The sequence below is a fragment of the Stegostoma tigrinum genome, chromosome 11 (genome assembly GCF_030684315.1).
Source record: "Stegostoma tigrinum isolate sSteTig4 chromosome 11, sSteTig4.hap1, whole genome shotgun sequence".
NCBI classification, from domain to species: Eukaryota; Metazoa; Chordata; class Chondrichthyes; order Orectolobiformes; family Stegostomatidae; genus Stegostoma; species Stegostoma tigrinum.
The window spans coordinates 74,045,225-74,117,313 of NC_081364.1; the positions used below are offsets into that span (position 1 = coordinate 74,045,225).

The 72,089-nt window shown below is 43.1% G+C and overlaps 1 long non-coding RNA gene across 3 annotated transcripts; it reads left to right on the plus strand.

Annotated features, from left to right (window-relative positions):
• Window positions 1–1,741: 1,741 nt before the first annotated feature.
• Window positions 1,742–16,168, plus strand: LOC132210134 (uncharacterized). 3 transcript variants are annotated; one of them, XR_009446346.1, is made up of 3 exons: window positions 1,742–2,252; window positions 2,967–4,695; window positions 13,622–16,168. It is a non-coding gene; the product is annotated as an uncharacterized LOC132210134 (long non-coding RNA). The 3 variants fall into 3 exon arrangements; XR_009446345.1 differs by having other exon boundaries at window positions 3,259–4,695; XR_009446344.1 differs by having other exon boundaries at window positions 1,742–4,695.
• The last annotated feature ends 55,921 nt before the right edge of the window (window positions 16,169–72,089 follow it).

Genomic DNA, 72,089 nt, shown 5'->3' on the forward strand with positions numbered 1-72,089 from the left:
TCACGCGATTATAAACTGCCCAGGCAACAACCCCCGATGGTTTCTATTCCTACCCTGCCTCGAGAGCAGGACAGGGATTTTGTTGCTTGGGCCTGGAGAGCTTCTCAAAATGTGACTCCTCTCCTCCGATTTGGCACCACCTCCGATCTGCTGCAATGCCCGCACTGCACATGTTCCGGGTCACAACTCGGCCCATGTGATTGGTCTCGAGCTGCTGTCAATGTGAAGGTTGGGTGGGAGGACACAGGAGTGACCAACAAAGCACGGGCGATCCTCCAACCAATCGGAGTGAATGACGGGCGAGAGTTTATGTAGCTCTTCCTCATTGGCTGAAACTCGTTCGAAGTGTTACAGTGCTGGGGTGGAGCCAATGTAACCCACACTCGGTGAACTGAACAACACTGCGTGACACCAGGGCAACCGCTGCCAGAGTATTCTGTGCAGTATTGTTCTCCTTATCTAAGGAATGATAGACTGTCTTTGTAGACACAGTGCTATGGAGATATACCAGACTGATTCCGGGAAGCGGGTTTCCTCATTCAGAGAGGAGTGAATCTGTGGAGTTCAATTACCAACGAAAGTGGTTGTGGCAAAATATTGAACGTTGTGAAGAAGGTTTAGCTTATTGTTTAGAGGGACAAAGGGATCAAAGGGTGTTGAACGTGAGAGGGTACTGAGTTTTAGATCAGCAATATCAGCATGAATGGCAGAACAGTCTCAAGGGCGAAAGAGCGATCTGTTCCTGAAGAAGGTCTGAGGTTCCGAGAGCTTGTGTTTTCAAATAAACCTGTTGGACTAATAAGCTGGTGTTGTGTGATTTCTGACCTTGTCCACCCTAGTCCAACACTGGCACCTGATGTTCTTATTTCCTAAGACTCTATATCACTATTCTTAATTTCCCTCCGAGTCATGGCTAGGCCACATTTCTCATTTCATTTTTGTGCCAGAAAGGAATGAACGACTGTTGCAGTTCCCAATATTTTCTTTAAGTGTTTTCACTAGCCTATCCACTTCTATCCCCTTAAGTCATACTCCCCAATTTATTATGGCCGGTTTGTGTGCCATGCCATCATGGTTTCCTCTTTTTAAATTCAGGATCTTTGTCTCAGAAGCAACTCTGCCACTCTCCAACTTAGAGCCACAGAGTTGCACAGCATGGAATCAGAATCTTTGGTCCAATGCGTCCAAGCCAACCAGGTATCCTAATTAATGTGGTCCCATTTAATACCATTTGGCCCACACCCCTGCAAACTCTTCCTGTTCACGCACCCATCTAGATACCTTTTAAATGTTGTAATTGTACCAGCCCCTACCACTTCCTCTGGTAGCTCATTCCATACACGCACTACCCTCGACATGAAAAAAAATGCCCCTTAGGTTCCTTTTACATCTTTCTGCAATAAATTAACAAAATTATCTTATTTATAGATTCAGACTTGAAATATTGAAAAAGTAAATATTATGTATACATTGTCTATGAATAGGAAGGGAACAGAGGGATGTAAGATAACACAGTTTTAATATGGAAGGGCAAAACCTGTCAGCGCATGCTTGGAGGACTGAAGAGCCTGCTTCTGTGCTGTATCGTTTTTTTGTACTGCACCGTTCTCCATCTGCTGCATCACAGTAAACTTTTTATTGATTGAGGGTTTTCAATGGCAGGGCCTCTACCCAGCAGTCCCCGCGCTGATAAAGGTCCCTGATGAACATTACAGGACAGCACTGCGCAAGCGTCATGCCGTTGAATTCTTTGGAATGTGTGCGCTGAGAGTAATGGCGACGGGGAAAGACGTTCTTTTGTCACATTCGCAGTCGGTAAAGGTTGAAAGTGCGACGGGAGCGATGGAAGCCACAGTGGCCCGGGAGGGGTTTCTAAACACCTCTGGAAGGCAATGAAAACTAAAAATGAATCTACAGGTGCTGCATTTCCAGATCCAGGCCCTTGCCCAGAAAGCGGTTCCAGTTTAGTGGTCGCCATCTTGACTGGGTTCCTATCGTGAGTGGGGTTCTAACGGTCTCAGCTGGGTCCTAGCGCCAGGCGTGTAACCGTAATTAACAATGGGGTTTTTAGCAGCATCACCCATTCCCAGCCACAGCTGACCTATGCAGCCTCGAGTTGCCATGGGCCTTGGATACATTCAGTTGAGTGGCTGTGGCTGCAACTCCTGATACGTAGAAGAGCTGAACTTCTCGTTTTGTGTCACTTCAGCCCTGATTTCTCATCTGTGGCTGCTCAACGTGGAGAAGAGTTGGTGAGTCAGGGAATTCTGGCTAAAACAGCATTCTGTAATACTTGGGTAAACCCATAGGAGTGGGACATGTATTATTACTGAGCATTCTTATTTAAGAAACTGGAACAGTCATCAGCCCAGCGAGCTTTCTCTATCATTCTGGTAAGATCATGGCTGATCAGATTGTTACTTTAATTCTACTTTCCTGCCTGCCCTCCATGAGAAGTGTCTTCCATGCCCAGCTGTCCCTGGGCACACACTGCTGACCATTACATTTGATACCTTCCACAATGGTAACATGTCAGCATAAGGGGAGGCAATCATCTCGTGGTATTCTCACTGGCCTGTTAATCCAGAGACGTAGGTGTTGTTCTGGGGACCTGGGTTTGAATCTTGCCACGGCAGATGGTGGAAATTGATTTAAATAAATAGCTAGAATTAAGAGTCTAATGATGACCGTGAATCCATTGTCGATTGTTGGAAAAATCATCTGGCTCACTAAAGTTCTTCAGGGATGGAAATTGCCATCCTGACCTGGTCTGGCCTACATGTGACTCGAGGCCCACAGCAATGTGTTTGACTCGTAACTGCCGTCTGGGCAATTAGGGATGGGCAATAAGTGTTGGCCTAGCCAGCGGTGCCCTCATCCCAGGAAGGAATATGGAGTAAAAAAACATGTCTCATTGACACTGGGAATTTCCTCATGACTTTGTTCTTTATTTTTGCTTTTATTAGTTTGAGTGGAAAGAACATTCTGTCACAGAAATATTACAGTGTGGAAGGAGACCTTTTGACCAGCCATGTCTGCACTGGCTCTTCACAATATCAATCTGACTGACTGAGAAGCTAGAATTATTTGCTCCAAATTGCCATCAATGGACTGATCATGATTCTGGCATTGAGGTTGTTGACTTGCTCACCGAGCTGGCTTGTTTTTGTTTTCAAGGTGAGCAAGTCAACAATCTCACCCACGACCTGAGCTACAAATCGTTGCAAAATACTGACATTCTGTATTTCTTTTACAAAGGATTGGGAGAAGCGGATTTGTGAATGGCAAATGCAAAGTAAACATCACTAGTCAGGATCTGATTATCATCAGCTTTTCAATGTGGAAATAGAAATGCTTGCCTCTTCTGTCTGTTGGGGAAAACTTCATCGTGAGACACAGAAACACCCAAATGAGAATGTTACCGTGCACTGACTGTGTAAAGAGCTTTAACCAATTACGATGCCTGAATAAGCATTCCACCATTCTCAACCCAGAGAAATTACACGTTTTTTAATGTAAAAGAGGTTTCAGCAAATCATCCAACCTGGAGAGACACAAAGACACCAGCACCATGGACAAACCATGGAAATGTGAGAACTGTGGGAAGAGATTCAGTTGGCCATCCCAGCTGGAAATACATGGACGCACTCACACGGGGGACAGGCCGTTCACCTGCTCCAAGTGTGGAAGAGGATTCAGAGAGTCAACCAACCTGCTTGCTCACCAGCGGGTTCACACTAATGACAGACCTTTTAAATGTTCAGACTGTGGAAAGTGCTACAAATGTTCTGGGGACCTGATGTCCCATAAACGTGTTCACACCAATGAGAAACCTTTCAGGTGCTCTCACTGCAAGACTGGATTCAGAAAATCACCTGAACTCTGTGTACATCAGCGCACCCACACTGGGGAGAGGCCATATACCTGCTCTGCATGCAGGAAGGGATTCATTAATTCATCCAACCTGTTGAGACACCAGCGAGTTCATTCTGCGAAGAGAACTTTTAAATGTTCTGACTGTGAGGAGACTTTTAAAAGTAGCAATAACCTGCTGAGACACCAACGCACTCACACTGGAGAGAAGCCATTCACCTGCTCTGTGTGTAGGAAAGCATTTACATGATCATCGACCCTAGTCACACACCAGCGAATTCACACTGGGGAGCAACCATTCACCTGCTCCGTGTGTGTAAAGAAATTCACATGTGCATCTCACCTTCTGAAACACGAACGCACTCCTACAGAGGACAGGCCATTTATTTGCTCTGTTTGTGGGAAGGGATTCACTGAGTCATCCAATCTGCTGCAACATCAGCGAGTTCACAACTGACTGGGAGTCAGATTCTGACAGTATTGCTGCTGGTCGTTACAGCCAGGACTGAACTAGCAAGTTGATCTTGAGGAGAGCAAGAAGTGCGTTCCAGCCATTTTCTTCCATGGCACAGAAATCCTAGCCCTTGATCAGAAAACCCTTTACAATTGTGTATAAAGTCAGAAATAACAATGATGAAAGCTGGAAATGTGCTGTCAAATCAAAATTGGTGTAGAACGATGACCTTTCCTGGCTGGAAGTTAATGGGCACATTTCTGCTTTCCCTACATTAGTAAACACAAAACTGGAACAAAACCTTCCATTGCTAATATGGCATCTCTCAGCCTTCTCTTTTCCAAGGAAAAGATCTTCAGGCTTTCCTAGTGAGTATAACCTATTCCTTCATGTGATATTTGTGGTTGAACTTTTACTTTCCTAGCCTTTGCGAATTACGACACATTCAGAAATGTTTCAGATCTGAGGGATTCAGATCGGAATATTTATATTTACATCATTCTCTCTGTGTCTGTTGGCTTAACCACTTAACCATAGGAGTTTGCTGTTAGACTGTTGTCGATCAACCAACAAGCATTCATTAGCGAAGCACATTCCACTAAAAAAGAAAACCAATTTTCCTCTTGCATCTTTTAGATCTTCCTGCTGTTTTATCCCGGTAACATTTTAAATCAAACCCATACACATCAGTGAATAAAGTTTATATTTTTAAAAATGCGGAACTGAATGTCACTGATGCACACAGAGGAAATACAAACATAACTGCTGAGAATGAGAAGAGCTCAGCAAAACAAACACCTGGAAAGTAAGGACATCCCCAACTTGACTGTGAGCACACAGCTCATGAAAGATTAAAAATAGAACAGAATTATTGAATGAAACACCTCCCAGTACTCTGTGTACTTAACTATCTAGTGAACTCTTAATATTTGCGAACTATGCTTAGTCACTTAGAAGTGAAAAGTTTTAAAAGCTCAGTTAATTATCACTAAACAATTGAGTATTAAAACTCTAAGAAATGGGAGAATTTAAGAAATAGTGGAAAACGCCAATTATAATTTATTTTCCCATTAATTTGGAAGGATTGGGAAAGAAATTTTTTTCCAACTCCCATACTAAGTGTTCATGACACTCTTGTTTAGTTGGAGGACTGAGCATGAACAGCCGTTCCTCCAACCTTTTGGGGTGTCTGAGGAGTGGGACTGGATCTGGAGCTCCCCTGTTGGCTGAAACTCTGCCTCACTTGGAAACTGTTTGTGATTTTAAACCCTGTGCGGCTGGAGCAGACATTTCAAAGCTTTGTTTACACTTTAAACCAGGCAGATTGCCTGTGATTGGCATTGACCTGAAAAATTAACCACCTAATGGCTGATGCCTATATTTTTTTGAGTTGAAACAGGTACGGCATCTGTATATGTTTTGCCTGTCAACAAATAACAGGGTCTTGTGTACTAACACACATGGATTCCAGTGCATGCAAATGGACCACACTGTGAGCTGGACTGACAACTCTAAATTGATTGTCAGTGTAATTCTTAGCAATTAGCAACTGTAATTCATAACTATGAAATACTTTGAAAATGTTGTCAAATTGCAGAATTACATCTAATGCTGTCGTTTGCATTTTACAAGCATGGACTAGTTGAGTATGGTCAGTACCTTGCCATTGCAAACATTCAAAAGGAAATGCTGTTTGATACGATCAGCCAGTCTTTGGGATTATGGCAGACATGCCTAGCATCACACATATCCCATATTACACATTTATGTGATTGGCAGAACATTTTTTGGTTGGACAGCAGCATTCCAGTACTGTTGAACACCAATCCTGTAATTCTGAATGGCAGTAGCAGTTTGAATCAGCTGGTTTCATTTAATGCTCAAAAATTTAAGATACCTTGCCATTTCAGAGTAATCTGAGGGACACAGGGCACTTCTGAGTTTGGAATGTGATAGCTTCTCGTTTGTCATTTGGTGTAAGTTTGGACAGAGATTTGCTGCTAAGCACATTTGGAGATGAACAGTGTTCATTGAGGTCTGTTTCTGATAATATTGGATAAATCTCATCCCAGTTATAGGGATTAATATCCTCAATAAAAGTCAAATCATTCAAATATGTTAAACATACAGTGTGTTTAAACTGCTACTACAATTGTAGTACAATTGATTTGCTGTCAACACAAGGCCTATCTGCTCTAGTAGTGCAAGAAGTGATTGGGAAAGGTTTTCCAGTTGGTTACTTTTCAGACCTAGTCAACCCCATAGATTGACAAATACCTCCGTGTACTCAACATATGTTCAGTATTCACTGTTTATTTCAGGACAGAGTACCTCAAAGTTTAATTCACTAAATCTTCACATCCCATATCCTGCCATGACATTATTAACGTGGGGCCAAGTTAACTCAGAAATAATGCAACAGCGGAAGAAATGCAACATTTGTACATCTCTAAACACTTAAACTCCAGTCAGATGGTTGACAGGGAGCTGTTGATATGGTCAAGATCAATGTCTTGCCTGCCGCGCTCATCATCAAGCTCTCCACTCCTGTTCACTCTCTTGTCACTGCTCAAGACAATTTGGCCAAATCAGATTGTTCCCATGACTGGGATCCCACTCCCTTTCGCTACTCATCAGACTCAGGATCATCAGATCTGTTTCTTCAACCCTCCAAAAAACCTCCGCATGGTCCCTGGTACAGGCAGTGGAAAAGATGGTGTTACACATTTTAATGCAGCAGGGACAACCACCCAATCTTTATATTAATGGACGGTAAAGTAACATTTAAACCATTAAAAGGAGCTCACCGGTGAGACCAAACAGGAAAGTCCACATGATAAAATTAAAGATCAAAGTACAGGGGATCTCGGATAACTTGATAAGTTGGATCCAAAATTGGCTGACTGATGAGACAGTGGGTGATGGGAGGAGGCTGTTTGTGTGACTGGAGGCCAGTGTCCAGTGGTGTACCATTGGGATTAATGCTGGGTCCCTTGCATAATCTTAGCCCGCCTCATTTCCAAAAACCAAGTCTAGTCGTACATCCTTTCTTGCTGGACTGAAAACATATTTTGGATTAAAATCCTCATTTACAGCATTGTGGGTGTCTCCAAACCAAACGCACATGAGCTCACTGCCACCATGTCAAGGTCATTTGAGGACAGGCAGCAAAACTTAGCCCAGTTAATAAAGTGCAAATCCATGAATGAATAAAACAATGCTATTGAACAGTTCCCTGAAAATATTTAGGAATTCTTGTCATTTACACTTATTTCCGTACTATTTGGTTCTAAGTTACATTGATTGCCATCCCAATTCACTCTCACATCATAGCTAACAATCTCACCAATGGGAATATCTTTACCCACCATCCCGTGCAGTAGTGAATGTCTCATCCTCACCTTAGCAAGTTTCTTCTTCCTTGGAATGAATTTCTGCAGTGTCTCTTGAATTATCCCAAGAAACCTGTGCCATTATGCTCCATTGGTTCCCTTTCATCAAGAATGTGTTACTTCCTGAAAGGATGACAATAAATTGTTTAAAGTTGATTTCTTACCAAACCACGGACTGCTCACCTTAAAATTTGCTTCATGCCCTGCTAAGTCATCTTTGATCATAACATCCATCACAGGGAATACGTTATAAGTTAATTGGTGCGCAGTTACCTGCATTCTCTGTCTATACCCATTTGAATAAAGGATTTAAATTTCTTTGTTTCCCAATCTCTGAATCTTCCCCAAATCTAGGGAATTTTCAAATCCAAAACCAAAACCAACACATCAACTCTCTGGTCATTTCCTTTAAATTCCAGGATACCGTCCATCAGGACTCAGCGTGTCTCAGCATGTAGTTCCGACAATTCACTCAATATGTTTCTCTGGTGATTGTAATTTTCTTCAGTTCCTCCATTTCCTGATTAATTCCTGCTTATTGAATAAGGCCAATGAAAAATACCCGTTCAATTCACCTGCCAACTGTTTGTTTTCTATTAGTAATTCGTCAGACTTTTCTCCTTTAGTACAGATGCTTCCTTTATGAACTTTGTTTTAAATATGCAGAGAAACTGCTAAACTGTCTTCGTATTTTGGCTAACTTTGTCTCCTACTTTTTTTTTCTCTCCTTATTAATCTTGTAGTCATTCTTTGCCATTTTATACCTTCTGCTTTGTCTAATCTGCCACCCATACTTCAGCAATTGTATGCTTCTTCTTTGTAGTTGACGTCATCTTAAATGCATTTTATAGTTACCTGCAGATGATGTAATATTTCCTCCATTTTTTCCCAGTTTCCTATCCTCCAATGTCATGAATCCTTCAATATCCTGCTCCAAATCCATGTCAGCCTGTCACCATATCTGTGTGATGATTACTGGAGCATACTTATTGACTTGGAACTTTTCTTTCTCACTCAAATGTATCTGATGGGTGTATACTGATGTATCCCCTTAATTATTTGCCATTGTATCTCAACCGACCTCTGAAGCTAAATTGCCACTTCACTCTAGCTCTGATTTCACACCCACATGACTGCCCTAATTTAAGTTTAAAATAATAGTCTGATACCCACTCCTGTCCCCGAAAATGGTTGTAAAATTCCATCAGATTAGGGTCACTGCTACCTCTGAGTGCCTTCACTGTGAGATTGTTAATTAAACCTCTGTCATTGCACAACATCAAGTCCAGTACAACTGGCTCTCTGGTCAGCTCTAGAATATGATGTTCAAAGCGACTATTTTGAGAACATTTTATGAACTCTTCATCAAGGCTACATTAGCGCATCTGGTTTTTCCAGTTTAGGTGCAGTTTAAATTCCTCATTTCCCACCATGCTGGTGCTGGTGCTGGTGCTGGTGCAAGTCCCACACAGCCCTGAACCCACTTGTTCTCACCAGCCTTTGATCCACACATTCATTTCTCTAATCTGATTTGAATGTTTGGGGATGGGGGAGGTTATGAGAGCCACATGCAGTCCCAGAATTCCCTGCATCTTATTACAGAATCGAAGGACAGAATTTGACCCCCAGTGTCTGTGCATGAGCACCACATCGTGTCCCAATCCTTCATCGTTTCCATTCACGTAATTGTCCAATTCTCTTCTAAAGGGGCTGAATGAACCTGACAATGCATTCTCCCACTTGCAATGGGAAAGGTGTTTCACCCTCCTCATATGAGAATTCCTTTGTTAGTCTCATTGAACTGGTATCCTCTGCTTCTGATTTCACCAACACAGTGAACAATGTCTCACTATCGACTCTGTTCCGATATCTCAGGATTCTGCACACACAAATCAGATCTCAAGTTAACTTTCCTTCTCCAAGGAGAAAAGCCTCATGCCACCAATAAAAGCAAAATGTTGCAGACGTTGCATAATTGGAAACAAAGAATACAGGACTACATTCTCAGGGTTTGAAATGTTAACTATTCTTCCTCATCAGATGCTACCAGACCTGCTGTATTTGTCCGATTGCTGTTTTAGATTAAAATTTACAATGTTCACAGGGGTTTGTTTTATTGAAATGAAATCTCCGTACTGCTTTGATTATCTACAGTTCTTTTGTACCAGTGCACCAGTCTTCCTTCTATCCAGTTGCTGCATCCTTTATTTTCATTTCAAATTCATTGTAACTTGTGATATTTAACACCCAGTTCTGGCCACCTTCTGGCCAGACTGCCTGTGATGTCACTGTCAAACCATCGAAGCTGCATTTTGCGCTTCAACTTCAGTCCATTTGTGTATCTGACTCTATGACAGTCCATAAACCTCACTCTCTCAGGTCTGAGACCTTCCCTTGTTCTTGTTTGCAAATACTACCTTTTTCACACTGTTTGAATTCTCACATTTCTTATGTGTGCCAATCATCTAAATCCTGTACCATCACTTTGGGTGTGATAACATACTGGCTGTGTGTTAGAAGGATTTCCTCATGCTGAGGAAATACTACATTCTTTTTGGTTCCAACAAGAATTGACTGAGAAAGAGAGAGAAAAGAACACCTCCAGTGACATAAAATCAGGTGAGATGAAATATCGCCAGACATTCATTTCTCCACATATGTGTCTGTGTGACATAGTAACAGTATCTGCCAGATTTGCTGCTTCACTGGTCGTGAATACTTGGTGCTTATCAAAATAAGTTTATAAATTTGAAAGACTGCTATTTGAATTATTTCATGATGGTAATTTCCCATAACTTCTCAAAATGTTTCTCTAACTTCAACTAAAGCTGAGTTTCCTGACATACGCAATGCAGAAAGCTCTACTCGTGCAGACTTTGTGAAAACCCTACTAGTTACAAAACGAAATGCGGTGGGGCCCAAGTAAGCTTGAAGATTAACAACCGGTTGGTAAGAATTCATTGGCAGTACAAGCTGGTGTACTGCACGTGTGTGTTTTGCGCATGTACACTAATGGAGGTTTCAGGGGGGTATCAGTAAATGTCACCCTCAATTCATAAGCTTTAGAGACGAGCAGATAAGCATTCATTGTTGTCACTTAGAAAATTTCCTACATTGCAGACTGTTCTCCTGGGAAGTTGGTGTATACTGTCAGAGCATGCCAAAATACTTTGTAACATGGGAGTCCAAATCACTTTTAGTCATTTAATCTGTGCAACTACCTTCTTAAATGAGGTAAAGCACGTCTTGGCTCCATCCTTGTTAATTTAGATACAAAGCATAGATTCTTGGGTAAATCAGTTCCCTCAATGGAATCATTATTACCCTTCAGGGTATTACCTGTTTCTTCCTTCTCTATTCTCACCTTTTCCTTGACAAACTCATGTTCTCCAATTTCTTTATCTCTTTGGAGTTTGATTTTTAAAATCCACCTCCTTTTGCATTTCTCCTTGCTTTTCTGTCTCCATTATTCCCTGTTCACTTTGCCTTCTAATTTCATTACTCTCTATTTTTCATTTTCTATAATTTCAGGTATTTATATTTTTCTCCAAGTCCTGTCTCTTTTCATTTATAACTATATATCAGCCAATTCCAACTGTGATATCCTGCTTCAAAGTTTCCTTTCTTCCAATTCTAAATGTTGTAAAATGACTTGAAGTTTCTCATCCTCACAAGATCCTACTTGTACTTCTACCTTCAATTTATTTGCTAATTCTCTCGGTTTAGTTTTCAAAGATTTTAGATTGATCAGTGAATTATCTTTCACTTCCGGAAAACTCTTAGCCACATCTAAACCATTGTTAGGTTTTGTGCAACGAACATGCCCACTACACTCTGCTTTATGCCCTGGAACTATTCTGTAGCTGTTATTTGGACAAGAAAGGCACAGATACTTTTTAAAGCTAAGGAACTCCAAAATCCCATCAAGAGACCCCATGACCCACATGTTATGATCCCAGCTGAAGTCATTGTTAGACAAGCCAGGCAGAAATCTAATAGATTAACAATGTTATCTCTCACTAAAACATAAGCATATAGTGCTGCAGATTTTGCTTTAACAATTAAATAGAAACTAGCTAGCAAAAGAGATGAATATAAAATAGAATAAAACAAACCATTTACTTATAGTACAATTTGAAAAAAAAAATTTTTAAAAACACAGTAAACATATAACTACACAAATTGCAAAAACCCAGTCATAAATTAAAAAGAAACAAAATAGCTTTTGTACATTACCCAATACAGCACTCATTGAAACATAGTAACTGGGAGCAGGAATAGACCATTCAGCATTTGAGCCTGCCTTGCCATTCATTGTGATCGTGACAGATCCTCATCTCAGTACACCATTCCTGCTTTTGCCCTGCACTTCTTGACACCTTTAAAATCTAAAAAAAATCCATCTGCTTGTTGAATATGTTCAGACTTGGCTTCACAGCCTTCTACGGGAGAAAATTCTACAGGTTCACTACCCTTTCAATGAATAAGTGTTTTTCATTTCAGTTCAAAATGGCCTAGCCTGTATCCAAGAGTTATGAAGTACTCACACCAGAGCCTCTGTGTCTGCACCTTTGCAGGTTTAACACACTTTTGGCTTTAATGCTTTAATGCTAGAGCTTCTCCCTGGAGCTAGTATATACTCGAGCTTAAATATGCTCAGCAGCTTTAAGGTTTAGTTACAACATGTCTGGTGTGGGGCAAACTCTAACTCCTCATTCTAAGGTTATCTAGTTCACGATATCTCCTTCACTATTTAGAGAACTGAACTGCAGGGAATTCCTATTCCAATAACCTCAGAAGTCCACTCAAAACTCAAAGTGAAAGTGAAAGCTGAAGTCTCTCTCTGAGCTATGGGCATTTTGCTCAACTGTTTAAAAGAAAGTTTTGTAAATATCAAACCTTGAGGCTCCATTATTTTCCTTATCGGGTTAGAAAATAATCTAAGAAGAACAAAAAATCCGTTAGTGGTGCACGCAAAGATATCCAATTTACAGCCAGGCCTCAAAAACCTGTTTTAAAATAAACCGCGGTGGCTACAGTAATACGAGATAATTATTAATTTCAGATGCACAGGAAACACACTGCTTACTAACCAAAATCCAAAGAAAAATTGCAATAAATGGAACTTGAGGAGATCTGTCTAATCCAAGTTCCCCACTGAGAAGGCGATAGTTTTCCTGTTGTTGAACTGTTGCAGACAAGGTGGTGAAGGTACAACCATAATGCGTTCTGACAAAGATTTATAGAATTTTCATCAGCAACAATTCAGGAACAGCAACTTATGCCCAAATCAGAATGTGACTTGAAGGGAATTTGGAGATAATGTTTACACAGACCTGCCGCTCTTGGCTTTCCAACTTGTGGAGGTGACAGGTTCCATCAAACATCACATTGAGATGCAAATGTAGAAATCTTTCCTTGCTAACTTCTCAACTTCTCTTGTTTCGGCCAAAACCTGGTGGTAGGTTGCATTTCCTGATGGACACTTATGTAAGTTGGTAAAATCTGGCAGCTTTCAGACTCTCCCTTTCACCTGCTGACCCCATGAAAGAGCAGCTTTATTCAGCTCAATTTCACAATTTTGCTTTGTATTTTTGTTTAAAAAACCAGAAGTTGCTGGAAAGGCTCAGCAAATCTGACAACTTCTGTGAAGAAAAATCAAAGTTAACATTTCAGGTCTGGTGACCCGGATGTTCAGAGGAAGGGTCACTGGACCCAAAACATTAACTTTGATTTATCTTCACAGACGCTGCCAGACTTGCTGATCTTTCCCAGCAGCTTCCAGTTTTGTTCCTGATTTACAGCATCCAGTGTTCTTTCAGTTTTTATTTTGTATTTTTGTTGTTTCTCTCTCTCTCTCTCTCTCCCTCTCTCATTCCCTTTTTTCAATTCATTTCACCAGATATTAGATGGAGAATATGTACAAGTGGAAAACTCAAATATCACATCAGGATCTGACAGTGATGCTTGATTCCTGGAAACAGAAAGCACCCCATTCACAGAGTGAAGAAACTGCAACACGTTGTGGATGTGGATGAGGCTACAGTTGATCATCTGGATTGAGAAAACACAAGCAGAGTCACACTGGGGAGAAACCATGTAAATGTAGGGACTGTGAGAATGTATTCAATTATTCATATGAGCTGGAATATCATTGACGCAGTCATCCAGGAGAGAGGTTGTTCTGTTGCAGTGAATGTGGTGAAGCATTTGTTCATTTATCCACCTTGCTGATGGCCTAGCAGGTTCACACTGGAGAGAGGCCATTTAACTTTTCTGTGTGTGGGAAGAGGTGCATATTTTTACTTGCAAAATTGAGACAGTGTCATTGCTGTGACTGGGATAAGAGTTTTAAATGTCCATGTGGACTGAGGGAGAACCAGCACATTCCCATTGGGTACTCCCCATTCCAAAGCTCTTACTGCAGCAAGAAATTCAGGCGATCATCCAGCCTGTCGATACATCAGTGAATTCACACTGGGGGGAGAGCTTTCACATGCTCTTGTGTGTGGGAAGGGATTCATTAATTCGTTCAAGCTGCTAGTACCCCAGTATCTACACTGGCGAGAAATCTTTCAAATGCCTAGGTTGCAGGAACTATGAAAAGAAATTTGGACAAGTGCTCGAAAGAACATAGTTTCAGGCTGATTGAGGAGGCAGCGGTGGAGAGGGTGAAGTTTGAAACCCAGTCATGTCACTGCAGACAGGTCGCCATGACAACACTGACAAACATTCCGTTCCACATTGTTTCACACAAGTGGCTAGAATGTCAGAGTAAAATCTTAAATAATGGGGAAGGTTATTATCTGAAATGTGCAGCCAGAGAGGGTGGTAGAGGCAGATTTACTGGAGATTTACAAGAGGAGATTGTCACTCGGTGAATTTCTCAGTCAGGTGGTCACCCAAGTGTTACAGGAAGAAGCTGAAGGATTGATAATTGCTGATTTGAGACTCAGGCACCAGCACCAGCACCACCATCAGCTTCCAACTCCCCACTCCCTCAATAATAAACCCTCCAGTGCAGACTGTTAACTGGTATCAATTTCCCTCTGCATCTTACAATTGGGGCACTGTCGAATGGAGGTTAGTGCTTGTTCAGCAATTCCATGTAACTACCGCAGTGCAAGTTCTGTTCTGCAGCCTCTGAGCTGAATGGCCTGAAAAAGTTCCTGTTGCCCTGCCCTTACTTGGCCTGTTTGGGCCCACGACCTTTTGGAAAGTTGCTCAGTGGCGAAGTGTGAAAATATTGCCCACTTGAATTGAGTTTTGTGTCCTACAGAAAGGAGTCTGGAGGTGTGGTGTCATGATGCAATGATAAACAGCCTCGCTCTCCATCTCAGCAAAACAAAAGAACTAAGCATTGACTTCAGGAAGAAGGGAGGAGAACACATTCCCATCTAAGTCAACAGAGCAGAAATTGAGAGTTAAGTTTCCAGGAGTGATGATAATCAACAAACTGGTCTGGACTTACCAGTTAGATGTGACTGTCAAGAAGGCACAACGACGTCTCTTCTTCTGCAGGCAGCTTAGGAAATTTGCCAAGGTCATAAGGACCATCACCAACTTTTACAGATGCACCACTGAAAGCATACTGCCCGGGTTCAAAATGCCCTGGTACGGCAACTGCTCTGCCCAGGACTGTACAAACTGTAGAAGACTGTGCGCAGGCCACACCATCATGGAAGCCAACCTTCCACCCATGGACTACATGCCTACAAAGTAAGGCTACCAACATCATAAAAGACCCCTCCCACTGTGTAATGCTCTCCCACAACCTCTTCCGTCAGGCAGAAAATACAGTAGCTTGAACAAACACCAGCAGGTTCAAGAACAGCTTTTTCCCAGACATTATTAGACTGATGAATGGACTATCTAACTTCAAATCATGTTAAAATGCTGATCTTGCTCTGCATATCTCCTGTGTGACGTAAGCTACACACCTCAAACTGTCCCAGCATCCTTTGACCTGTTTTTCCTTGCTTACTATGATTTGCCTGCAGTGGTCACAAGACAAAGTTTTACACCGTACACATGGCAGTCAATAAATAATGTCAAATCTTGAGGTGTTCTCTCGTCTAGTCAGGGCTGTCCTCACCGTAGTCCTCCCTCCAGTCTGATTGCTAGGTTTCACCTCTGAGCCCTTCACCAACTGCTGTCTTGCTGCTGATCTTGACCTCAGGCATTTTCTTGCTGCTAACCACCATTTCTCTAGGTGTAGTCACCGTGTGCCTCAAAGTCTGAATATCAGTTTCTGAGAGCTTGGGACAGACTGGACAGGACATAATACCATTTAAGACAAGCGCCGTTGTTTACTATAAACCCATGTGCAGTGGCATCTGATGGGCAGAATAGTCTACTCCCGTGTTGCTATGACTTGTAATGTTTTTTTAATGTACTTTTCTTTATCCTGGTATTTAACAAAATAAAACAGAGAAATCCTAGAAAGATACTAGAAGTCAAGATAATAAAATGTGAGGTTGGATGAACACAGCAGGCCAAGCAGCATCCCAGGAGCACAAAAGCTGACGTTTCGGGCCTAGACCCTTCATCAGAGCTCTGATGAAGGGTCTAGGCCCGAAACGTCAGCTTTTGTGCTCCTGGGATGCTGCTTGGCCTGCTGTGTTCAATCTCCAGCATCTGCAGTTCCCATTATCTAAGATACTAGAAGTCCTTGCTCACCTGGCAGATGAAATGCCAATTGTATCATCGTGTCTGAGGTTAACATTCTCCTCCATCTATTTTAATACAGACTTCGAACAGGTCTATTTTAAAAGTTAGCACCAGGCATGGTTACCTTGTGAGGGCAACAGTCAATTTCAGATTAGAAATTTCAACCTGTTTACTTTTAGGCTGGAACAGTTCACAGTTTGACACCAGTATCTGAACTGACACACATTTCCAGGATTCAGTAACGTTGTTCCTGACTTGAAACAGACATATAAAGTAGCTTCTATTCTGTGTCTAGGAGTTGGAACCGTTAAAAAGTACAGCTGGAAAACATTTCCAGCACACCTCACTGTTAACCCACGTGGGGACTTTTCTGTGAGAACAGAGAGATGGGAAAGAGCAATGTGCTATTTGTCCCTCTCAGTGTGACCCTGAGGAGTGTGTCGAGGCTAAGGTTCTGTTCCTACCAATGATCCCTCTCCAGATTACCCTTTGAGCTCCAGCAGATGATGTTAAACACTGATTTGGGAAAGAATATCAACAACAATCTTTTTAATTCAGTAAAACTGAAGTATTAACCATGTATCTAGAATACCAAGAATTGTCAATATGAGCAAAAGCAAAACCCAGTGATCAGAACATTATTTACTCCAGGAGTGACTAACTGCAGGATCTAAACCCCCGCAGTCACTGGCGAACTCACAAGTGTCTTAGTTGGTGAGATGACTGAGTGACCATTGGCCCACACACGAAGCAGGTGACCCGCTTCTCACCAGTGTCTGCGGGTTTTTGTGGACAGCAAGTCCATTTTGCTTTTAAGACTTTGTTCACAGAATATTGAGAAGTTTTCTTATCAAGATGAGCAAGTCACTGTATAATGAGGTAAATGACTGATTTGAATCCTTTGCCACACACAGAACCGATGATGGCTCTCTCCCTGCTGTATGAATTTGCAGATGGACCGTGAATTCCCATGATCCTCTCCAGCCTTTCCCATGGTGAGAACACCTGAATGGTCTCTTGTCAGTGTGAGCACCTTGGCAAGTCAGCTCCACAGAACACATACACACACACACCACACCCTGCAATCAGATATTTAAAAGCTCTTTTGGCAATGCACACTTGGTATTAAACAAATTTCTGTTTAATTTGGGAATCAGCAGTTGTGGGGATAAGGCAGGAAAGTACAGTTGAAGATTATCTGGAACAACCAAAGTTGCTGGAAAAGCTCAGGATGTCTGGCAGCATCTATAAAGGAAAAAAAAGAGTCAGTGTTTCGGGTCCGGTGACCCTTCCTCAGAACTGGGTGAGAACGCAGAGGAATAAAGCTGAGGCCTTTGCTGTACAGAACGTTCAGCATCAGAGAGCAGAAGGTTAGGCAGTATGGTGAATACCCGACAGGAGGTGGAGTTGGGGGAGGAGATGGAGGCTGAGGGACGGGGAGGAGAGGAAGTTTCCAAAGGCTTATGGGTATCTCTGAGTGGTTGCATCTTGTGGGCCTTGATGCCTGAAAGGAAAAGAAGAAGTTTCTTATTAGCACAACGAATGAGCCGGATGATGAAGTGGAACTACAGAGTGGTGCAGCCCTGAGACAGTGTGATGCAATGCTATTGGAAAGAAAGGTTGAGAGTGTGTATGTGGCACCGCATGGCAGTGAGTGTGGATCTCTGGGTGCGGCAACAGCAGCTATCTATGGAACGTTGAACATCTCAGAGATCTATGACAGTGGGAAGATTCAAAACATTAGGGATAAAACTTCAGCTGGAATCCACGTGAGGGAAGTCTGAGCTGGAGGTAGTCACTGAAGAATGTGATATGTCCGTGCGAGGAGGTTTGAGCAAATACTTGGGCAAACACCAGGAGTGACAGTGAAATTAATGTTGGTGGACAAGAAGAAAGATCGGAACAGACATCCCATTAGAGAGAGGAGCAGAAATTCTTCAAGATGGACATGCCTGGAAGAGATGTGGCAGTGAGTTAAATACTAAATAAAAACTGAAAGAACTGCAGATGCTGTGAAGCAAGAACAAAAACAAAGTTCTGAGGAAGGGTCACTGGACCCAAAACATTAACTCTGTTTTTTCCTTCACAGATGCTGCCAGACCTATTGGGCTTGTCTGAGATAATGGGAACTGCAGATGCTGGAGAATCTGAGATAACAAAGACTGGAGCTGGATGAACACCGCAGGCCACGCAGCATATTAGGAGCACAAAAGCTGATGTTTCGGGCCTAGACCCTTCATCAGAGAGGGGGATGGGGAGAGAATTCTGAAATAAATAGGGAGAGAGGGGGAGGCAACCGAAGATGGATAGAGGAGAAGATAGGTGGAGAGGAGATTATGGGTGGGGAGGTAGGGAGGGGATAGGTCAGTCCAGGGAGGACGGACAGGCCAAGGGTGCAGGATGATTTTAGTAGGTAGGAAATGGAGGTGCGGCTTGAGTTGGAAGGAGGGTATAGGTGAGAGGAAGAACAGTTTAGGGAGGCGGGGACGAGCTGGGCTGGTTTTGGGATGCAGTGGGGGAGGGGAGATTTTGAAGCTGGTGAAGTTCACAGTGATACCATTGGGCTGCAGGGTTCCCAAGCGGAATATGAGTTGCTGTTCCTGCAACCTTCAGGTGGCATCGTTATGGCACTGCAGGAGGCCCATGATGGCCATCTGAGGAATGGGAGGGGGACTTAAAATGGTTCGCGACTGGGAGGTGCAGTTCTTTATTGCGAACCGAGCATAGATTTCTGCAGAGCGGTCCCCAAGCCTCCGCTTGGTTTCCCCAATGTAGAGGTAGCCACAACGGGTACAGCGGATGCAGCACATTGGCGGATGTGCAGGTGAACATCTGCTTAATGTGGAAAGTCATCTTGGGGCCTGGGAGGGCGTAAGGGAGGAGGTGTGGGGGCAATTGGAGCATTTCCTGCGGTTGCAGGCGTAAGTGCTGGATGTGGTGGTGTTGGAGGGGAGTGTGGAGCAGACAAGTGAGTCATGGAGAGAGTGGTCTCTCGGGAAGGCAGACAAGGGTGGGGATGGAAAAATGTCTTTGTTGGTGGGGTCGGATTGCAGATCACGGAAGTGTCGGAGGATGATGCGTTGTATCCGGAGGTTGGTGGGATGGTATGTGCGGTCTAGGGGGATTCTCTTTTGGCAGTTATTGTGGGGACGGGATGTGAGGGATGAGTTGTGGGAAAAGTGGGAGACATGGATGAGGGTGTTCTCGAACACTGCGGGGTGGGGGGGTGTAGGGGGGCGGGAGTGAAGTTGCAGTCCTTGAAGGACGGGGACAACTAGGATGTACGGCAGTGGAATGCCTCATCCTGGGAGCAGATGTGGCGGAAGTGCAGGAATTGTGAAGAGGGAATGGAATTTTTGCAGGAAAGTGGGTGGGAGGAGGTGTATTCTAGGTAGCTGTGCGCTTGAAATAGACATTTGTTTCTAGGTGGTTGCCTGAGATAGAGACAGAAGGGTCTAGGAAGGTGAGGGATGTGTTGGAGATGGCCCAGGTGAACTTGAGGTTGGGGCGGAAGGTGTTGGTGAAGTGGATGAACTGTTCAAGTTCCTCTGGGGAGCAAGAGGCGGCGCCGATGCAGTCATCAATGTAACGCGGGAAGAGGTGGGGTTTAGGGCCAGTGTAAGTGTGGAAGAGGGACTATTCCACATAACCTACAAAGAGGCAGGCATAGCTTGGGCCCATGCGGGTACACATGGCCACCCCCTTTGTAGGAAGTGGGAGGAATCAAAAGAGAAGTTGTTGAGGGTGAGGTTGAGTTCGGCTAGGCGGATGAGGGTGTCGGTGGAGGGGGATTGGTCGGGTCTGCAGTACAGGAACAAGCGGGGCGGCCTATAAGCCATTTGTATGGGGAATGCAGATGTATAGGGTCTGGACGCCCATAGTGAAAATGAGGTGTTGGGGACCGGGGAATTGGAAGTTCTGGAGGAGGTGGAGGGACTGGGTGGTGTCATGGATGTCGGTGGGGAGTTCCCGGACCAAGGGGGAGAAAATGGAGTCCAGATAGGTGGAGATGAGTTTTGTGGGACAGGGGCAGGCAGGTTTGTGGATTTTGGGAAAGAGATAGAAGTGGGCGGTGTGGGGTTGGGGAACAATGAGGTTGGAGGCTGTGAGTGGGAGGTCACCTGAGGTGATGAGGTTGTGAATGGTTTGGGAGATGATAACCCACTCTGTTCTCCTGGCAACGGCCTGCAAACCCATCCCCATGCTGATCCCCTAGAAAAGGCATGTGAACCCTTCATTATTCTGATCTCCTGCCAATGGCCTGTGAACCCATCCCCACGCTGTTATCCTAACAGTAACCTGTGAACCCATCCCCCTCTATTATCCTAACAGTGACCTGTGAACCCATCCCCACTCTGTCATCCTGCAGTGACCTGTGAACCCTTCACCACTCTGTTATCCTAACAGTGACCTGCGAACCCATCCCCACTCTGTCATCCTAACAGTGACCTATAATCCCAACCCCACTCTGTCATCCTCACAGTGACCTGAGATCCCATCCACAATCTGTTCGCACACGAACAGCCAGTTAATCCCTCCCCACTCTGTTCTCCAATCAACGGCCTCTGAACCCACCCCACTCTCTTTCATAGCAAAATCCTGTGAACACATTCACACTCCATTTCCTCAGCAAGTACCTGTGAAATTATTCCATTCGGACACCCTCACAGTGGCCTGTGAGCCCATCCTGTCTATGTTACCCTCTCTCTGACCAGTGAGCCATCCGCAATCGTTTCTCACAGCAACAACAAGTAAACCCATCCCCTCTCTTCTCTAACAGCAAAACCCTGTGAACGTGCCCCCACTCTGTTAACTTAGTAACGGCCTATCAACACATCTCCACTGTTCTGCAAGCAACAGCCTGTGAACGCATCCTTCCTCAGTTCCCCTACCAACATGCTGCGAACCGGAACCCACAATATTCTTGCTATAGTCTACAAAACCATCCCGACACTGTTCCCTTAGTAACGGCCTGTGAAAGCATTCACACTTCCTTCATGCTATGACTTATGTCGTCGTGTGAACTCATGTTCATTCTTTTCCACAAGCTACAGGGTGCAAAACATCCCAATCTCTTCCCCTGGCAATGACCTATGAACCAATGCCCACCCTTTTCTCATCACAATAGTTGTTTTTGCGGGGACGGGGCGTGAGGGATGAGTTGTAGGAAATGCGTGACACATGGTCGAGGGCGTTCTTGACCACTGCGGGGGTGACTTGCGGCACTTGAAAAACGAGGACATCTGAGATGTATCGGAGTGGAATGCCTCATCCTGGGAGCAGATGCAGTGGAGGCATTGCGATTATGGGATGGCAGGAAGGTGGGTGGTAGGAGGTGTATGCTAGGTAGCTGTGGGAGTCAGTGGGCTTGAAATAGATATTGGATTCTAGTGGTTGCCCAAGATGGAGACAGAGAGGTCGAGGAAGGTGAGGGAGGTGTTGAGACATCAATCGCCTCAACCTCTCCACCCTCTCACCCACCACAACCTCACCCCCGCAGAACTTGCCGACCTCCGCTCCCTCCGCTCCAACCCCAACCTCACCATAAAACCACCAGGCCTTCCAGTCGCGAACCATTTCAACTCCCCCTCCCATTTTTTAGATGACATGTCCATCCTGGGCCTCCTGCAGTGCCACAACGATACCACACGAAGGTTGCAGGAACAGCAACTCATATTCTGCTTGGAAACTCTGCAGCCCAATGGTATCAATGTGGATTTCACAAGTTTCAAAATCTCCCATCCCCGTACCGCATCCCAAAACCAGCCCAGCTCATCCCTGCCTCCCTAACCTGTCCTCTCCAACCTGTCCTTCCTCTCACCTATCCCCTCTTCCCATCTCAAGCTGCATCCCCATTCCCTACCTACTAACCTCATCCTACCCCCTTGACCTGTCCGTCCTCCCTGGACTGACCTATCTCCTCCCTGCCTCCCCACCTACACTCACCTTTATTGGCTCCATCCCTGCCTCTTTAACTTGTCAGTCTACTCTCCACCTATCTTCTCCTCTATCCATCTTTGATCCACCTCCCCCTCTCCATATTTATTTCAGATCCCCCTTCCCCTCCCCCATTTCTGATAAAGGGTCGAGGCCCGAAAACTCAGCTTTCCTGCTCCAAAGATGCTGCTTGGCCTGCTGTGTTCATCCAGCTTCACATCGTGTTATCTTCTAAAGTCAGTGAGTTTACATTCACTTTTGCCCTGACAATAAAGTAAGGGACATCAAGGCACTTTCCCACTTTCTCACTGACATTTCATCATGAAAAACTGGGCATTATCTGATTAACAAAAACTATGTTAACGGTGGGTAATCTCAGCGCAGTGTCAGTTACTGCATATAGAATCTGTACGTGTATGCTTTGTTTCTGTCTCCCTGTGTGTGTGTTTCTCTGTGTTGGTCTATATGTGGCTGTGTTTGGCTGTGTGTGTGTATGTTTCTGTGTATTTGTGTGTTAGTGTGTCTGTGTGGATGTCAGTATCGGATTGTATGTCTGTGCCTCAGTGTGTGCCTCTGTGTCTATCAATGTTTTTGTTTATTTTTGTTTTTCTGTGTGTATAAATGTGGCTGTGTGTCTCTAGGTCTGTGTATGTTTGTGTCAGTGTATAAATATGCCTGTGTGTCTCTGTAACCTTGTGTGTGAGTGTGAAAGAGATAATGGGAACTGCAGATGCTGGACAATCTGAGATAACAAACACTGGAGCTGGATGAACACAGCAGGCCAAGCAGCATCTTAGGAGCACAAAAGCTGATGTTTCGGGCCTAGAACCTTCATCAGAAAAGGGGAGATGGGGAGACGATTCTGAAACAAATAGGAAGAGGGGGAGGCAGACTGAAGACGGACAGAGGAGAAGATAGGAGGAGAGGACAGTATGGGTGGGGAGGTGGGGAGGGTATAGGTCAGTCCGGGGAGGACGGACAGGTCAAGGGGATGGGATGAGGTTAGCAGGTAGGAAATGGAGGTGCGGCTTGAGGTGGGAGGAGGGGATTGGTGAGAGGAAGAACAGGTTAGGCAGCTGGGGCGGAGCTGGGCTGGTTTTGGGATGCAGTGGGGGAAGGGAGATTTTGAAGCTGGTGAAACCCCCATTGATACCATTGGGCTGTAGGGTTCCCAAGCGGAATATGAGTTGTTGTTTAGTGTTTCTGAGTGTGTGCATTAGTATCTGTCTCTCTGTTTGTGTGTGTCTCTGTGCCTGTGTCTCTGTGCAATGGGCTATCTCTTGTCTTGGGGGTGAATCCATTAAAATGTGTTTTGCCACCACTCCTCTTTCATTCTGTCTCTCCCTCTTTTGTTTAAAGTTATACACCTGTCCTGTTAATGTGTGTCTCTGTGTGTTCGCATCTGTATTTCTATATCTGGCTGCAGTGGGACTCCCTGGGGGGGAATTTGAACAAATGAATCATGAATGAATAAAAAAATTATGAATCAAAGACTCATTCTCTCGCTCCCTCTTGCCTCCCCACGACACTACACAAGCCACCGATTTTCTTTTTCGCTTCACAAGGCATCACAGTCTCTGAACCTCTCTGGTTGCAGTTGTTTTGTTCTTCAACCAATGTCTTTGGAGATACAGAGAAGTTTTGTCCGGTAGATGTTGTCCCTAAGATATGAGCAGAATGAGGCATGAATAAACCCACTGCGTATCTCACTCCCTCCACATTTGAATTTTTTCCCGCTTAGGATCTGGGAGAGTAGATTCCAAAACATGACAAATTGCAGCAAGTGCATTAAGATTCACCATGCCTCCTCACAAAACTGTTTACTCGAAGGTACCTGAATACAATTGCAAAGGGAATACTCTATTAACTGTGTATAATGTCAGGACAATGCCCAAAGGCAAACCATTTCCACATTTGCAGAGGGAACACAAACATTTCTGAACATTAGCATATTTATTCTGACTAGTCTCAGTACATTTGCAATCCTGTCTACACCAGCACACTCTGTATGTGTGTTGCTGTTGCTGTGAGCGAGCTCCTCTCTCTTTCTCTCTGACTGAACCTCTGATGCTTTTCACCCTTCACCATCCCCTGTGTAGTGGCGTGTGGAGGCCAGCAGATGTCGGCATTGTGTCACTTTAACCAAAAGGGACCAGTCAGTGATGAGACGGGGGCTTTTTCTCTCCCTCTCTCTATCTCTGAGCTCGCACATCCTCTCTCTCTCTCCTTCTCTATGTCCCTTTCTCACCCTCTCCATTTCTCTCCATCTCCCCCCTCACCCACTCTCTCACCATCTCTCCCCTTTCTTCCACCCTCATTTCTCTCCACATTTCTCGCTCTTTCTCTCTCTGTCTCCCTCTCTGTCTCGTCCCTTGGCTCTGGGCCACCATTCGGAAAGCTCATGTTTGATGTGATTGTGTTTGAACGCCACCTCCCTGCCGGAAGGAAGGTGATAAATCTAAAACGAGAAGCAAATTGAGACTATGAACAAAGACAGCGAGCATTAGAAGATATAGAGTGTCAGTGAGCAGCTAATTGTTGAGAATGTGATGCTTGAGAGTCCTGTCCACTTTCCTTCCATCACTTCATTGAACATTGGGAGACAACTGACTGGATGTAAATTCACTCGACTGGGTTTTTTTTCTTCTTTTTGCGCTCAGAACGTTGCCGGGCAATTGCCCACATTTCTGGGTAGATGACAATGCTGTAGATATACTGGCATAGATTGGCTCGTGTCCAGGCCAGTTCTGGAACATGACCCTTCAGTGTTATTGCTGGAGGGTTGTCAGCGCCTACAGCTTTTGTCATATCCAGTTCCTTCAGCTGTTTCCCGATATTCCATGGAGTGAGTCAAATTAGTTCAAGATTAACATCAATGACATTGAGGTTTTCAGGAAGAGGCCACAACAAGAAGATACAAAAGGTATACCTGTGTGATCTGCCTGTACTGCATGTAAAACAAAACTTTTCACTGTATCGCGGTACATGCGACAGTAATATATCAAACCAAATCAAACAGGTGGGTCATCAACTCAAAACTTCTGTTTGAGGATGGAAGCAAACAGTACTGCCTTGTCAGTGGAATGATGTCCTGTGTTCCCTTAGCATTGCCTCTGGGAATATTTATGGAGATGCGTCTTCCTGTTATGGCTCTAATTGCCCACCTCCATTCACAATCCCCCTTGGCAGACCTGCATAGCTCAGACCTGGTCTGCTGTTTGGGTCGTTTCTGAGCTGTGCCAATCTCAAGCTGCTTTCACTGTTTATTCTTAAGTAACTCCTATGTTTAATATCACCAGATTGACACACTGAGTCCTTGACCATGGCAATGGCATGTGGACCCACACCGAGATGTTTCCCACAGCAGTGTCCATTGTTCGTAACCCACACAGAGATGACTTTCAGCCCCACAACAACACTGTTCCCCTGGAAAATGCCAAGGATACTCACCCACTTTGTTCCCCAACCACTGACCTGCTGCACCCCAACTACACTAATCCTTTAACAACAGGCGTGGCCTTCACCCAAACCCTAGCACCATCCTATTCCCCAATCCACACTGTTCCCCCAGCAATGGGAGGTGAGAGAAGATTTAGATGAAGTGAGCCATGGAGGCTGTCAAAAGCTGAGAGAGAGGGAGATTGGGAAGGGAAGAGTGTGAAGGAGAATGCGGGAGAGAGGGTCCATGAAAAAAAGAGGAGAGTAAAAAGAATGAGGAGAGAGAGGGACATGATGAGATTCGAAGGGACATATGGAGGAAGATGGAACAAGGGAGAGGCCAGGTCAGAATGGGTGACCCACAGGTGAAAGCAAGGACAGAGTGACTTAAAACCAAATCCTGAGCTTGACCCCATTCCCCACCCCTTCCCTGAGGGCAGGACCTGGGGCTGGGTCTGTCTCTCTCCAGCTCAGCTTCTACAACACAAAGAGAAACAACAATATTCTTTGCTATGCTGCTTGGCACTTTTTAATGAATATCTTGATTAAATTACAAATTGAAGTTATGGATGCAGTCAGTGGAATGGTGCCTTTTCTCTTTGGCCTGTGAGTTGAGAGAATCATTGACATGTTTCCCTGTAACCCCCTGTGGGATAAGGTTGGATAAACCAGCACTACCCTCAGTCTGATACCATAGCGACAGGCTGCTTCATTGCTGAAACATTGAACTGAAATGAGAAAATCCTGGATGGATTGATTAATGAGTGAATTTGATTGATTGATGAATTTGGGTCAAGGGATATTTCAGCACATTCTTCAGCTGCTGCCTGAACTTAGTCTGGGTCACGGCATAAATCGCGGTGTTTGTGCAGCAACTGAGGAGCTGCAGCATGAAGCCCAATTCCTGCACAAAGACATGTAGATAAATAGAGTCATACCCAATCATCCACATTCGGCCCCAAATAGAATACACCATTAACATTGACCATAACAGGATGAAATTGGCTGAGATCACAAACAGTAAAATGATGGATTTTTTTCGATTTCTCATTTCTGTGTCACACTGACCGTCCCCATTGGTGTGAGCCCGGAGTCTCCTGCGGGCTCTGCTGGTCACTAAAATGTGTCTGACGGTGAAAACATTGAGCAGCAGAATCAGGAGAAATGGGAGAGTCGGGGTTAGAATGTGGTGGAGGAACTCGATTGTGACCCAGGCACGAGAGGAATAAACATCATCTATTACCTCACAAAACCAGCGGGGGTTCGCCAGCCAATAGCGAGCTGTGAGCATAAAATACCAGAAAATGTTCTTTAAACAGCTCAGCACAGTCACTGTTCCCAGAACCACAGCCGCCGTTTTCTCACTGCAATATTTACTTTTCAGCTTCTGGCAACAAATGGCCACAAATCGATCAAAGGTGAAAGTGACGGTGAACCAGACAGAACAGTCAGTGGCTGCATAAAGCAGGACGGCGTGGATATTACACATGGGGATGTACCACAGGAAATAAAACTGTTCCAGATAAACAATGGGAATGTGCCTCAATATCAGGTCGAGGATAATGACCAGTAGATCCGTCACTGCCATGGCCCCCAGGTAACATCTGACACATGGAGACAATCCACAATCTTTGTAAAGCAGGACGTAGATCGTCACTACATTAACTGTGAGGAAAAAAATAAATTACACATCAGTCTGGAGGCAAAGTTACCAGTTTGATTGAAGACCCAGTCACATTTTGAAACGTATCACCGATATATTGAAAAGAAAATGAAGCTGAAATAACAAATAGTAATGTCTCATTTTTTCTCATAAGAAATGTAATATAAAACACAAGAAACTCTCCCTCCCTGAAGACACAAACAGACATCCATAAGAACAGATGGTTTCTAAAACATTCCCATACACTCGATCGGTCGAGAGCAGGCATAGGTCACTTCTTTACAGTTCCTCATACAGAGGGTGAAGACGTTGCAGTCCTGAAGGATTCTCTCCCAGTTTCTTGAAGACAAACAGAGTTTGGAAATTTCTGTCTTTGAGCCTAAACTGTGGTAAATTTTCAGTTGTGAAGAAACATGAACACAGGAAAAATGTACTCACCCCTTTAACTGCCTGAGGAGATTTTGAAACAGTGTATCCTTCTACCTGGAATGGGATCTTTTCCCTCGGGATCTTATCTTTTGTTCAATTAAGTGACATCTAATCGTTCACAAATAATGTTGGTTACAAAATGTTCCGGGGAATGTCCGTTACAGAATGTTCCAGGGAATGTCGGTTACAGAATGTGATGGAGTCACAAACATCCACATCACAAAGGCCCTTCTGTCCATCAGTTTTGGTGAGACCCACTCAGCCTCACAATGGAAATCTCTCCCCAATCTCAACACAATTGGCAACCACAAATTAAAGGCATTGCCAGATCAGCTGAAGTGGTCAGTTATCTCACATTCTCAATCCACCTCACAGAACCAGCCCAGACACCACAAACCCAGATGGAATATCTGTTCAGCATGTAGCACTGTGCAGACCAGGCTAGTGTCCTGCTCAATACAACCCGGCAATCTGTACAGAGTGGGGCACTGTGCAGGCCTCACCAGTCAAATAGATATCAGTCCAGCACGGGGAGCTGTGCAGACCACACCAGTGCATTGATCTATAAACCCGGACCAGGTATCTCTCCAGCACGGGGGGCTGTGAAGTGAACACCACTGAACTGATCTGTAAACCCAGAGCAGTTACCCTCCCAGCGTGTAGATCTGTACAGACCACCCCAGTGCAGTGCTCGGTAACACTGTGTTAAATCGCTGCCCAGCCTGGGGAAACTTGCAGCCCATGCTGGAAGTGACAGGATGTGCGGCTCCCATCCATTTACAGCTCCATATCTCCAATTTGCCATCACAAGGGGTGCCATGGGTGTGAGAATCACTGCCAGAGAGAGATGGTGGGGAATCAGTTTAAATACGACCAAATAGAATGAATTGGATATATAGACAGAGAGGGGGAGATTGAGAGACAGTGTCATGGAAGGATGTGTTCACATGTCTTAGGACAGTTTTTCAGGAATGATGTGTGAATAGGATATTGCTGTGAGTTCAGATAATGGAGAGTTTTGAATGAGCATTTTGTTCTGCATTTGTGACTGAGAGTGTGGTGAGCACAGTCTTTGGCTCATTGGGCTGAATCTAACAATAATTTGTCTCAGTGATATTTTAATTGAGTGCGACAGAGGGATAGTCTGCAGGAGGCCGAGCTAATTTTCTGATGCTACCTTATCAAACTCCCCTCATTATTTACCTGCCTCAGCACACAGCATTCCTCTCATTCAATGCCAGCCTGATTTTCTTGGGAAAATCAAGGCCAGAATTTATAGGCCTTCTGGAGAGAGGAGGGCCCATCAAAACACCAAGTGACAGTGTGGTGGGTGGGAATATCACTCACTAGGCTGTGGTGTGGCAGATGGTGTTTAATTGGGATAAATGTAAAGTGTTGCATTTTGGTAAAAGAAACAAGGCAGGGCTTACGCAACTAAAGTCGGACCTTTGGTAGTGTTAATAGAACAGTGACGCATAGAGACAGGGTGGTTAAGAAAAGCATTTAGTATGCTGCCCTCATTGCTCAGACCTTTGTGTTTATGAGCCCAGATGTCATGTTGAGATTCCACAGGGCGTCGGTGAAGCGCCTTCTGGAGCAAGGTCATTTTCCCAGGATATGAGAGTCCAAAATTAGAACGCACAAGTTTAAGGTGAGAGAGGAACATTATATAAAAAAAGAACTTAGAGGCATCCCTTTCACACAGAAGATGATGATTTTATGCAACAAAGCATCAGAGAAAGTTGTGGAGGCTGGTAAAGCAACATTTAAAAGGCATCTGGATGGGTATTTGATTCAGAAGGGGTTAGAGGGATATGGGCCAAATGCAGCCACATGGGACTAGATTAATTTAGGATATCCAACTGCAGCAATTTTTCCACACAGCACCCACAGCCAAGAATGAAATTCATCATTAAGATTATCTGAAAAGATGGTGTTGATAAAGAGACAAAAGTTAACCAGGCTAAGAGTAAATCTCTCCTCCTCCTCACTATGTGTTCGGCAAAACTTGAGCACCAAATTGAGAGGGTAGATGAGGTTTATTGTTGCATCTGAAAGACAGCATTTTTGACTGCATCGTTCTACTCAATGTTAGTCTATATTTAGTGATTGTCTTTTAAACTCTCAAGGGTCAATACAACCTCCAGCTGATGATCTGAAAAGAAATGGCCCTAACAATGTCCTGCTGAGCTCAGTAACACCTCAACAACCAGCTACACGCCACAGGAGGAGGCCATGCAACTTTTTTAGGCTCCTGCACAGGAACAGGGAGCCCTGGTTAGCTTCAAGGAAATACAGAATAGAAACAACTATTTATTTTCAGGTTGTAAAGCTGTATTTAGTGGATCAGTGTGAGGTCATCAACAATTTACAATCTATATTAACGATTTGGATGAAGGGCTGATTGGTTTGGAGTTCAATTTGCTGGTACACCAGGATACTCATTCAATAAGATGTCAAGTAGATACTGAGCATCTACAATGGGGTATAGACAAGGCGATGTTAGTGAGCAAACATTCGGGGAAGAAAATAAAACAGTACAATGTGGGTTATAGGAAGTTTTTGTTTTGTGGAAGGATAAAACGACAGTTAATTATATGACTAGAGAGAAAATGCAGAGCTTGGTGCGACTGAGAGATTTGCCTGTCCTGGTACATGAATCATATACAGTTAGACTGAAGATGCAGCAAGTGATTTGGAAAGGAAATGCAATGATATTGTTTCTTGCAAGGGTGTCAGGTATGATCTTAAGGATGCCTCTGCACAGGGCATTGCTGAGACCTCATCTGATACACGGTGTGTAGTTATGATGCCCTAAAATAGAAAGAAAACACAACTGCCTTGGAAACTTTTCAAAGATGTTTCTCTTTACTCAGTCCAGGGATGAAGGCATGATGTGTTGGAGGGTTAACAGCTTAGGCCTGAGAATGAGAAATGTTCTTATTGACCATATAAGAACTCAAGCAGCGTGTAGCTGGTGAATATCTGATGGATACTTCCTCTTGTATGGGAGAATAAAACTGGGGTGTAATTTAAAAAAAAAGATTGGTTCTGAGGAAGGGTCACTGGATCTGAAACATTAACTCTGATTTTAGTTGATAGATGCTGCTAGACCTGCTACACTTTTGCAGAAATTCCTGCATTTCCTTAAGAATAAGATGCAATCATTTCAACCCAGATATTGTGCAACATTAAATACATAATTTTTCAATTATACAGGCAAATATGAACATATCTTTAAATCAAGTGGGGCATTTGTTGCTAAGAAAATGGCTCTGATGCAGCAATGATGCACCTACGTGGGTCAGAGAATGTGATGGAAACATACAGTTCCGACAATGTTTAAACAGATCTGACATGGTCCAGTCTTGTTGCGGATAACATTAATGTGTGATTCAACTCAGAGACGGAAAAAAATGTAATCTGCCTGAAAAGTAACAGCCTATTGCTCCCTCTCCCTTTCCTTGTTCCTCATCATAGCAATGTATGTGAGCCGAACACCTGTTTTTACCACTTGTGGAGGATTTCTGACAAGGATTCATTGGAATCTCCCGTTGCCTGAGGCAAAAAGAATTCAGCCAAATCTAGCTGTTCCAGGAAGTAATCCCATTGCCAGCCACTTGTGTGAGCAGAATAATGACAGAATCAAAATAACATTTGGGAAGGTAAAGCAGGGCAAGACTTATACACTTAATAGGAGGGTCCTGGGGAGTTTGAATCACACGTAGGCAGGATAGCATGTTTGGAATACTTGCCTTAATTATTCAGAGCATTGAGTATGATCGTTGGGATGGTTCATTGCGCCTGTACAGAATGTTGGTGAGACCACTTAAAGAATATGACATACAGTGTGGTTGGCTCTGCTAAAGGGAGGATGTTGTTAAACTTAACAGGATGTAGAAAATATGCACAAGGATGTTCCAGGATTAGGGTGCTTGAGCTATAGGGAGAGGCCGAACAAGTTGAGGCTTTTTCCCCTGGAGTGACGGAAGCTGTGGGGTGACATTTTAGATGTTTACAATATCATGAGGGGCATGGATAGTCTGAAGAGCCAAGGTCTGTTTCCCAGGATAGGGGAGTCTGAAAGTAAACGGCACAGGTTGAAGGTGAGAGGGGAAAGATTTAAAAAGAATCTTAGGGGCAACCTTTTCATGCAGAATCTGATGAGTGTCTGGAAAATGCTGTCAGAAGAAGTGGTGAAAGTGGGTACAATTACACATTTAAAAGGCATCTGGATGGCTACATGAATAGGAAGGGTTGCCAGGGACATGGGCCAAACGTTGGCAAATGGGAATAGATCAGATTAGGATATCTGCTCAGTGTGGACAAATTGAACTAAATGGTTTGTTTCTGTGCTGTATGACATTTTTGTTTCTGTGAGAGGATGAGGAGAAATTCTGAAAGGGCCTTTGGAGTGAAAATTTTCATCCCCAGAAGTCTATGTTGCCTCTCTGTTTACGTTTATTCAAAGCTGAGTTAGTGAACTGTTTGAAAGAGAAATATTTGAAAGAGAAGTGAGCCACATATGACAGGATCCAGACAAGAAAGTGGGCCTGAGACCACAACCAGATCAGCCATTATCTTACTGCCTGGTGGAGGCTCAAAGTGTCTAATGACCCACTTGTGCTCCTCAGTCCTATGTCCATATGTTCCATTCAGCCCCTCAAACCTGCGAGACAGGAGCAGTTGGAGGTCTCTGACTACTATCACCTGGTGCACAGAAACAAAGGAGACTATTCAGCCCCTCAAGAATGTTGCAGATGGTTTGGGATGATTTTGGGAAATGTCATTGGAAAAGCTGGATATGAAAGATTCACCTCATCTCTGTTTACAGAGAATCACCTCTCTGCAACTTGTGCTTCATTGTTGGTCATGCTGCAGACCCAGATTAAATGTGAGTTCAGCTGTCATAACTTACCTGGAGATGGGTCATAAAATCTTCCGGTTTCCCAGATTGCAACATTCAGCAGCAGACCTCCAGGGAAATAACAGCCATTAACTCTCCAATAACACAATATGAGAAGAGTAGAAACAGGAGCAGGTTGTTTTCCACTCACTACAAACACCCACCAAACACACACACACACACACACACACACACACACCCCATCCACCAAAGCCTGCTTTGACCATCAATGAGGAATGAGGTCATGGCTGAGCCAATCTAGATCTCAAATCATCTTAAATATCCAAATCTTCATGGCCCTCAAGTCTCAAAATGATCAAAATCCAGCCACCTTGCCTTTAAATACTTTCAGCAATCTAACTCTCCTAATTTTCTACAATAAAGAATTCCTGACATTCACTAGCCTCTGCTTGAAGAAAACATTCCCTGCTCCTACACCATTGATATTGATATGTACAAAAGAGGTGAACACACTGGCTCAGGTAACAGGTATTGACTCTTATAAGAAAACAATATTTAACTGAGGTTGGTGTCAATGAGCCTGAACAAATATGAACTTTATGGGAATCAGCTGTGAACTCCGCACTCGTTGGAGTCTTTCACGGCACACAGAAAGAATTTGTGGTCGGTGGATGTCAATCCTGGGACACCTCTTCAGGAGATCCTCAGAGTATCTTCCTCAGCACAGACATCTGCTGCTTTGTCAGTGTCTTTCCCCAGAATAAGATCAGAAGTGAGGATGGTTGCTGAAGATTACACAAAGTTCATAACAATTTGTCACCCCTCGGGTATTGAAGCAGTCTGTGTCCATGTGCAGCAAGACCTGGGCAACATCCAAGCTTGTGTTCTTAAATTCTGCCTAATATTCATGTAACATTACCACTAGACACTGTACATTTCCACAGGACAAAGAGGAGCTCATTCAGTAACTCAAGCTCACTTCACAGAAATATGAGAACGTCATTCATCCCATCGAAAATCTTGGACAAGAAGATGGAGAGACCATTCAATCCCTCCAGCCGATTACACAGGAAGAAGAGGAGTACGTTTTAGATACCAGACCAGACACCCTCAAAAATATTTTAGGAAGGTAGCCTAGACCCTAACAATTTCTTATTTTAAAGGCAAATGTGAGGTGCTATGTTCCAGACGCAATGCAATTGGCCAAACTACTTGATATTAAGCAAAATACAATTTATTCTAACACTGTAGTTAAAATACAAACAAAGAAAGAAGAATTTAGAATAATTTAACTTTATTGGAAAATGTAATGGAAAAATAGTGACAGTAACTGCTACTAATTAACTGTTCCAGTATAGTAACATCCCATAAACACATCCCTTGGCAAAATAGAAAATTCAGACAAAGATTCTTGTGTGCAGTTCTCCAATCCAGGAGGGAAAACAAATCCAGTGAAAATTCAGACAGAGTAGCAGCCAGGAGACATTCAATGAAATATCCAACTTTGTTGAGACCCCAATAGCTTCTGATGTCATTGTAAAACCAAAACCCAGAAATCCTAATCTGAGAGAGCTGGTCACACTCATTCAATTGGCATTAAAAAAACACAAGTCCTGCCAAGCTATTTCCTCAAGTGGTCTCAACTAGAAAGTTTTCACTTCGCTCAATCTCTCCCTTCAAAGAAACCATGATAAAACAACATCTTAAAGTTATGCCATTGTCACACGAGTTAGCACATCGAATTGTTAAACAGGAACCAGGGGTAACCCAATCAGGCCCTTGGCCCTGTCGAATTGAATGAGGAAGGAACCATTCATCCCCTTGAGTCACTTACACAGGAACAGGATGAGGCCATTCAGCCCCTTGAGGCACTTGTATGAGGACAGAATGAGGTAATTGATGCTCCGACTGCACAGGTAGACTGCTCCACATTGTTCTTTGTGCCTCTATTGCTTGTGGAACACATGTGGTACTTTAACATGGTTTCCGAGCAGTGAGAAGGGAAGGTAAATGTTTTGTGGAAAGTCTAAATCAGGCATCTTCCATCTCCTAGATGATGGATTGGTGTCCCTTATGGAGGTCAGAAACTGGTGGGAATGGCAAGTTTCAGAAGGAAGTTTTTCTAGGGCGGAGGTAGCTATTACGAGGGGAACACAGTTTTAAAGTGAGTTGAGGTACATATATGGGAGACATCAGAGGTAGGTTCTTTTCACAGAGAATGGTAGGGGTGAGGAATGCATTGACGGTGAGTGTAGTGGAGTCGGGCTTAGTAGGGGCATTTAAGCGGCTATTAGATAAGCATATGGATGACAGTATAAGGTAGGGGTGAAGGTTAGATAGACCTTAGGTTTAGAGTGAAAGTTTGGCACAACATCGTAGGCTGAAGGGCCTGTACTGTGCTGTAAAGTTCTATGTTCTAAGAAGGTATTGAGGCTGTTGTGGGGATTGTGAACAACATGATGTTTACTGCAGGGTCACATATTAATGTGGGGAGAGTTCATTCAAAGCCTGTGCCTCTCTCTCAATCACCGTGGGGCTCCACAGAGGCATATAAACTATTAGGAATGCCGTATCCTGGGTAATGTATGGAATTTATCACCCTATTAATTTTTTTTAACATAAGTGAGCGCTGCAAACTCTCAATTTTTAATGCAATCATCTCGTATTCTCTCAGAGCGACACAGATTAAACTCTCATTGTCTTCATTCTCTCCTCATGGTACCATCATCTTGGAGATCAGACAGGTGGTACACATTTGTTTTGTCCATGGCAAGGAGATTATTCTTTACAAAGAAGATTATATCTGTACACAGTGCCCCAAATGCTCTCCCATCAAGGCACTACACTTGCAGGATGTTTGCTTCACTTACGTATTTGAATCACCTTACAATGAAGGACAACATACCATACACTGCCCTCGATGATGATACCCCCGTGTGTACTATTGTTGCTGATTCATGATCAAGGACATGCAGGTCCTCTTGGACAACAACACCTCCCATCTTTGACCTACTAACCTCATCCCACCTCCTTGACCTGTCCGTCTTCCCTGGACTGACCTATCCCCTCCCTACCTCCCCACCTATACTCTCCTCTCCACCTATCTTCTTTACTCTCCATCTTCGGTCCGCCTCCCCCTCTCTCCCTATTTATTCCAGTTCCCTCTCCCCATCCCCCTCTCTGATGAAGGGTCTAGGCCCGAAACGTCAGCTTTTGTGCTCCTGAGATGCTGCTTGGCCTGCTGTGTTCATCCAGCCTCACATTTTATTATCACCTCCCATCTTTGCATTGTTTCATCAAAACAAAATGAGCTACAAGCTATTGCAGGCCACATCCAAATTGTTTGTATGCCTTGCAAATCGCTGTGAGCCGAATGGTACATGCAATATCCCTTGAGTAATGGCCTTCAGTCTGGATAAAGTGCTATTCTCTGCATTGTCACAACTAAACATTTCTCAGTTCACATAGCATATTCCCCTTTAACACTCGGACTTTTCTTTCTTTCACATATGTGTAACCATGCCAAAAGTATTCTGTAAATTCAAATACACCACTCCCATTGGTTCTCATTTGTGGATGCCTCAACTGCTATACACATATCACTCAGTCATACATATGCTGTACAAAGGACCAAAATGCACAGGAATTGCTGAAACAAATAGGGAAATACATCTAATTCTGTCAATAATATCGTTTTCTCTATTTTTGCATCTCCTGTCCATATTGTCTCTCGTTTTCTCTCTCTCTCTATCATATATACATGCCACATATCTAGTTAATAAATCCTCCAATCGTTCTCTCTGTCTCATCTCCCAAACCTCCCCCTTCCAGTTTAAAACTCTCGCTCACTTTTGTATGTGGCATGAGTTTCTATGATTAATGTAACTACAAAGACATGAGGGAGGAACTTGCCAGAGTTAGTTGGAAAGGAAGTTTAGCAAGGAAGACAGTGAAGCAGCAGTGGCAGGCGTTTGTGGGGAAAAATTGGATGCACATCTGAGATTTGTGGATGCTCCAATTAACACAAACTCCACAGGTTTATCAAAGATGATTCCCTTTCCTGAATCTAAGTTGACTCCACCAAGTCACACAATGATTCCCAACTGTCTAGTTTTCACAGCTCTTATAAAAGATTCCAACATTTTCCTTATGACTGACATCAAGTTGTTCAATATCTCACTTCTTTTTTGTTTTTGCTCTCACCCCTGTTTACAACAGCTACTTTCTAGTCTGCAGGAACCAGAACTCTACCTTTTATTACAACTTTTGCAAGACTTTTGAATCAGCACGTGAGCAGGAAACATTTGGAGAGATATGTGCCAAGCCCAGGTAGGTGGGACGAGGTTGTTTGGGGTTATGCTTGACATGGACTGGTTGGGCTGAAGCGCTGGATGACTCTGTAACTCTTTCACTAGCTCTATTACCACCTCCTGAATACTCTGGGATAGAGGTGCAGGAACATACCAAGCTTCAATTCAATTAGTTTTTTGAGTAATTCCTCTTTATTACTTCTAAAGTCCCACAGTTTTACACTTTCATCAGTCACTCTGTCCCATAGTATTTCTGGAAGATTTTCTGTACCTTGCTCTGTTGAGACAGAAGTAATGCATTCTGCGCAGCAGCGGGTTGGTTGTCTTCAAGAGAAAAGAGATGGTCTCTGTTAGCAAGTCAATACATCGGAGCACTGCACTTAGGAGATGAGGGACATGGCACCCACACGTGCTCTTCGGTCCTATTTCCCTACGTTCCATTCTGCCCCTCAAACCTGCTGCACAGGAACATTTGGAGACCACTTACTCCTGCTACCCAGTGAATCAAAACAGAGGAGACGATTCAGCCTCTGAAGCCTGTCATCCACGGTTTAGTGTGAGATGGAAAATATTCTTGGGAAAAAAGAGTCGGCGCTGGCCTGACACAGGCTCCCTCATTTCTCTTTACTCAAGTTTTCCCTGTCTCCATTTGTTGGTTATGGGATACACATTCACTGTGAATACAGCAGCAGCCCCACCCCGTCCCCCACCATACTGCACCCAGAGATCATTCACAAAATTGTCTGGTCCCTCTGACTGCAACATTCCTGAAAATAACTTCCAGGAAAATAATAGCTGCTAACTTTTCAATAACAAAGTACGAGAACATGAGAAAGAGGAGTCAGTTATTCAGCCCCTCAAACATTCCTTTCCTTACAATAGATCAGGACAGATCTGCTCTCGGCCTCATCTCCTCTGTCATGCCCAATTGCTGGTAGCCCTCAATTCTCTGATGTGTCAAAATCCATCAACAACCCCTCCCCCTACCGCCAAACATTTCAGTGATCTAGCTCCCGAATGCTTTGGAACAGAGAATCCTCAAATATCACTACCCTCTGTGAGATAAAAACACTCCCCACACATACACTGTGACCTACTGGCATGCACAGAAGTTATGAACACAAGCTAACGATAAGTGGCACTGAAGGCGACACAGTATTTGCCTGAGAATGGTGTCACAGAGTCCGAAAAAAATGAAGTTAATGGAAATGTGTTTTAAACTCCCCACTGGTTGGAGTCATCTGGGGCACAAAGGAAGATGTTTGTGATTGGTGGACATCAATCCTCTCAGTCCCAGGATATCTCTGCAGGAGATCATCAGTGTAGCTTCCATGGCATAAACATCTTCAGCTGCTTCATCAAAGTCTTTTCCCCCATCAGAAGATCAGAAGTGGGGATGATCACACACTGTTTAGAACAATTTGTCATACTCAGTTCCTGAAGCAGTCTGTACATGTGGAGCAAGACCTGAACAACATTTAAGCTTATGCTCTTGAAGTGTTGGTAATATTCATGTAACAGTATTGCTATACACTGCTCATTTCACAGTAATAAAAAAAAAGAATTCACATAGCAGCTCAAACTGTTTTCACAGAAATAAGAGGAAGTCATTCAGTCCATCAAAGCTATTGGATAATAAGAGGCACAGCCCATTCACTCCCTTTACACAGGAAGACAAGGAGTCTCATCAGCACATCAAGCAGTTAAACAGGTACCAAGGTCACACAGTCAGGTCCTTGAGCCTCTTCCCTGGGACCAGGAATAGGCCATTCAGAACCTCAAGCCACATAAACAGAAACAAGAGGATGTCATTGATGCTCCAACATGACAAACCAATGAAGCAGGGAATGCACGAATAGACTGCTCCATGTTGTTCCCGCCCCCCACCGCTTTCATTGCTAATGGTACACACATGTTACTTTAGTTTTGACTGCTGACAGTGAGGAGGGACAGTGGATGGTTTGTGCCAAGTCTCACGGAGGCATCTTCTGTCTCCCAGACAGACTGGAGGTTAGAAGCTGGTGGGAATGGCTAACTCTTTCAGTCGCAGGGCATTATGGCTGCTGACAGATTTGTGAACAACATGATGTACAGTGCAGTGTCACACACCAACTGCAACATAATGTGGTGAGAGATCATTTAGAGCCTGGAGCGCTCTCTCAACTAATACGGTGCTCCACAGAGGTCTGTAAACTATCAGGAAACATGTTTCATGGAAAAATAAAACAACAAACAATTTGTCACACAATCAATGCCTTTTTGGACATAATAAGTATTAATCTATAACACTGAATTTTAAATGCAATCAACTCTTATTCTATCACAGCACAACAGATTAAACACTCATTTCTTTTACACTCTCCACAAGATACCATCATCCCAGGGATCAGGCTGGTGAAACTCCTTCATATTGTCTCTGTGGCAAGGAGATCATCCCTTATTAAGGAAAGAAAATCTGTACACAGTGCTGCAAATACTGCCTCAGCAATACTCTACAAATGCAGGAAAGTGTTTGTACGACCATACTTGAATAATTTTACAATGAAAGACAACATACCATTTTCTGCCATGATTCCTTGTTACCCTGTATGTATTCTTTTAGTGACTCATGAACAGGGACTTCCAGGTCATTTTCGACAATAGCCATGCCCAACCTCTCACCTTCTCATAAATACAAATGGGAAGGTTGATATTTGTTGCTCCTGTCCAAACAAATGACTTGCCTTGTGAATGGCTGTTCTCCAAGCACTGACACATGTGATACACCTTGAGTAATGACCTTAGTCCAGAGCAGGACCCGACTCTCTGTATTCTCTCCAACTTTAACCCATGCTATATTTTCCCCCCTCAGCCATGGACTCCAATTTATTCATTCACCTCTGTGCAACGATGTCAAAGTTCTTCTGAAAAATTCAAACGCACCATTCTCAATGGTTCTCATTTGTTGATGTTACAACCAACACCCTCCACAAACCCCAGCAGGTTTATCAAAAATAATTTGTCTTTCCTGAATCTAGGCCGACTCTGTGAGATCATATCAATATTCTCCAACAATCTAATTATCAAATTCTTTTCAAAAAATATCAAATACTTACCTCACAACTGACATCAAGTTATCTCCGATTTAGTTTTCTGTTTGCTTCCACTACGGATTCTGTGTAATCCAAGATGGTGGATGCAATAACATTGCGGCTGTTGGAGCTGCCCCTTTTATTGAGGTATTTTTCACTGATGAAGGTGATTTCCTTGATTTCTTGGAGCGGTAATTACTGTGTTATATACTGTTGCACTGTTTCGGAACTTTGAAACAAAATGATCAAAACAGAGGTACCTCAAAAATGGGAGGAACTGAGAGACCAGGGACCACATGGGAGGTGATAAAAATAGCACTGAACCTGCACATCTGACTGACCAGGAAGTCAACTTTCCCAGCTGATGCCCTGTGCTCTTTATTTTAAAGTATCTCTGGACATCAGAGTTGGGCAGAAATGGCTAGCACGAGCGGTCATAGTTTTAAGCTGGTTGGAGGAAAGTATAGAGGGGATGTCAGAGGCGGGTTCTTTACACAGAGAGTTGTGAGAGCATGGAATGCGTTGCCAGCAGCAGTTGTGGAAGCAAGGTCATTGGGGACATTTAACAGACTGCTGGACATGCATATGGTCACAGAAATTTGAGGGTGCATACATGAGGGTCAATGGTCGGCACAACATCGTGGGCTGAAGGGCCTGTTCTGTGCTGTACTGTTCTATGTTCTATGTTCTAAAATGAACAAAGCAAAATTCACAGCTGACCTTGGAGAAACCTTGGTATAGGGGAAGAGTTAATTGTTATTTTTGTCTAAACACATTCTGCTGTAAGTCTACAATCGTGAGTAATGTGATTTTCTTGTTATGTTTTATTGAGATCTGTCTCCAGATTAAACTTTTCAAAAATCATTTAACATATGTACCAAGTTAGCCTAGTGCAGTGATTTTAGAGTAGTCAGACCGTGCTATTATTTTGGTCTACAGACAGTTAAGGTGCAGTACACGCCTTTAGTAGTGTGATGTACTCTTCCTGTTGGATGTGGGAGATTATGGAGAATTTTAGGGAGAATGTGATTGAAGAATGTGTCTGCTGGAAGAGCGCTTGGTTACGAATCCTATCTGATCATATGGATCGGTTAGAGCGGCAGCTGGAAGCAATGAGGAATTTACAGGAGCTGGGGAATGTGATGGGTGCTGTTTCAGGTGGTAGAAAAACTGCAGGTAAAGTCAGGTCAACAGGTTACTTCTACAAAATGTAAGAGGTAGTGCAGGTAAAGACAGGTAGTGCTGTAGTCTCCTGTGGCAATCTCCATCTCAAAGAAGTATGCAGATTTGGACAATGCAGGCATGATCGACTCTTGGGAGAATGTAGACCTCACAGCAAAGTTTCTGTTCCAAGACTGGCTCAACTGTAATAAGGGTTACGTCAGATTCCAAGTGATCAATTGTGATGGGAAACTCTCAAGTCAGAGACAGAGACAGGCATTTCTGCAGCTGGCTGCGAGACAACAGCAGAGTGTGTTGCCGAAAGCCTGCTAGGGTCAAGGAAGCCTTGGGAGGGTATAGAATATTCCATCAGCAGGAGGTTGTTGTTCACATTCAAACTAACAACACAGGGTGTGAAATAGGCAGGAAAGTAGGTCTGCAAGCATAGTAATATCTGAATCACTCTCTATGCCATGAGCTAGTCAGGATAGGAATAGGAGAATAGAGCAAATGAACATTGGGCTGAGGAACTGGTACGGGGTGGGGGCAAGGATACATATTTATGGATCTTTGGAATCTCTTCTGGTGGAGAAGTAACCTTTACTAGGAGGACAATTGCACCTGAACTGCAAGAGGTGTAATATTCTGGCAGGGTGAATTATTAGAGCCATCCGGCAGGATTTAAATTCGTAAGATTGTGGGTGGTTGGTGTAGGGTGGAGGGACCCAGAGACATAGAGAAAAAAGGGAGCAGTCTGAGGCTGATGCAGTGAGAAAAAAAAAGCAAGTCAAATAGGCAAGGCATGCGGAAGCGAAGCAGAGAAGGAGGTCGGATTGATAAGTTAAACTACAATTATTTCAGTGCACGAGGCCCAACAGTGTCGCAGATGAAATCAGGGCATAGTTGGTGACATGGGATTGTGTTATCATAGCTATTAGAAATGTGGCTCTGGGATGGACATGACTGGGGCACCTTAACATTCCAAGGAATAGATGCTATTAGACAGACAGAAAATGGATCAAGAGAGTAGGGGATAACAAAGTGTGGAGCTGGATGAACACAGCAGGCTGAGCAGCAACTTAGGAGCACAAAAGCTGACGTTTTCGGCCTAGACCCTTCATCAGAAACTGAAACGTCCGCTTTTGTGCTCCTGAGATGCTGCTCGGCCTGCTGTGTTCATTCAGCTCCACACTTTGTTATCTCGGATTCTCCAGCGTCCGCAGTTCCCATTATCTCTGAAGAGAGTAGGGGACGTGGGCTATTGGCGTTTTTGATTTGGGATTACATTCCAGTTGTACTTGGGGAGAATATTCCAAGGAGTACGTCCACTGAAGATATTTGGGTGGAAATGAGAAATAAGAAAGGGATGATCACCTTATTGGGATTGTCCTGTAGACCCTCCTAATAGTCAGTGGGAAATTGAGAAGTAAGTCTGTAAGGATATCACAGATATCTGGAGGAATAATAGGATGGTCATGGAAAGGGATTTTAACTTTTCATACATAGACTGTGACTTCCATAGTGTTAAGGGTTCGGGTAGAGAGGAATTATTTTGTGTGTGTGCAAGAAAATTTACTTATTCAGTATGTGGATTTGCCTCCATAAGAAGGTACAAAACTAGACCTACTCTTGGGAAATAAGGCAGGGAAAGTGATAGAGTTGTCAGTGGGGGAGCACTTTGAAACCAAAATCATGATTCTATTAATTTTAAAACATTTATGGAAAAGTGATCTAGCTGATCTAAAAGCTAAAGTTCTAACTTTCAGCAAGGTCGACTTGAATGTTATCAGCAATGACGTTTCAAAATTTGATGGGGTTTGGATATTTGCAGGTAAAGGGATGGTTTACAATGGGGACTCTTCAAGAATTACACAATGAGAGTGCAGAGTCAGTATGTTTTGTTTGTGTAAAAGACAGTGCTGGTAGATGTAGGGAATGCTGGATGACCAGAGAAGCTGAGATTCAGATCAAGAAAAAGAAGGAAGCATATGTCAGGCATAGGCAGCAGGGATCGAGTGAATCCTGAAAGGAGTGTAAGGGCAGTTGGAGTATGCTTCAGAAGGAGATCAGGAGGGCAACAAGGGGACATGAGATAACTTTAGTAAATAGGGTTAAGGAAAAGCCAACGGATTTCTGCAAATACACTAAGGTCAAAAGAGTAATAAGGAGAGAATAGGGTCCCTTAAAGCTCAGCAAGATCACCTATGTGTAGAACCACAGGAAATGAGAGAGTTGCTAAATGAAAAAAATTGCATCAGTGCTTTCTGTTGAAAAACAAATGTACCCGAGGGAACTCAGGGGACTAAATAACAAAATCTTGAAAATTGCCCATGCTACGGAGGAGGTGGTGCTGGCCCATTAAAATGCATAAATGCGGATAAATTACTGAGATCTGATCAGGTATGTCCTACATGTTTATGGGAAACTGGGGAAGTTATTGATGGGCCCCTTGCTGAACTATTTGTGTCATCGATAGCTACCCGTGAGGTTTTGGAAGACTGGAATTTGACTAACGTAGTGCCACTATTTAAGAAAAGTGGTAAAGAAATGCAAGGGAACGAAAAACTGGTGATCATGAGATCAGTGATGGGCAAGTTGTTGGTGGGGATTCTCAAGGACAGGATTTATATGTGTTTGGAAAGGGAATGACTGATTGGGAATAGTCAACATGGCTTCGTGCATGGGAATTTGTGTCTTAATAACTTAGTTCAGTGTTTTTGCAGAAGTGACAAAAATGATTGATGGAGGCGGGTGTTAGATGTTGTCTATATAGACTACAGTAAGACATTTCACATGGCAGACTAGTTATCAATGTCAGATAACATGGAATACAGGAAGAAATAACAATTTGAATACAAAATTGACTCAAAGAAAGAAGACAAAGCATGGCGATTAGATTCCCTACAGTGTGGAAACAGGCCCTTCAGCCCAACAAGTCCACACTGCCCCTTGAAGCATCCCACCCAGACACATCCCCCAATAACCCACACACCCCTGAACACCATGGGCAATTTAGCATGGCTGATCCACCGAGCCTGCACATCTTTGGACTGTGGGAGGAAACCCATGCAGACACGGGGAGAATGTGCAAATTCCACGCAAACAGTTACCTGAGGCTGGAATTGGACCCAGGTTCCTGGCGCTGTGAGGCTGCAGTGCTAATCACTGAGCCACCGTGCTGCCCGAGCATTGTGTTTAGAAATGCAAACCTGTGACTATTGGTTTGCTACAAGGATCACTTTTGGGTCCATTGCTTTTTGCCATTCTATAATTTCAATTTTAATACAGGAGTTATGGTTGGTAAGTTTTCAGATTACACTAAAATTGGTGATGTAATAAATAATGAAGAAAGTTATCTCAGAATAAAACAGAACCTTGAAGAGATGGGCTCGTGGGCTGAGGAATGGCAGCTTAATTTAGATAAATGTGAGGTGCTACATGTTGATAAGGCAAATCAGGGAAACACGTGGTAAGGTGCTGGGTAGTGTTACTGAACAAAGAGACCTTAGGGTGTAGGTTCATAGCTCCCCGAAAGTGGAGACGCAAATCGACAGGATAGTGAAGGAGAAGGCTGCTATGTTTTCCTTTCTTGGTAATTGCATTGTGTACAGGAGTTTGGAGGTATTACAGTCATATTACAGCTGTATAGGACATTGGTTAGGTCACTGTTGGAATACTGTGTTTAGTTCTGGTCTGCCTGCTACAAGATGGGTGTTGTTAAACTTGAAACGATTCAGAAAAAAATTGCAAGGATATTGTCGGCGCCTGGAGGGTTTGAGCTATAGGCAGAGGCTGAATAGGCTGGAGCTATTTTCCCTGGAGAATTGGAAGCTAAGATGTGATCTTATAAAAGTTTGCAAAATCATGAGTAGAATAGATAGTGTGAATAGTCAATGTCTTTTTTTTCCCAGGGTAAGGGAGTCCGAAACAAGAGGGCGTAAGTTTTAGGAAAGAGGGAAAAGATTTAAAAAAGAGCCTAAGGGGCAATATTTTAAGGCAGAAGGTGGTGCATGTAAGGAATAAGTTGCCAGAGGAAGTGATGGAGGCTGGTACCATATCAGCATTTAAAAATGCATTTGGATGGGGAGACGAATAGGAAGGGTTTATGGGGATATGGGCCAAATGCTGGCAAATGGGACTAGATTAACTTAGGTTAGCTGGACATCATGGATCAGTTGTATAGAAGGATTTCTTTCGATGCTGCACATTTTTATCTCTCTATCACTTTTCTCCATCCTGTTTTAAATGCTTTCGGTCACAATAGATACTTTCCACTCTGCAAGATAATTTCCAAAGTCTAAGACGGCATGGTGGCTCAGTGGTTAGCACTACAGCCTCACAGCACCAGGGACTTGGGTTCGATTCCAGGCTTGGGCGACTGTGTGGAGTTCGCACATTCTCCCCGTGTCTGTGTCGGTTTCCTCCGGGTGCTCCGGTTTCCTTCCACAGTCCAAAGATGTGCAGGCTTGGTGGATTGGGCATGTTAAGTTGCCCGTCATGTTCAGGGGTGAGTGGGTTATAGAGATATGGGTTTAGGTGGGATTCTTCAAGGGGCAGTGTGGACTTGTTGGGCCAAAGGGCCTATTCCCACACTGGAGGGAATCTAATCTAAGGAGCTCTAAAGAACTTGGACCTTCCTCAATATTCAGGGATATGGCTCATCAAATCATGGAATTTATAGTACAGAGCGATGTCATTGACCCATTGCGTTTGTGTACTGGCTTCTGAAACAGCTATCCAGCAAGCTCAATTCTCCAGCCTTATCTCCATCGCCCTCTAAATTCATCAGGCATCTGGTGCAACAACTTACCAACCTTCAACAAAACAACTGTTCTGAGAGCTTCCTCTTTCTGCTAATTTCCCATAGTTCCTCATTTTCACCCATCACCCTATTCCCCGCTATCTCTGGAAGGTTTTCTGTTCCTCACTTCACAGAGACAGAATGTTGTATTCAGCACGCTGGACTGAGTGAGCCTGTGTCACCTTGTGAATATATTGGAGATTGGCACTCTGGCACATGATGGATATCTCACCCACTCCTGCATGAAAAGTTCTAGAATGAAACCAGGTCACTTGATGGCCATTGTCAACACTACCCTCTCCCTCGTGCATACATGGCACACTGTCTCAGTGTTGAAAATACCTTCCTCTCCTTAGTTTATTTTCCTGGCTGATACACTGTTATATCTCTGCACAGTCTCTGTGACCTGAAATATTAATGGGTCTGCTCTTAATCGGAGCTGTTGACAATGCAACTGAGATAGTAGGAACTGCCGATGCTGGAGAATCTGAGATACATGGTGTGAAGCTGGATGAACGCAGCAGGCCAAGCAGCATCAGAGGAGCAGGAAAGCTGGACGATTCGGGTCGGGACCCTTCTTCAGAAATGGGGGAGGGGAAGGGGATTCTGAAATAAATAGGGAGACAGGGGAGGCGGATAGAGGATTGATAAAGAAGAAGATAGGGTGAGAGGAGGCAGGCAGATTAAAGAGGTGGGGCTAGAGCCAGTGAAGGTGAATGTAGGTAGCAAGTTGGGGGGGATAGGTCAGACCAGGGAGGATGGACAGGTCAGGAGGGTGGGATGAGGTTAGTGGGTAGGGGATGGGGCTTGAGGTGGGAAGAATGGTTAGGGAGGTGGGAACTATCTGGGCTGGTTTTGGCATGTGGTCGGGGGAGGGGAGATTTTGAAGCTTGTGAAGTCCACTTTGATACCCTTGGGCTGCAGAGTTCGCAAGCGAAATATTAAATGCTGTTCCTGCATCTTTTGGGTGGCATCATTGTGCCAATGCAGGAGGCTCAGGATGGACATGTCGTCCGAGCATTGGTTGGGGGTGGGGTGGGCGGAATTTGAAATGGTTTGGGACTGAGAGGTGTAGTTGTTGCGAACAGAGGGCAGGTGTTCCGTAAAGCAGTCCCCAAGCCTCCGTTTGGTTTCCCCGATGTAGAGGAGGCCACAATGGGAACAGCAGACACAGTATATAACATTGACAGATGGGCAAGTGAACATCTGCTTGATGTGAAAAGTCTTCCTAGGGCCTGGGATGGGGTTGAGGGGGGGAGTTATAGGGGCAGTTGTCGACATGCTTCGGTTGCAGGGAAAAGTGCTGGGGGTGGTGGGGCTGAAGGGGACTGTGGAGTAGAAAAGGGAGTCACGGAGAGAGTGGCCCCTCCGGAAAGCACATGAGGGTGGGGAGGGAAAAATATCTTTGATGGTGGGGTCGGATTGCAGATGGCAGAAATGTCAGAGGATGATGCATTGGATTTGGAGGTTGGTGGGGTGGTACATGAGGATGAGGGGGATTCTGTTTGGTTATTCTTGTGGATATGGGGTGTGAGGAATGCTTTGCGGGAAAAGCAGGAGGCACAGTTGAGGGCATTTTTGATCTCTGTGGAGGGGAAGTTGTGTTTTTTTGTAAAAAGAGGACATCTGGGATGTTCGGGAGTGGAATGCCTCATCTCAGGAGCAGAAGCAGCGGAAGTGAAGGAATTGGGAACAGGGGATGGCATTTTTACAGAATGTGCCATCCTCAACTAGTCTGGCCTACATGGGGCTTCAGACTAACAGCAATGTGGTTGATCTCTCAACTGCCTTTTGGAATGATCAAACCAGCCACTCAGTTACTGAAATCACTACAAAGTCACAAAGAAATGAAACAGGACAGACATATGTGCCCGCCCATAGAGTGCAGTGGTTCAAGAAAGCAGCTCACAAACACCTTATCAAGGGCAACCAGGAAAGGGAAATAAATGGTGGCCCAGTCAGTCACACCCACAAACCATTAATGAATGAATGAATGAATGAATGAATGAATGAATGAATGAATGAAGATGACCACTTTCGGGGAGACAGACTGAGGGGGCATTCCTTATTTTAAACAGGGACTTGGATGTGTATCTACATGGGCAAGATATTCAGGAAGATAGAAAAAGGTGAAAAAGTGTTATTAATGTCACATTGTATTTCCATCACACCTGATCATCAACAATCCCTTTCTTTGCTGATTTTGCTCTAGCTCTCTTTTTCTCTGTTTATTCAGCTCATTACTTCTCCCCTTCAAAACAAGCATCCCAGTCACCAGCATAAATCACATTATTTGCCAGATGACTTCTGTTCTGATGTCAGTTTATTGGACTCAAAATGCTAACTCTGTTTTTACTTCATTGGAGCCAGCCAAACCTGCTCAGTTTCCTCATTACTTTGTTTCTTTTTCTTTCAGATTTCTGACATCTTTCTTTCTTTGAGCAAACCTTTTATTTAATTTCATGGAATGTTGACATCACTGGCAAAGGAAGCATTTGTTAACCATCATTAATTGCCTTTGACTGTAAACATTCCACAAGACATTACAGAACCAAAAACATTGTTCTGTGCCTGAATTCACACTTAATCCGCACCAGGTGATAACATTAGATTTCTTTACTGACGGACATCAGTGTAATGAATTTATTTTTTGACAAAATGCTGGTGGTTTTATGATTGATTTGTGAAATTCACTTTTGTTCCAATTCTGATCATTAGAATTTAAGTTCTGCCAACAACTCTTGTAGAATTTGAAACAGTATCTTTATTATAATAATCTGCGCCTCTGAATTACCTGCCCAGTGACTTAACTACTCGAACATGGTGTCCCTATCATTGCTTACATTCCAGACAAGAACAAGGATGTGATCAAATTATTTATAACTTGGAAGACTGGCCAGAAGGGAGCGGGAAACATAAAGTCTGGATTTTGCAAAGACATAGATCATGGTTTATTCAGCAACAGCACAGAGACAGAGGTGGATAGTGGGAATATTATGCAGATAATACTGGACACGTTTGGTGATGGGGACAATAGAGAGACATAAATCTACAAAGGCCCTCAATGTTGTGAACAAGTCTTGTTCTCAGATGCTTGTGAAGGATGAGTCTGAAATTCATGGATAATGAAGCGAGGCTTTAATTGAAACTGAAGAGAATTGTTTCCATTTTTTCCAAATATTGGTAACAGAAACAGCTATAGAGTTGAATATTCTTTATGGAAGTAATGACTGGACAGAGACAGAGAGACTTACCAGGAACACCAACAATAGCGAGTATAGGATAGTAACCACCCTGAATAATCAGCAGTACACCATATATCCGATGTGGTAATGTCGACCAAGATGCGGTAAATAAGACTAGACCCCAGGATAAATTCCTGTCCATCGCTGTAACATTCCAGTCTATTGTTCTCCGATTCTGATCTCTCCACCCCCCTCCTCTGCAGCTGCTGATCCCTGTTAGTGTTGTCGCTGATGCTTCCGCTCATACAATGAGATAACACGCTGATAGGAACCCCTTATTAATAGGAGAGGGAAAGCCTCCTGTGACACAGTTAGAATCCATAGAGACTGACATCAATCACAGTCACTGAACAAACAGTTCCAGTTAACCCCTTTCAATACAGCTTGTTCAGTTCACAATAACAACTGGGCTGGATTGGATGTTAACATCGTTGGCTACTGGTCTTATGTCTCATCACCAATTGCTCTTACAAAGTCTGTGGTGGTGGACAATTGTGGATGTTTTCATTTTTCAGGCTAAATGGCTCTGCCCTGTTGTCCATGTGCAAAGCTGTAACCACCTGCACCAACACCCTCCCCCTCCAAAAAAACACAACCAAAATGTTACTCCTGTGCTGATTACTCTGACACAACCAAAAACAAGTATCGCTGGGCAGCGTTGCCCTGATCTTGGTGAGGAAGTGTGGATTTCTCACCGCTGTAATAATGCAACTTTGTATCTTCAACATACAGAGTTCTTCAATGCAGTTTATGTGTTTTAAAGCAGTAGCATCTACATTTCCTGATTCAGTTTACCAAAACCAAAGCCGAGTGTGGCGTGTACAATGACGGTGTTCATTAAAACCCATGGACTAAAGAGTCAGGGACAGGATGAATGTGACATTGGTTCGGAGACAGGGAGGAATGGGGGCAGTGGCTGTACAGGCTGGGGAGGAGGACAGTGATATCCCAATGTCACCAATATTTAGCTAGCACTTATTCTGACAGGCAGAATGAAATGTAATGAAGAGCAAGTCAACAGGTGAGATTTGGGAGATGGAATGCCAAACAACAATGTGAACAGAGCATGATAACTTTCAATGTGATGTAGGGAATCATATCATCCGTATACACTGTTTCATCATGGGGAATGCAGATTGATAAGATTGTTCATATCTGCACAGGATATTCAGAACTAAAAGCAGGCAAGTCTTTCAAAATGTTTGAAAGGAAAGGGAGATTGTAGGATAATAATTGTAGGGATAGAGCTCATACCAAACCGGTGCAGAGATGATGGGCTGAGTGACCAACACCTTTGCTATAATTATTCTGAGATTATGAGTGAAAAGTTTTCAGACACTGAGAGGACAAGCTTTGACAGTGAAGGACACAGACTGTGTCGCCATTAATAATCTATTTCTGTCATCTCCCGAAGTGTGGCTCCCTCAAAAGTGTCTTTTCAATCAAAACCGATTTCCTGAAATTCATGAATTTTGGAGGGTGTTAGCAAGAAATTATTCTTTGAAATTTAAAAAAAAGAAACACACCCTGGTGTAATACAAGTGTAAATGACACAACAGCTCTAATGGAAACAGGAATGGAGCATATTGTCCAAATATAGCCAGGATCAACGTGTGGACCTATCAATGAAAGCAAAATGCCAGAGATTTTGGAAATCTGAATTACAAACAGAAATTAGTGGAGGAATGCAAAGATGAAGCAACATCTGGAGACAGATTTAGAGTTAACAAATCAAATCTGATATGAATCTGTTCTGAAAAAGTCATATTGGACTCACAAAGTAAATTCTGTCTCTCTCTGTTCAGATTCTGCTAGACCTAATAACTTATACTCTAGCAATTTTTTTTCTTTTTTGGACTATTGCAATTTGTCTGATTTCAATCCAAACAGTGAAGTTGCCATTTGAGTTGAATCTCAATTATTTTACATGTGTTTGGCTTAAATGGTGTTCAGTTCTAGTCAATTGTGTTCCGTTCATGTCAGTTGTGTCGAGTTCTGGGCATAATTTTAAGGTGATTGGAGGAAGGTACAGGGAAGATATCAGAGGTAGGCTCTTCACACAGACTGTGGTGGGCATGTGGAATGCACTGCCAGCAGTGGTAGTGGAATCAGATATTTTAGAGACTTTTAAGCGACTCTTGCATAGGCACATGGAGGATAGTAAAATGTAGTGTATGCAGGGTAGATTGATCTTAGTAGGATAATAGGTTGGCACAATATCGTAGGCTGAGAGGTTGTCCTGTGCTATACAGTTCTCTGTTCGAGTTGGTATTGGTCATTAACTAAGACATTGTAAAGTTTCTGTATAAACGATCCCTAATGCTGATGGCGTGTGGCATTGAGATAAATTGCCATGAAAAGTTTGAACTCAGTGGCACTGATATCGCACGATTAGACCGCTGAATGCAACTGTAAACAATGGGGATTGTTAACTCAGTGTTATGCCATGCTCCTGCGGTCATTGGGGTCACACTCATCTCGCAAAGGGTTACCATTTTGAGACTTCAGACTAAACTATGAAAACATAAAATATCTTGCTATTTTAAAAAGGACACATTCATCCATGGGTTTAGCAGGCATTAGCGAGACAGACATAGAGCTGACTTCCTGAAACTCTTCTAATCCAAGTGGTGCAGATATACACACGGAGCTGCTTGTAAGGAATTCCAAGATTTTTTTTAAGTTCATTATAGTAAAGGAACAGCAATTTATTCCCTATCCAGGGTGACATGTGACTTGAATGACAACTTGCAGAGAGTGGATTTCCCATTGTTCAGCTGAGGATATTACTGGTGCAGGATTCTCTTCCATTTGCATTGATCACATTGTTGTTCAGGGTCTTTGATATTGCAATGAGTCAAGTACGACTGGTGGCATGGGAAGTTACTCTGACCTCACTTCAATTGGCTTTGGAACATCAGCTGAAGCAATAAAGAGTGTAAGTACAGAACACTGTTTGAACAATGTGCCCAGTGTCCTCACAATATGGCAAAGAAATTCGAGGCATGGATTTCCAGTTCTGTCAGGACGCAATTGTCCTATTGATGATGAGGCTATTTGGTTAAGTGCCCGGTCAGAGGGAGGGGCAGAACAAAGCTTTATCTGTACCATGGGAACAAAACGATCCCATTTCTAGTGCATCAGGCAGCAGAAAACAAACACTATTGTCTGCTCCTATTTGACATTGATCATTTCAACCTCATCATTCACTGATGCAACATAGAAATCAGCAGCTTCCACCAGTCTAGTTGGAGGACAAAACGGGAAATGGAGGGATGGGGGAGTGGGAAAAACCGGGGAAGTTGTGGGATAGACAGTGGGGATAGTAGACGAGGGCTGTGAAAGGAGATGATCAGTGGAAGGGTATGTAGCAGCAGAAGGGTCAGTGCAAGGGAAGCAGAAGTGTGAGGAAGAAGGAGGAGGAGGAATAGCAGATGAAGTAGGAGTGGCAGGGAAAAGCATGTATTTGGAGAAGAGAGATTGATGGCTGATAATTATTACTGTTCAAGAAAATCAGTATATGATTTCCAATGATAATTAAGAAAATATTTCTGATGTTTCTTTTCTAACATCTGCTTGTTATTTAGATTTTACACTCACTCAGCATTTCTGCATTTCCATCAAGGGCAGATGGAATGATTTTCTCCCCTAGTACATTGTCTTAACATGTTTTTCAAGGCAGACAAGAGAATATGGTTTGATCTCCTACAGAATCCATAATGTAGAACTTAATTGTGTTTTTATCCTCATCACTCTATCTCTGTCAAACAAATGTAATGAATGGAGCTGTGTCCATCCTGCAGATGAAAAGTTATTTCAGCTCTGCCTATTGTAGGGAACGTTATGAAGAACATGTGCCAGTCCCATGTAAAAAAAAGCAAATGTTTAGCCCATAAATAATGATGTTAAAGCTTTGTGAATAGAACATTCAGAGGCGCAGAATGGAAAAGGAGAATTCAGCTCCATGTCAAGAATACAATTTGATTCCCTCATAAAAGATCTCGACTGCATTGCACTGTAAATTCATCAAAATGAGAAGTCTGGAAATTTCAATTCTTCCTCTGCAAATAACATCTGATAAACAGGAAGAAAATCAAGGTTTGTTTGTGATATTCATAAATGATGACAATGATAATGTAGGCGATGGTGGGGAGGTGGTGGTGCAGGGAGAGGATATGAAAGATAATTTTGTGGATGTCACAAAGATCAGCCAAGTGGTTCACAATGAGGAGGAAAGTGTTAGGCTGCAGGACAAGACAAACAGCTTGTTCAGATGGCCAGATCGGTGCCGGATGAAATGTAACACTGATAAATGTGCGTTGATGCTCTTCAGAAGTAACAAGACGAGAGAAAGAGCCTCAAACGGCGAATAGAGGCTAGATTTGTTCACATTTATCTTTGGAACAGAGAAAGTTGAGGGGAAAGCCTGTTCAAGGTGTGTAAGAGCATGAGAGGTATGGACAGGGTGAACAGACAGCAGCTGTTCACCTTCCACGAAAGGTCAAGAACAAGGAGACACACTCTTAAAGCGAAAAGTAAGAGTTTGAGAAAAGTTTTGTGCAATTTGTGTTGAATCCAGAAAATGGTACGTCTGGAATGCACTGCTTAGAAGGGTGGCTAAGGCAGGTAATATCACAAACGTTAAAAGCACTTGGATCACCACCTGGTGGTGCAAATGTGAGGGGCCTTTTCTCGATTGCATGATTATATGTGACAGCAGCCATGAAATGTCTGATATATTCCGAAGTACCAGCCAATGGCACTTGTTTTTTTTCTGTTCCATTAACTATGCTCAGTAAATAGATATTTTACAAATCAGAATCATCTTGTGGAGTGTCAGCACTTACTCAACCTAGGACATCCCTTTATATCTGTGAACATAGAACATAGAAAAGTACAGCACAGTACAGGCCCTTCGGCCCATGATGTTGTGCCGTGGAATAATCCTAATCCAAAAATAAAATAACCTAACCTACATTCCCCTCAATTCACTGCCATCCATGTGCATGTCCAGCAGTCGCTTATTCCAGCTGTTTGCCACTATCATTTTACCAAAACAAATAACATGGATACAGCTTTTCCTTCATTATAATAAACACTTTTAGCTGTAAAGGTGTCACTTCTCTAAAAAGAATCAGCTCCTTCTTCCCACATAGACACTTTGAGAATGTACTTGTTTTCCTGCCAATTGTTAACTCTCAATTCCGTCCAGTGCTAATGAACTTGTTGACAGTTCCCATGATCTGGTTCCAAAGAGAATGTTTCTGTTTAGGCCAGGATTGTGAATGCTCACAAACTAACAGACCATATTGAAGGGGGAGGAAAACACCAGCCACACAACTGATTCCTCAGCACCGTTTCACAATCCTCAGTTCCTGCAGCAGTCTCTGTCCTTGTTCCAAAATATGTGGACACCATTCAGGTTTCGCTGATGAATGGATAACAAGAATAGTTGTTCAAAGCTGCTGGGCAGGAATTACATCCTACAGGAGGTAATGCAAAAGCCTGCCTTTGATATCCAGTGAGATAAACAACTTCCAATGATAAGTATCCTGTGTGTAACTATTCATCAGAAATTCAACTGGTCCAGCCATATAAAAGAGCAGATCAGAGAAAACCTACAGTGTAGAAACAGGCTACATGGCCCAACAAGTCCGCACCATCACTTTGCAAAGCATCCCACCAAGAACCATTCCCCTGCATTTCCCACTTCTAACCCACCTAACCTAAACATCCTGGCCACTCTGGCATGTCCAATCCGCCTCCTTTGTACTTCTGTGGACTGTGGGAGGAAACCAGAGGACCCGGAGGAAGCCCACACAAAAGGGTAGAGAATGTGCAAACTCCATGCAGCCAGTCGCCCATGGGTGGAATTGATCATGAGTCCCTGGCGCTGTGAGGCAGCAGTGCTAAACAGTGAGCCACCATGCTGCCCTGAGAACCTCACATTTATTAAAATTAAACACTACGTGCCACTCCTCGGCCCGTTGGCCCATCTGATCAAGATCCCATTGTACGCTGAAGTAAACTTCTTCAGAGTCCATTACATTTCCAAATTTGGTGGACCTTTCGGCTGGAACTTTTCGAAGGCAATTAATGCTGGTCAAACGACACTAAAATACCAAATGAATTAAAAAGTAAGTCTGATTTTCTAATAAATTATTGAATATTATTGATCCATTGAGCTAATTGATGCCTTCGAAGTTGTGGGGTAATTTGCAAAACTCAGTTCATGCACAATTTGAAAGAGAAGGCCAACTCATAGCTCAGATAACGGATAATAAAATATAACACAGCAGTTCAGAAGCAGCTGCGGAGCACTCAAAAATGGCAGGGCATAGTGGGCTATCAACCTCGAGGTAAGTGAGATTAGTGCAGTTTGGTGGCTTTTGTCTGGAATAGCCATGTTGAGCCAGGGGGCCTGTTTGTATGCTGAATGACTCTATGACCTTAATTTTGAAAACTTAAAATACAACATCACAATTTCCAAAGCTTGTGAGCATCCTGTGGTGAGCATTACAAGCTCCAAGGCCACACAGCATCCTGACTTGGATCTGTATCGTTGTCCATTCATCGTAACTTGTTCAGATTTCCTGTACCTCTCCTTGAAACATATCTGTTCATGGCCCAGCACCAGGTGGTTCAAAACCATATTCTGAATGGAAATTAAATACAGGCAATACATGTTGGTCTTGCTAACAAAATTCATTTCACAGGAACAAATGAAAGGCACTGCTCTATTAAAGACATCTATTCAGCCCAATCTGATTTATAGAGCAGTTTTAATGGTATTTTCACTTTGTCCCACATCTCTGGTCTTTCAAGTATTTTCCTAGTACTGTTTAAAAATCACATCTGGAAGCTGTGCCCATCATTCTGAGAGGGAGAGCCTTCATGGCCATGTGAATTCTCTTGTTGTTTTCCTGTATCAAAAGACAATATAAATGTAGTAACTAGGATCAGGAGTAATTGATTGGACAACTCAAACCAATTCCACCAGGTGATGAGATCTTGAAATCTGATTGTGGGCTCAAATAAACATTCCTCTCCACCCTTTATAAAGTTTGTGCAGAATTCTTAGTCAAGGATCTGTCTGTCTCTGCCTTAAGAATATTCAATGACTTATCCACCATCTCTCTATGGAAAGAGTTCCACAAACACACAATCCTTTGAGAGGGTTAAAAAATTCACCATCTTTTAAAAAACTGGGAAGTTCTTCAGTTTTACAGCCCATCCATGAGTGGTAATCTCTTCAACAAAGTGAAATCATGTTTCAACGGTCAACTTGAAACACTGGGTGAAATATTATGGGGTTAAACAAGATCAGGTGTCTTTCGCTAAAAGCCCAATAGATCCAGGGCCAGCCTGGTCAAGATTTCCTTCTCAGATAAACACTTCTCACGGGAATCAGTTCAGTGAAGCGTCTCTGGTTGGCTTCTCATGTCATTATGCCCACAGCTGTCTCAAAACAGTGTCACCATTATCCTGTAAAACTGTTGAAAATCTGCCCTATTTCTGAATGCATTTGGTTTCAGGATGTTTTAACATTTACATCATCCCCCTACAAAATTGGTGTACGTGTATTTTTTTCTAACACATATTCTTGCTTCCCCTATACATCAGTTTTGCGATCTCTCCATTGAAATAATATATGCTTTTCCATTCAAATCTTCAAAGTGTTTGAACACAGACACATTTTCCCTACTATGCTGCATACACCAATAATTTTCTCTTCACTTGACACATCTAGACCCCTTTATTGATTTGTGTCTTCTTCATATTTTCCCTTTCTAACCTTTTCAATGTTTATATTCTTCCATAATACAGTCAGAACATTTTGCCAAATATATATATTATGGTAACATTTAGAGGAGGCAGTGGTGTAGTGGTATTTTCACTGGCCTGTTAATTCAAAAACCCAGGTAATGTTCTGAAGACCTGTGTTAGAATCCCACAATAACTGATGATTGTATTCAAATTCAACAAATATCTGGAATGAAGAGTCTAATGATGACCACAAATCTATTGCTGATTGTCAGAAAAATCCATCTGGTTTACTAATGTCATTTCAGGGAGGAAACTGCCACTCTTACTTGGCCTCGCCGACATGTGACTTCAGACCCCCAGCAATGTGGTTGACTCTTAACTGTCCTCTGGTGAATTCGGGATGGCCAATAAATCCTGCCCTTTCCAGTGATGCCCTCATCTTTTGAATGAATAAACAAACAAAAATCCTATGGAATTGACAATATAATATTTTTTACCACATGTCCAAACTGTCAGTTTGCAACAATATTAATGTGTTTTGCTGTCCGATCACACATTTCCCAGTCTGCAGTTGCAGAAGATATTCTTTAAATCTCAGAAGAATGGTCAACTCTCTTCGCTTTTGATGTAAATGGTCATTTGTTCTTTTGTTATGAAATTGACATGTTAATTTAGGACTGTCTGTCAGACTGTGACATTTTGATTTTGTTTCCACCAGGAAAATAATGAAAAAAAACATCCGGAATTAGGAACAGGAATAGGCCGTCTGGTTCACAAATCTGCACTGCCAGTCAACAAGACCTGATTGCACTCTTATCTCCACATTACTGTCTTGTTCACCACACACCAAGTGAGCCTGCATCTCCCTCAACTGAACCCCTTTACACACACCGCCCTAACCATCACTGGGGACTAAAATCCAAAGAACTGCAGATGGGACAACAAAGGAACATAGGAACTAAGAGCAAGAGGAGGCAATTCAGCTCTTGGGGTCCACTAAGATACTTATTATGGTCATGGCTCATCTTATCCAATCTCAACTCAACTTTCTTGTCTGCTCCACATCGCCTCTTATCCCAGTTTTCATGAGAAACATGTTTCATTCTTTCTTGAATCTGTTGATTGATTCTGCCTCCACTGTACTCTGTGGCAGTAAGTTCCACAATCCACAATCATCTGAGAGAAGTAGTTTTGCCTCATGTCAGTTTTTAACCTACCTCCTCTCATTCTATATCTACGATGACTTATTCAAGGCATTCCCACAAGAGGACATATTGCTTACGTCCACCTTACCAATACCCTTCAGCATTCCGTTTACCTCAATCAGATCCTCTCTCATTCCCTCGTACTCCAGCAAAGACAAGCCCAAGCTATTCAACCTCTGCTCACATGACAATGCTTTCGTCCCTGAAATTAAACTGCTAATCCTCTTCGGAACAGATTCCAGCAGCCATCACATCCTTCCTCAATGAAGGAGACCAAAACAGGACACAATCCTCCAGGTGTGGTCTCACCAAAGCTTTACATAATTGAATAGCCCTTCTTTCCTATTGTAATACATTTCTTTTACAATAAATGGCAGGGATTAATTTGCCTATCTTATATATGCTGCACCTGCAATCCTACTTTGAGATTCATACACAAAGACACCTGTGCCTTTCATTGTTGAAGCACTTTGAATGTGCTACTACATAAATAATAAATTACCCTTTATTTTTCAATCCGAAGAGAACACCTCGCACTAATCCACATTAAACTGAATCTGCCTAATTCTGGTCCATTATCCTAGCCTGTCAATATTCTTCTGTAAATTCTTTATCTCCTCATTATAGCCCACATTGCCACTTGTTTTAATGTCATCCATGAACTTTACCATATTTAATTCTGCCTCTGCTTACAGATTATTTGAAAAAATTGTTAAGGTCCGAGAACAAGTTTCAGTTCACTGTGCAGAGAAGATCCCATTTATCCTGACATTCTGTTTTCTCTCAGTTAGCCTTTCATCTATCCAAGTCAATACACTATCCTTAACCCGATCAGATCTAAGTTTCTGGATCAGTATTTTACGTGGCACCTTCTTAAAGTGCATTCTCGATGCTTAAATATACCACATCCACTGGATCCTCAATATTCAGCTTCCTGTTTACATCCTCAAAGAACTCCAAAAGATTCTTCAAGAATGGCCTGCCCTTCCCGAAACTGTGCTTATCCTGATACTCAAAACTTCCAAACCCAGTAACACCCTGGCATTTCTCTTTTGAATCCTCTCCAGCTTAAAAAAAATATCCTTCCACAACTGAGTGACGGGTATTGGACACATCATTCCAGCAGAATCCTTCCAAATGTTGCGCCCAACCTCAACATTTAGAATATCTGGAATAGAGTCCCTACAGTGTGGAAACAGGTCCTTCAGCCCAGCAAGTCCACACCAATCCTCAGAACATCCCATCCCGACCCATCCCCCTATAACCCACCTAACTTAAACCTCATTGAATACTATGGGCAGTTTAACATGGGCAATTCACCTCACCTGCACATCTTTGGACTGTGGGAGGAAACCGGAACACCCAGAGGAAATCCACTCAGATATGGGGAGATGTGCAAACTCCATCCAGTCAGCTTGAGGCGGGAATCAAACCCAGTGCCTGGCACTGTGAGGCAGTGCTAACCACCGAGGCACTGTGCTGTCAGCGTAACATCCAAACTCTGATATGCGAAGAACTGAGCAATGAAAGCTAGTGTGCCAAATGTCTTCTTAACCATCCTGTCTACATGTGATGCAACTTCAAAGAATTATGTACATGCACCCCTTGGTCCCTGGATTCTCCAACATGATCGAAGGTCCTACCATTTATCGTGTTAGCCTGACCCTTATTTATTGTACCAAAATACAATACCTTGCATTTACCCAGATTGAACTCCATCAAACCATTGACCCATTTGATAAAGATCCCCTTGTAATCATAGAAAACCTTCTCACAATCAACAATGCTACCGATTGCGGTGTTGTCCATAAACTTAACAGTCATTCCTTCTATATTTTCATCCAAATCATTTCTATAAATGACAAACAAAAGAGGAGCCAAAACTGATCCCTGTGGAACACCCCTGGTGACAGGACTCCAGTTCAAAATGGTTTTCTAAACATGTTTAACAAATTCTTCACTATACAAACAGTCCACACCCTTACTACTGTGTACAATACAGAAACAGACCTTTCGGTCCAGCCAGTCCATGCTGACCAGAATCACAAACTAAACCAGCCCCACCTGCCTGCTCCTAGACCATAACTCTCCTAATCTTTCCTATTCATGTTGTTATGCCTTTTTAGCATTATAATTGTACCTACATCCACCACTTCCTCTGGAAGCTCATAATCTGTAATAAATTTGTCAGTCATAAATTCTCCTTCACGAAGCCACATAGAATCAAATCGGGTCAGTTATGCATTTTTACACAATCTGTTTCAAATTGTTAAAATTTTAAACATTGCTAAATGGAGAAAAGAAATCAACTCATTTTGTCTTCCACTCATCAGATCTAGAATCTACTGTAACAAACCTTTTATTCTTCCATATATCTGAGCTTTCTCGAAATATATGTTCTTCTGTTTCCCCCTGTCTGTTGGGGGACCTACAGTACAATCCCATCAAGGTGGTCATTCATTTGTTCGCATTTCTAATTTCAATGCATATATATACACTGGATAGATTTTTTTTTAAAGGAATATTTTCTCTAGTTACAACAATCATGTTTTCCTTAAATGAAAATGCAGCTCCTCCTCCTCCTCCTTTGCCTCCCTTTTTATTCTTCGTATAACTGCCTCATACTTCTAAAGTCCTTCCAATATACACTGATATTTCGTTCCGGGATCATTCTTGTAAACCTACACTGGACCCCCTCCAATGCCAGCATGTCCTTCCTGAGATTCAGGGTTCAAAACTGTTCACAATTTTCCAAACGCTGTCTTCCCAGAGCTCATACAGCCTCAGCAATACATCTCTGCTCCGTAGTCTAGGCCACTTGAAATACATGTTAAAATGACATTTGACATCCTAACTACCAACCGAACCTGCATGTTAACCTGAAGAGAATTCCTGAATTAGTGGTCACAGATCCCTTTGTGCTTCAGATTTCTGAAGCCTTTCCCCATTTAGAAAATGGTCTATGCGCTTTTTGTTCCTATTTTACTTATGGATCAGGTATTAATCCAGGGATTATTACCTCTTTGGTTGTACCCTTTAATATAGCCCTGAGCTGCTCATATTACTTCAGCAGAATCGTGTTCCTCTTTTCTATCCAAAGCGACTGTTCACCTCTCACTCCAAGTTCCCCTGCAGCCGAAATGAGATATCCTGAACACAGGCTCCAAGTAGGCAACACAGCCTTTGCGACTCCCGTTTCTGCCAAAAGAGAAGTGTGTGTCTATTTGCCTGACAATTCTATCCCCACTTACAACCACACTTCTTGTATTTCCCCTCACCCAGCCACCTCTTGAATGACCCCCTCTACCACAGTGCTGTGGCCAGTTTGCTCATCCTCTCTACAGCTCCCACTTTCATCCACACAGGGAAGAATCTCAAACCTGTTAACAAGCTCAAGGTCTGAGGCTCCAACAGCAGTCCCCTTGTTTACCTCTCCCTGTCTCACTCATGGTCACAGATAGTAAGAACTGCTGATGCTAGAGTCAGTGATAACACAGTGTGGACCTGAAGGAACACAGCAGGCCAGGTAGCATCAGAGGAACAGAAAAGCCGACAATTCGAGTCAGGACACTTCTTCCGAAAATCTGTTCCTCCAGCTCCACACCGTGTTATCTCAAGCATGGCCATACCTTTGTTTTGTTCCTGACAACTGACTGTATTTGAGGGAATTAACCTGAAGCGTCTGGCTGCATCCTGAAACGGAGCATCCAGGTAACTCCTCCCCATCTCTGATGTGTGGCAGTTTTCAGGACTCAGTCTCCAGCTCATCAATCTGAGCTAGAGTTCCTCACGCAACCAACACTTGCTGTGAATGGTGTCACTGTGAACCATAATGGGGTCCACTGCCGCCCATGTAATGCAATTGCAGCACATCGCCTGGACCAGCATCTCTATTTTAATGACTTGTTAATTTGATTTTTTAAAAAAAAGTATACTGAGACAAAGTCCATTATTGGTGGGGGTAGTAATTGACCATACCGAAGAGGCTAGCATAAGGCAAATTAAGCGGATATCTTGGGGAATTGTGTGGTCAGCAGAGATTAGAGATAGGAATGATCACGATCATGGAGGGATTAGCAAACAAGGATCAGAATTTCTTTTAAAAAATGCTGCTTTTTTTCCCTCAAATGACAAGCCCTTCAGCTCAGTGAGATCACGATGAGGAGAACAAGACTCAGTGCAAGTGAGTACATGGGCAGTGGAGTGTTGGATGAGCTCAGGATTACAGGGAGGTTGAAAGTGGAAGCAGGATCAGGAGTGTTTCAGGGTCATTCAATCTCGAGGTTACAAAAGCCGTCTCTATTAGTTACCTTTGGTCCATGTCACTGAATGCTTTTGCAAAACAAAAGTTTATCTGTTTCAGATTGAAAACTAACAATTGAGTGTCTGGGCATCAACTGCAATTCTTGGAACATAGTTCCTAACCTTTACCACTGGTTTTGTATAGAAGTGGTTCCTAACATCTCTCCTGCACGGATGTTCTCTCAGGTTCTAGACTAAATTAGGGGAAATTTCTATCCATCCAGCACTGGGTGTCGGGACATTGCGTGGCTTAGAAGGAGCTTCGAAGTGGCGTTGGTCACATAATCCTTGTCCTTCATTGTGGTGGAAGTAGCTGTTAGTGGAGGCTTTGGTAAAGTTATGGCTTACCTGTTGGCTGATAATAACCCTCTATTCCACCATCTCCTCCTTTCAAAGCTCTCTCCTTTCCCAACCCCTCAATCCGCGCCAGTCCATTGACGACAGAGTCTCCATGACCAGACTGGGTGTCAGGTTGCCTCCTGGAAGGGCATTTTTGGTGCCATTTGAGTTTCTATGACAATTGGCAGCTTTTATAGGCCTTGCTGAGTGCCCGGACCCACGACTTCAACCCAATTTCATAATTTGTTGCATCACTGGGAAATGATAGAGTCTATTAAAGTTGGAATAACAAGTGTTTAGAAATACATTAAAGAATCAAGAAGAGTCAGCATGATTTCATGAAGTGGAAATTATAGCTGGGAAATTTATGAAAATATTTTCAGGCGGAATCATGAAAGATAAATAAGGGAGAAACCAATAAATAAAATACGTTTGGATTTCCAAAAGGCATTTGATAAGGTATTGCACATGAGACTACTTCAGACAGGATGAACCCTTGAACCTACACTGTTGGGGATATGTATTGGTCAAGGATATTGGTCAAAGATTGGGTAATGAATTGAAGGCAGAGAATAAAAATAAAGAGGGAAGTTTCATAATGGAAAATTGTAACTTGTGGATCCCCACAGAGGGATCATTGCTGGGGCCACAAATACGTACAATATATACTAATCATCTGGATGACAGAAGAGAATGCAGTGTCACTAAGTTTGCAGATGACACCAAATTGATGGGGCAAGCAGTGAGAATGGACAAGTAAACTACAGAGGGATAGAAATAGGAGTAGCAAGCAGGCACAAACTCAGCGGGTGGAATATAATGTGGGACAATCGAGCTTTTTGTATTTTGGCACGTAAGTTGGGATAGGTGAATGTTATTTAAATGGGAAAAATACTGCAGAAAGCTGCAGCACACAGAGAGATTTGTGGGGCCTTGTGCTTGAAAGACAAAAGCTAGTATCCAGGTTCAGCGGGTAATCTGGAAGGCAAATAGTCAGTTGGCCTTTACTTACAAATCAGATCACACCTGGAATACTGTGAACAGTTTAAGTCCCTTTATTTTAGGAATGGCAGCTCAGAGAATTTTAGCAAGATTGATCCCAGACATAGGAGGATTTTCCCAGGAGATGTATCCAAATAGTGATCCCGTACCCTCTTAGAATGCTTCAGTTGAACCTGCCTCCACCACATTTCCAGGTAATGTATTCCAGACCACTACCACTCGCTGTGTGACAAAGCTTTTTCTCTTCCAAAACACCCTTGATTCTTTTGCATATCTATGCCCTCTCATTCTTTTTTTCCCATGACAAGTGGGAATAGCTTCTCCTTATCGACTCTGTCAGCCTGCTTTTGTCAGCTTTTGACATTTAAAACTTGCATCAATCTCCTCATAGCCTTCTTCTCTTTAAGCAGACCTGTTCCAACTTGTTCAATTTGTTCACTGGAACTGAAGTTCCTCATTCCTGAAAGCATTCTTGCAAATCAACAACACTTGTTCCAATGCATTTTTATCTTGCGTATAATATTGTGGCCACAACTGCACAATTCTCAACTGAAATCAAAATGTGCCTTGTTCAACATCGCCTCCCTGCTCTTGCAGTATATGCCCCTATAAATAAAGCTGAGAACACTGGGTGTTTCATTAACTTCTCAACCTTAACCTGCTTTGCCACCTTCAATGAAACACCCATGTCCTTCTGCTCCTGCACCATCGTTAGAATTGTACACCCTATTTTAAATTATCTTTCAGAATTCTTGTTACCAAAATGCATTACCTCACTTACCAAAGTGCAGGTTCCCTGCATTGAACCTCGTCTGCCACCTTTCTGCTCATTCCACCAAATCAGAAATATTCCAAATGAGTTTAAATGCATTCGAAGATTCTTGCTTCCCAAGTTTCCCTGCCAGTTTATGCTGGCATATTGTTCCTAATATTTGAAGCCAAATTTAATCCCAGTGACATGTGAGAACAGCATCTGCTCTCTGCCCCTAAGTCCTTGATCTGCTGCACAAGGTTCTTCACCTTTGGGAGTGCTTTCATTGTAATCAGTCCATGGCTAGGATTCCATAAATACCACAATCTGTATTGCTCCCTCATTCACCATGTCAGAGGGATAGGGAGAGGTGGGACCATGGGAGGACACAGCATGAGATGTATTCAGCACTCGATTCCACACATTACTCGGATAGGGAGGGGTCAACATATAGAAGGATATAGCTTGAACTGTACTAACCCCTCCGTTCTCCACATCAAGGGGACATATAAAAATGGGGACAAAGTGTCTGTGAGAGAGAATGCATTCTGAGCTGTATCTGGTATGGGGGACAGTGTGAGGTATGATCACAAACCAATCTTCAGTCAAATACAGCAGCAACATTTTTAACAAAAAAAAAGTGATAGAGATATACAGCTCAGACAAAAACAACTTCAGTCGAAATGGTCTGTGCTGACCAGATATCCTAAATAAACCTTGTCCCACATTTTGCCTATATTCCTCTGAACTCTTCCTATCCATGTACCCATCCAAATGGCTTTGAAATGTTGTAACTGTACAAGCCTCCATCACTCCTGTGGCAGCTCATTCCATACATGCACCACTCTCTGTGTGAAACAGTAACTCCTTAGATCCCTTTTAAATCTTTCTCCTCTCACCTTAAACCTATGCTTGCTAATTTTGGACTCCCCCACCTTGGGGGAAAGACCTTGTCTATTTACTCGATCAATGCCCTTGTGATTTTGTCAACCTCTGTAAGATCGGCCCTCAGCATCCGACACTCCAGGGAAATTAGCCCCAGTCTATTCTGCTTCATCCTGTAGCTCAAAGCCTCCAACCCTGGCAGCTTGTTGGTACAAACAATATCCTGTGCAGACACCACATGTCCTTCCAACTCATATACTCAATGTACTGACCAATAAAAGCTAGCATAACAAACACTTTCTTCACTATCCTATCCACTGTGACTCCAATTTCAGGAAAAATGAACCTGCACTCTAAGGTTTCTTTGTTCAGCAACACTCCCCAGGACTGGCCATTCGAAAACTAAGTTCTACCCTGATTTGCTAAAGTGCAGCATCTCATATTTATTTAAGTTAAACTCCAGTTGCCACTCCTTGGCTCATTGGCTGATCTGGGCAAGATCTCCTTGCACTCCGAGATAACCTTCTTCACTGTCCACTATGCCTCCAGTTTTGGTGTCATCTGCAAACTTACTAACAATAAATCTTATGTTCACATCCAGATCAATTATATAAATGATGAAAAGCAGTGGACCCAGCGCCGAACCTTGTGGCATCCTTCTGGTCACAGCCTCCAGTCTGAAAAGCAACCCTCCAAATCACACTTCGTCTGCTACCTTTGAGCCAACTCTGTATCACACATAGCTAGTTCTCTCTTTATTCTGTGTGATCTAACCTTGCTAACCAATCTCCCATGAGGAAGCTTGTCAAATGTCTTACTGAAGTCCGTGTTGACCATGTCCACTGTTCTGCCCTCATCATTCCTCTTTGTTGCTTCTTCAAAAAACTCAATCAGCAATTTCCCATTCACAAAATCATGCTGAACATCCCTAGTCCCTTGCTTTTCTAAATACATATAAACCCTGTCCCTGAGAATCCCCTCCAACAACCTGCCCACCACTGATGTCAGGCTCACTGGTCTATAATTTATCTCCAAGTGTTCTCTATCTTCCATATCCTTCTCCACAGTTAACAATGATCTGAAATACTTGTTTAACGTCTCCCCTACCTCCTACAGTTCCACACGTAGGTGGCCTTGCTCATCTTTAAGGGGTCCTATTCTCTTCCCAGTCACTCTTTTATCCTTAATGTATTTGTGGAAACCTTTTGGATTCTCCACAACCCTATTTGACAAAGCTATCCCATGTCCCCTTTTTTGCCCTCCTGAATTCCCTCTTAAGTACACTCTTGCTGCCTTTACATTCTTCAAGAAAATCACTCAATTGTGCTGTCTATACCTCACATATGCTTTCTTCTGTTTGACCAGAAGCTGAATTTCTCTAATCATCCAGCATTTCCTGTATCAACTAGCCTTGTCCTTCACACTAACAGGAACATACTGTGTCTGAGCTCTCAGTTTTGAACGCTTCACATTTTCCAGCCGTCCCTTTACCTTTGAATATCTGTACCGCACCCCACCCCCATCCAACCTGCTCCCACCACCACCCCTCATCAATTTTTGGAAGTTCTTACCTAAGACTGCCAAAATTGTTCTTCCTCCAATTCAGAACTTTAACTATTAGATCCGGTCTATCCCTGTCCATCACTACTTTATAACTAATAGAATTATAGTCACTGGCACCAAAATGCTCCTCTACTCATGCCTCAGTCACCTGCCCTGCCTTATTTCTGAAGAGCAGGTCAAGTTTTTCATCTTCTCCAGAAGGTACATCCACATACTGAATTAGAACATTTTCTCATACCAGCTCAACCAATTCCTCTGCATCTAAGATCGGAACACTATGGTAGTCCCAGTCTATGTTTAGAAATTTAAAACACCCTACTATAACCACCTATCATTCTTACAGATAGCTGAGATGTTATTTCATATTTGTTCATCGATTTCCACTTGCAGTAAGGTGATCAAACCTTTCTTATTTCTCAGTTCCAGCCAAATAACTTCCCTGGACTTCTTTGGAATATCCTCCCTAAATATAGCTGTAATGTTACCCTTCATCAAAAATGCAACTCCCCATCCTCTCTTGTCCAACCATCTTCTTTTCATCTTTCCTATACCATCTATTCCTGAAACATGAAGCTGCCAGTCCTGTCCATTCCTGAGCCACGTCTCGATGCTATCCCAGTCCCACATTCTTAGCCATGCTCCAAGGTAATCTGCCTTGCCTGCTGGGGATTTTGCATTGAAATAAATTAAGATCTCTACTTGGTTCCTGACTGCACTGTCCATTTGACTTACAATTTTTCCCGACCTAACCAGTCTCAGACTGATCTCCTTCTTTACTATCTCCCTGGTTCACAAACCATCCCCTGTCCCCACCCCACTAGTTTAAATCTTCCCGAGCGTCTTGAGCAAAACTCCCTGCCAGTATATTTGTTCCCTTCCAATTCAGGTCCAATCCGTCCTTCTTGTACAGGTGGCTCCTACCCCAGAAGACATTCCAGTGATCCAAACATGTGGATTCTTCTCCTCTACACAAGCTCCTCAGCAATGTATTCATCTGCTCTAGGCTCCCATTCCTACCCTCACCAGCTTGTGGCACTGTGATTAATCTAGCTATTTCTACCCTTGAGGACAAAATTTTTAAATTCCTGCTTAACTTCCTATATTGACTCCTCATAGCTTCATTTGTTTCTCTTCCTATGTCATTACTTCCGATGTGTACAATGACCTCCTGCTGATCTCTCTCACCTTTCAGATTATTTCACACTCTCTGAGATACCTTTGATTCTGGCTCCAGGGAGGCAACACATCATTCTAATGTCTCGCTGTCAGCTACAGAAACATCTTTCTGTGCCTCTGCCTAGGGAGTCCCCTCTCATAACCAATGACCTAGAACTGGTGTCATATTAAAAACAGTCTCTGTACCAGGAAACTGTTTGCCAGTCCTCCATTCTCCAGAGAGTCGACCGCTCACTACATTTTTCAACACAGCAAACTTGTTTGAGATGGAGATCGCCACAGGAGACTCCTGCACGACCTGACTCCATCTCCCTTTCCTGGAGATCAACCAACTACCTGGCTGCATCTTCAGTTTATCTCCCTCTCTGCAACTGACATCCATCATATCCCCTAGCTAGCGTAAATTCCTAGTTGCCTCCAACTGCCACTCCAACCAATCCACACGATCTTACAGGATTTGCAACCAAACACACTCCCTGTAGGCATAGTCAGCAGTAACATGGAAATACTCCATAATCTCCCACATTCAACAGGAAGAGCACATCTCTCTATTAAAGGCCATCTTTGCATCTCAACGATCTACAGACCCAGAAAATAACAGTTTAACTGCTCTAAGAACACTGCTCCAGGATAGTTTATACTTTTATTTTAAATTTTTAAAATTTAATCAATAGGCAGATCTCAATAGCAACATATAATAAAATAAACACTCTACTCACTACTGTAGATTTACAAAAGGAAAACAGTAAAAGTTACATTTTAAAAAGCCACTTAGCTGCTCTCCTATCATGAGTTCCCACACACAGGTTTCTCCAACGTCAGACAGTACTGTGGAACTTTTTCTCCATTTTAATCACTTTCTATGTGTCACTCTTCAGCTTTTGACAGTTGCCAGGATAGGAGAGGACTTGTAAATTGGGGAATGGAATTTTCAGCAGCAATCAACATGAGGTCATGGATTTGTAAAGTTTAAAATGGAGGGTATTCCTGAAATGGTGGGGTGGAGAGGGAGGGTGTTGAGCTAGGTCTGGCTGTTGTCAGCGGGCATGTGAAAACTAATGGCACTTTGAGATGATTTCATCAAAGGCAGCATGTTGATGAGAAATAGGACAAACCAAGGATATATACTTGTGGATGCCAGGTACAAGTACAGCAAAGAAAGATCAGTTGTCTGTGTGTATGGTTAGGTACAAGGTTATTTTGAGGAAGGTGCTGATGGTGAAATTAAAAGGAGAAGGGGATAAAATCAGAAGAGATTGAGCGCACCATTACAATATCAGTGAACATGGGGGAGTTGGAACATTGGCAGTTTAACTGGTAAGATTTGGTAGACATTTTCATGCATTGAAAATTTGCTCAGCAACAGCCAGAGAATGCTGGCTGGACAATAAGAAACCCTAGCTTTGTCCCTGGCACTGCACAAAACACTCAGCCTTCTGATTAAAAGCCAAATGTGCTTAGCAACTGCATCACAATAATAGATGTGTGCACAATCGGCAGGACCCCTAAACCAAGAGGTCAGCTTCTGCTTCTCTAAAGCTACCTGGCCTGCTGTGTTTCTCCAGCTCCATCCAGTCTCTGACTCCAGTATCTGCAGTTCTCATTGTCTCTGAGTTAAGTTTCTTTTTGCCTTCTCTGTTAAATGTTCATGGCTACAAATTATCCCAGCCAAAATCCACCCATTTCTCAAAAAATCTATTTAAAAGAATGAATGACCAAAATGTTGAACATTGCATGGGCTTCACTAGTACATTGCGAAGTGCAATATTTCCTCACATTCAATGGTTACCACGTTCACTGAGAATGCAAGATGGCCATGTTTTGAAACAACAAAGCTGATTCTTTCCCAATAAAGAGAGAGGAAAAAGTGACAGAAAAGAACGGTCAGGATTTTCTCAACAGAATTGTCTGGGATTTTCATCCGCCAACCCTAAACAGCGATATTTGCAGATGAAATCCATTGCAAGAGGCGACTGTGAGCGGTAAACTCTGACATAACCGTGGCTGAGTGGTTAAGTGATGGGTTGGTAATGCACTCACATGTAGTTTGAATCCTACTGACTGGAATCTGCAGCTCTGCTGCTTTCATAAAACAAGTGCCCACAAGGTGCTAATGAGGCAAACACACTTGCAATATCTTACGGCATTTTTAAGAAAGTTTGCAAACTGCAGGATCCCTTTAACCGGGCAGTGAGATTGTTTTGCCATCAGTTGTTACATTTCCATTTCGATTCACCGAGCATGCAAGAGGCCCATGTTTAGAAACAACAAACCTGTTTTGTTTTCACAAAGAGAGGAAAATGTGAGGCAGCAGGCTTCAGGTCATGAAACATTTCAGAAATAGGAGCGATTTTTATCCCGGAATCAGCTGACATATTGATCTGCATCCTCACAACAGCGATATTCACCAAAAGAACAATCCAGTGCAAGACACCACACTAGCGCAATCACATATTTGTGGCCAAGTGATGAAGGTGATGGATTTGAAATCTCTTGGGGTTACCCCGATGCAGGTTGGAATCCTGCCGACTATTTTCTAAATGGCGAACAATCTGAAGCACAGGGGTCTTGGAACTCTGGTTCAATGTGCTCTTCAGGTTAACATGGAGGTTCAGTTTGTGTTAAAAAGGCAAAAGAAATTTTAACATTTATTTCAAGATGGTTAGCATACAAAAGCTGAAATGTACTGCTGAGGCCCTAAAAAGCCGAGGTCAGACTGCCTATGAAACATTGTGAGCAGTTTTGAGACACAGATCTGAGGAAGATTGTGTTTGTCTTGGAGGGAGTACAGAAGCGGTTTACAAGAAAGATTCTATGGATGAGGTGGTTATCAAATTAGGAACAGTTAAGGGCTCTGGGTCTGTATTTGATGAGGTTTCGATGGAGGAGGCAGAATTTTGTTCAAACTTACAGAATACGGGAGGGGTGTGGAGAGAGTGGAAGTGGAGCAGATGTTTCCATTGATAGGAGAGGCTCGGCAGAGCCTCTGTGTGAAGGCACAACCCTTTAGAGCTGAGGTGTGGAGGAATTTCTTCAGCCAGAGGGTGGTGAATCTGTGCATTGCTGCAGAGGGCTGTGGAGGTGAAAACACTGAATGAATTGCAGACAGAGATAGATAGGTTCTTGATGAATAAGGGGATCAAGGCAAGTGAACGCTGTTGCAATAGATATTAGCCACATTCAAATGGTTCAGAGAATGAAAATAGGGAAGTTTTCAAAAGCTCTAGAATGCACTACTTGGCCAACACCAAGAATACTGTGAACAGTATTCCCTTTATCCAGAGGGAATAAATATTCTTTCCCTGGAGGCAGTCCAGAGAAGAATCAGAAGATTGATCCTCTTTATGGAGGGGTTTTCATGAGAAGACATGGAAAAGATTGAACTTGAACTCTTTGGAATTTAGAATAAAAGGTAAACCTATTGATACATTGAAGACGCTTTAGGGTTTTTACAGGGTCAGTGCGAAGAAGTTGGCTCCCCTTGCGTGAGAATCTAGAAATGGAGGGCATAAAAATCACATGAAGGGCTCACTCATTCAAGGAGATGAGGAGGAATTTCTCCAAATGGAGGGTAGACAATCTGTTAATTCCTCACTGGAGAGGGCTGTTGAAGCTGGATGAACTGCAGAGAGTCAGGTTTTTAATCAGTGAGGGAAGCAGGGTTATTTTGAAAAGGCATGAAAGTAAATATGAGGATTATCGGAGCAGCAATGATCACATTCAATGGTGGAGCAAGCACAGTGGGTGAAATGGCCTTCTTTCCCGCAACGTCTCATCTCTTAACTATA